General features: G+C 35.9%; 2 protein-coding genes and 1 pseudogene across 2 annotated transcripts; 1 reads left to right on the top strand and 2 right to left on the bottom strand.

Moving 5' to 3' along the window:
* Window positions 1-3,081: 3,081 nt before the first annotated feature.
* On the bottom strand, window positions 3,082-12,558 carry LOC147279918 (L10-interacting MYB domain-containing protein-like; annotated as a pseudogene).
* A 3,884-nt stretch (window positions 12,559-16,442) lies between these two features.
* LOC147279917 (cysteine desulfurase 1, chloroplastic-like) lies at window positions 16,443-23,726 on the top strand. The gene is made up of 11 exons (XM_086250382.1): window positions 16,443-16,561; window positions 17,268-17,527; window positions 17,656-17,789; window positions 17,957-18,116; window positions 18,452-18,638; window positions 19,756-19,901; window positions 19,976-20,048; window positions 20,180-20,243; window positions 21,920-22,019; window positions 23,086-23,244; window positions 23,334-23,726. Exons 2-11 carry the CDS (start codon window positions 17,315-17,317, stop codon window positions 23,502-23,504), a joined length of 1,407 nt encoding a protein of 468 aa, XP_086106508.1. The 5' UTR covers window positions 16,443-16,561; window positions 17,268-17,314; the 3' UTR covers window positions 23,505-23,726.
* Window positions 23,727-25,673: 1,947 nt separating this feature from the next.
* LOC147279916 (cocosin 1-like) lies at window positions 25,674-27,365 on the bottom strand. The gene is made up of 3 exons (XM_086251866.1): window positions 27,131-27,365; window positions 26,217-26,931; window positions 25,674-25,913 (listed from the first exon to the last, which is right to left on the bottom strand). Exons 1-3 carry the CDS (start codon window positions 27,327-27,329, stop codon window positions 25,784-25,786), a joined length of 1,044 nt encoding a protein of 347 aa, XP_086107992.1. The 5' UTR covers window positions 27,330-27,365; the 3' UTR covers window positions 25,674-25,783.
* Window positions 27,366-63,012: the final 35,647 nt, after the last annotated feature.

The following is a 63,012-nucleotide window of genomic DNA, read 5'->3' as shown; positions in this document are numbered from 1 at the left end:
GCAGGGGAAGGTAGCCGCCCACCCCCAGGTTTCCAAAAGAGACTTGTCCACCCGGTCAGCCGGGCTCGATCTGGCGAGCATCCTACCCGCTCTGAAGGGTTCCACATTTATCGGGACTGTCGTCATCTGCTCGACGACAACCGCTCTCGGCGAGAAGAGCAGCGGACGAACCGGGACGAATCCAACCCACGTCCCCAAGACTTGGAATTGACCAGGAGAGGCTTGACCGGTCGGTTGCTCCTTTACTCAGCTTTTCGGGCGACATGGTCACCCCTCTTGGTGGGCTCTACCTTCCACTCACCCTCGGGAGGTATCCTTCGTCCGCTACCACAACCACTCAGTTTTTGGTGGTCGACTGCCCCACAGCTTACAACGTCATCCTGGGACGACCAGCCCTTAACCAACTGAGGGTTATGGTCTCCACCCACTTGCTTTTGGTCAAGTTCCCGACTCCATGTGGAACGGGGGTAGTCAAAGGCAATCAGGTATCAGCCAGGTCGTGCTATATGACTCCCGTCAAGAAGAAGAAAGAGGCCAAGCCCTCTATGGCTTTTTCTGTCTCCAACACCTGCCCTCCCCCAGACGCCCTACAACATCTTTGAGGTCGTCCGTCCGGGCACATACAGGCTCCGCGCTACAACCAGCAAGGAACTCGGCCACCCTTGGCACGCCGAGCACCTCCGCTACTTTTACAAGTAGACACATGTTGTACCCCCCGGGGACTTTTTTCAATTTCATCTATCTTATCGCTTTAATCAATGAAAGTCCTACCACGGACATCTTTTCATTCAAAGCGTTCATTGTGTGTATGGGCACCCGGGCCATCGAACATCCGACCCTACTCATATCAGTACCGTGCATTCAAGGGAAATCCAGTACCATGCATTCAAGGGAAAATCAGTATCATACATGCATTCAAGGGAAACTAAGTACCATGCATTCAAGAAAAATTCCACAATACCATGTATTAAAAGGAAGGGCATCCTACCCAATAACGAGTCGGACACCCTCAACATCATCCACATACTAAAGTACAAACTTAATAACAAAAGAGTTTGTAATTTGGTACGGGCTACATCCGACCCGCCATATAACTCAAACAAAAATAGGGCGATGGTCCGCCCACCCCTGCCCCTGGGCCATCTCCCTCTGGGACGTTGGCATGCCCATCATTACTGCCAACCCTTAGCAGACCACCTGCTTGGCTTGGCTCAGCTCCTCCCCGCACTGCTCCAACTCTTGCCTAGCCTGGTCCGCCTCCTGGCCTGCAGTAGCTCGTCATGTAATGCATTGTTCTGCCCGAACACTTGCCCACCCCCATGTTTCCAACCCCATCCGGGATCGGGGCATATTTGGCCTCATCGGCGTCCCATCACTTGTGGACGCCCAATCAGACTCCATAGAACTGTTATCATCTGAGGAAGCCATGGAATGTCCGACTTCAGTACACCTGCCCATCCAAGACAAACCACAAATCAAGATGGGAAGTGCTCGGCACACCAAGACAACACCATGGACATTTCAGATCAATACCGGTTTCCTACCCCCCGTATGTGCTCGGATACACCCAATTTGACAACATTCACCCTTTCATATGCTCAGCCACCAATCATTTATCAAAGCCAGTATTCACAACATCAATTCAAAGCAGACAAGCAATAAAAACACAAGTCTTTACCTGTATTGCGCGGCTCCACCGGCTCAGACGGGTTCCGACCCACTTATCTTGTCTCCTCTGTACCTAGACAAAAACACAACACTCAATAAATTACAAAGTCCACAAATGAGGGCGTACTGCCTACCCAATGCTCGGCACGGCTCATACCCAGTTGCACCTCCACCTGTCCTTACTCACATTTTCCACAAAATTGACAAACAGAATTTCAAGGTCCGCCTCGGGCTGGACAACCAATATTTCTCACAAATCTCAATTTTCAAAGACACAATCAATATATCAAGTGGGTAGGAAAATTTTTATTTGAACTACATACCTCAAAGTGTGAGAATCAATTTTGCCCGTGCAGCACCACACCGAGCCGCGCCCGAGCCCGAGCCCGAGCCCCCTGCTCTTCCGCCCACCCGCGCCCACCAAATGCTCCGAGCCGAGCAGCCCACTGCTCCGAGCCGAGCAGCCCACTGCACCCGAGCCCACTGCTGCAAGCAACCGACCCGACCAGCTCCCTCACAGCCCCGGCCCGAGCTGAGCAGCAGCACCCCCCCCCAGCAGCGTGACTTCCGAGCACAACCTCACGCGCAGCACAACCCAAGAAATCCGACCCGAGCCCAGCCTCCACCTCCACTCGGCAACCCCACGCGCAGCTCTCCCCTCCAACCCGCGAAGAGCAGCCTCGACGAGAACACCCAACCAGATCCGGCCCGAGCCTGCACCCTCCGCGCAAAATCTCTCCGGCCCGAGCCCACCCTCCGTGCAGCACCCTCCGGCCCGAGCCCACCTACTTGCCCGATCCCTTGCTCTTCCGACCCGCGCAGGAATCCTCCGACCCGAGCCCAACACTCGCAACACCCGAGCCCGAGCCCGAGCCCGAGCTGCCTCTTCTCTTCCGACCCGCGCAGGAGTCCGACCCGAGCTCAACCGATCCGGCCACTCCGCAAGCTCCGACCCGAGCACCTCACTTCTCCACCCACCCGAGCAGCCCCTCCCCGTGTTGTCTTCAGACCCGAGCCCTGCTCTCCTTTCCGCCCAACTAGTGTTTAAACAAAGCAAAAAAAAAAAAGGCAAAACCAGCGGAACACAAATCCCACCCGAGCCCTCTCTCTCTATTTGCTTTTGTTTCCACGTGACTGCTGTGCACTTATCACCAATTCATCTCACAGCAATTCTCTCTCCACAAAACATCTACAGTAACAAATGTGAGATATGGGGTGGGTCTTTTATACCTGAGCTACACTGCTTAATCCCAGATTCTTATTTACAGAGGGCAACATCCCACCAGTACAGTGAACGGGGTTCACTGGGTTTTTTGCGAAGCGTCTACTGCTCGGAATACAGGGTGATCAGAAATTCAAAAAAAAAAAAAAAAAAAAAAAAAAAAAAAAAAAAAAAAAAGGGGGGGAAATCTTTCATATGTAACCCCCAAGCTTTCCTGCAGTACAGCTTTTCTTGCTAAGGAACTTGGGGGACTTCTAAACAGTAGCTTAAGCAGGAACAAGTGTTTGGTTACTTGTCGTTCTGCTCGGACTCTTTTGTGTACAAAGTTCCCAACCAAGAAGTATCTTTTGCTCGGAAACTTGGGGGACTTCTGTTCGTATGACTAATCATCTCGGCATAACGACAAGTCACACAAGGCCCAACACCATGCCGTTTGGGCCTAGACCCAAAAGACTAAGCCCTTCCTAGGCTCTTAGCCCGTGATCCACTAGGCTCCGGCCTCATGGGCTCCGGCCCCCTGGGCCCCGGCCTCTTAGGCTCCGGCCTCCCAAGCTCAAGCCTCCCGGGCCCCCGGCCCGTGTCAACTAACTCGGATCCTCGAGACCGGTGCCACGTGGCGTTCCTACAGTGCAAGTCACCACAAAGGACACGTGTCGTCACCGGATTGGTTGACGCTCTTCCAAAGGTACTATAAAAGAGGTACCTTCTTGTCACGAAAGGACAACTGAAATCATTATTATACTATTCACTCACTCTGCTCTCAGATCTCTCTGAACACTGACTTGAGCGTCGGAGGAGCTTTGGCCGGCACCACACCGGTGTCCTTCCCGCTCACTTTTGTGTGCTTGCGCAGGGTGCTTTGGATATCATTCTCTCTCATTACTCACCAGTCGGACCCAGCTACTCGTTCCTGCCCCACTTCGACGTGTCATCCACTCAGTGGTGGGTCAACGGGCCTACGTGGTTCGACTCGACGTTGACTGCTCTACCATTTTTGAGCATCAACACATATTAAATTACAAATTAAATAATAAACATTTTTTTTTCTTTCCCTCATTTTCCCCCAACTTGTCCACTTGCTCTCTTTATCAACAAATTAAATAAGCATATTCTCTCATGGGAAATAAAAGGGTTATATAAGCATATTTGTCCACTGCCATAAAACAACATCTTAGTCAACTCTCACATCAATCAGACAAACAACATTTGAAAGAATTTTAAGTTGGCTTTCTTCACTGTGACCTCTCCAAGTCTCCATAGTCCAGTCTTCTCTTCCCTCTCACCTTCTCTCTCTCTCCGACTCTCTCAGTCCCTCACTCCTTCCCTGATCTCTTCTCTCTCCTCCTTCTCCCTCCCCGATCTCCCTCTCTTCCTCCTCTCCCTCTGACAACAGGTGGCACGATCTGCCTCTTCCTTCCCTCTCTGCCTCCCCTCTCTCCGTCCGGTCTGCCTCCGAAATTTCTTGAATTTCGGAAAAATTATGGAAATTTCACCTAAATTTTCCGAAATCTTGACGAAAATATCTTGGTATTTTCATAAAATTTCCCCCTCCCCAAAAAACGAAATTTTTGGCAAAAAATTTCGAAATTTTCTTCCTTGCCCTCACTCAAGGACGACTTGACCAGTCCTAATTAAGAACTAGGAGGCCTTGTTAAAAATCCAAGTTGAGACCCTTTCTTCATCAAAGAAAACAATTATAAAAATTGTTTGGACAAAACATATTACCCAGACAAATCAAAAGCAATATTTCTTCACAAAGAGGCCAATACTATCTTACAAAATTGTTGGTTAACAAAAAATTACTTCAACAAAAAAAAAAAAAGCAACAAAATACATATATGTATATCCAAAACAAGAGAAACATAGAGAAAAGTAGAAACACATGATTTTCATTAAGGATTTTTTGAAGTTACCCACCTGAATTATGATCCCGTTTACACTTCACCACCTAACATTTTTTTTTTTTTTACTCAATGTGGCACCTTCATTTAAAAAAATTTACAATGTCACACCACTGTCCAATTCTGTCAGAAATAGTCATGTGCGCCGCATGTGACATTTTTTTAAAGGTCATTTTGGTCTTTTTGAGTCTCATGACATTTATTTAGAAATTCTTCTATTCATACCCTAAAATATTCTCTCCACACCCATAAATTTTTAATATTACCCAAAAATCAGAATTTTTCAAAAAAGTTAAAAACACAGAAGCAAACTCATTGCCTCAGTCTCCCTTCCTTCACTCACCAACGATCCCCCACTTCGACCTCCCGTTCTCCCTCTCCCCTCCTTCCAACCAGCCCATACCATATTTCTCTCAATTTTTCTTATTCTTCCTTCTTCTTCTGCTCTCTCTCCCTATTTGGGAAAAGCCAAAATCACCAACCACCATGAGCGTTTGGGGATACCAACAACCAAAGTAACACAAAGCCAACATATATCTTTTCAGTTTACAAAATACCCATCATCAATTAGCATTTACAAATTGGGTTTCCATCAAACATAAATCATCAAAGCAGAAAAGTATGAACTAAATCAAAGTAATAGGGCACAAGCAGAGAAAAAATGAAAATCCCAATGAAGCCTCCTTCTCCAATCAAAGTAATAGAGTAAAACAAGAGGGAACACCAATAGTCATGTGATTGAGATGATTGTTCGCAAATGCAGCTCGAATTTTGTCAAGGAACTCTTCTAATTGAGATGATTGTCCGCAAATGCAGCTCGAACTTGTCGGAGAACTCATGTGATTGAGATGATTGTACTTCTCACCAACATTATTAATAGACCCTAAAAACAATTACTTCTAACGATTATTCATCCAATTTACTAATTGCTTTTGGCCAAATGACATTTTTGGTTCCTGTACAATTTTTGGACCCTCTACATTTATTTTTGGTGATTTGGTCTCGTAAGTTCTAGACAATAGAAATTAAGTCCAAATAGTAAATATCGTTTAAATAGTTGACACATGGAAGCACATGCTTCGCTCATGACATTTCGAACATTTAATCCACCTAGATGCCTATTTTAAGCCCCTAACGCCATTTAACATATTCGGTTTGACGTTGAAACTTCTTAATTTTTTTAAAACTGATAGTATTTAATCGTGGGTATGAGCTTACATAAGCATCCAGGTAGAGTAAGATGTATGTCACTCAATGCAAGATACGTCAAATTTTCCATCATCTTAACGATTTAGACTTAATTACTATCGTATTGGAACTACGGGACTGAAATTTTTCAAATTAAAATAACAAAACCAAAGTGGAAATTTTATAAAAATACAAGCATTGAAAGTATCATTTGGCCTTTTTTTTGTACAAATACGGCCTAAGGGTTGGGGAAGGTGAGGCAAGAGTCAAACTCTGGCCTCAATGTGGGGATAAATGCCTTGTAATGTTGGAGCTACAGAGATGCCCCCACTGATGACCCACAATATTCGACTTGCAAGGCCCACCCTAGCATTTAGGAGGCCCTGTGCAAAAATGAACATTGAGCCCCTTCATCTATATAAAAAGAACAATTTTGGATGAAAAATTTATCATTGAAATATATCAAAAGCAACACAACATTGAAATGAAAAACAAAAACGACAAACAATATATATATACAGTTTGATTTTGAAGCCTTAAAGGAAGGCTGTCTATTTTTTTTTTATCAAGAAAGCAATTCATAAAGCCAAAGAGGCAAACCAAATAAACATAACAAACAAAAGCTACACGTGGCCAAAAATGACTCTTTGTAACCTGGTGCACTATTCAATTAACGATGTAGCGATTTATTTTGCAGAGTAATTAAGCTGAGAAGGCAGCTTAGGGAAGACATTGGCAGGGGGCAATTTTAGGAGTCAATGTCTGTTTCTTTATTTTGTGATTTATATCGTAAATTTGTTTTTGGAGTTTGTCTTGGCTCATTAGTATCGTAAAACGTCTTTATAGATCACATTTAATATTCTAGAATCTTGGGGTTGGGTTGATTTAAATAAATCGGATTAATTTCAGTAATCTTTATTTTCTTTGTTGTCAACTAATTCTGATCCAACCTAACTTTAAAATCAATCTCAGTCATAACATTGATTATTTGGTTCTAGAAGTGAGTTACCCGATCTTGGTGATTCATTCTAGGGTTAGTTAGATGGTCAATGTGGGGGCCCAAAATATATTGTAGATAACAATTCTCAATCACCTACAACAGTTTTGGTGTCTGGTAAAAAAAAAAAATTAAAAATTGCTTTTCTCCACAATTCTCAACTCCCCACAGCAAAATCAGAAAACAATTTTCTACCTGTTTTTGAAAAATTGCAGTGAACCACAACAACAATTAATATTTTATTTTACCCATAATATCCTCATTGAGTTTTGAAAATCACATCTCTTATCCTTATTTTATTTTACGTTTTATTTTGCTCTGACCCATCTTCTCCTTGAACGTTTCTCTCTTCAAAGCACCCTTACACTGTGGCTACGGCTACACATCCCAGTGCTTGGACCATCTCATTCTCATCTCCATCGTCATCAAACTACCCACCGTACATTGTCGCTTCCGACGCCATCGGACTAGAGTCATGTGAGTTAGTTCTCTCTTTTTCTTTTTCTTTTTTTCCTAATTTAGGTTTTCAAAATCTCTTTGTTTTTTAGGGTTTTGATATATTAGAATTTGTATATGGATTTTTTATCTATGGATTCGATAGATTATGAATTTTTGATTGTGAATCCCCTTATTTTCTTTTCAACTAATGTTGGGCGGGGTGTTATGTTTCTTATCATATTGTTTAGAGCTCAGATGATGTGTTTTCTACAATATATTGAAGCGGGTTTGGAGGATTTTTGGATGTAAAAAAAAAAGTAATTTGGTTAATTGATATATGCACTACTATTGATACAGGATGAAAACAAGTTATATACGCATATCAGTAATGAGAAGTTCAACTAGTATCTATTCCAATTTGTAAGGAATTACTATAGCAATGTTCATGAATTCCGAATTATTTGGGACACATTGCATTCATATTTTATAGAATTAATTATCCTAAGCTACCTTTTACTTATTGTTTTTACTCTCCAATACACCAATTAATTTTATTTAACAACAAGGTAAGTTGTAGCTTAGGTAGCTTATTTTGAAATCTGATCAATTATCATTTTATTTCCTTTTTGCCTTTCTCTTTCTTCTCTCTCTCCCCCCGCTATGTCTCTCTTCTCTTTCCTCTTCATTATCTTCTTGTTCTTCTTGTTCTTCTTCTTCGCAGAGCAAGCACCTCTGGCACGAACACCACCACCACGAGCAGCGCTGCTGTCAACGGGCTTGAAAATCTCAACGCTGACCAATAAGCAATGGATCTGCTCCGAGCTCAATCGAAGCCTTTTGGATTTGCTCTGACCACTCCGGCTTCTCCTCGATTGGGTATGATCAGAGCTCGTGGTAGACTCCTACTTTGATTTCTTATCAGTAGAAAGTTCTTGATTTTTTTTTAAGCTCAGTTTCTGAAACTGCAATTTCTGGAACGTTGTATGTGAACTGAAACTGCAGTTTATTAGAGTTGCAGTTACTAATTGCAAGTGAAACTGCAGTTTATTGCAGACTTGCAGTTGCAGTTACTAACTGCAGTTTTTGAAACTGCAGTTTTTTTTTTAAGCTCAGTTCTGAAACTGCAATTTCTGGAACGCTACTAACTGCTGTTTTTGAATCTGCAGTTTATTAAAGTTGCAAGCTTGCAGTTGCAGTTACTAATTGCAAGTGAAACTGCAGTTTATTGCAGACTTGCAGTTGTAGTTACTAACTGCAGTTTCTGAAACTATAGTTTTTTTTTTTTAAGCTCAGTTCTGAAACTGCAATTTCTGGAATGCTGTAAGTGAACTGAAACTGCAGTTTATTGAAGTTGCAACTGCAGATTATGTGTAGATGCAGGTGAAACAAGGTTGCGCAGGAATCTAGCAAGTTTGTAGCATGTGGCCCGCAAAAGAAGAATGAGTTGTTGGATTTTTATAGAATGTGGCCCGCAAAGAAATAATGGAGCTTTGTGTGTGTTTGATTAAGAAAAAAAATTGTCAGTACCTGTTTATTAATGGACTCTATTTTATAAGCCACTCGTCTTCAACTAGCTTGAAAACAATGGTTGCATTCTGGTATATATAGTCCCTAATATTTCCTTGGACTGGTACACGTACAAACATATTGGACAAAGTATTGTCATTGGGCTTGGACAATTCCAAACTCTCACCAAAATTTAATTAAGTTAGTATATATATTAGTGCACCCATTAACATACCACTTCTTAGAATTAGTTTTGGAAAAATCACTTAAAACGAATGGAATTTGTTTCTTTTTTATTTCATTTGTTAGCTTAATTAGAAGGGTGTCATTCCTTCCTCTTGGGGAGTAGGTGCAATAATCATTAACATATGTTAGAAGTAATAAATGATGTAATAGACGCAAATAGCAGAGTGAGATCAAATTTCAATACTACCCCATAAGTCAAACATGTAATGTTATTCCACATGTTGCGCGCATTATTCTCATTGAAGTAATTTAAAAGGAAACAATATTGTTTGTTCTAGTTAGCTACATTGCACATATCCTAAGTAATGACCATTGCTTTGGAATGGAACCACATTTATTCAAGTATATATATTGCCAAATTGTTGACTTATTTCTTTAAATCTTTAGGGTATAGACAAAAAACAAAAGTCAGTCTTTCTTTTCATTTACGTATATTAAGACGAATTATGTAGCAAAATTCACGTTAGACTCAGAATATATGAATCATTAATTAAGTTCATTCATGACACCGAATAGTACATATTCTGCTTGTTTCATTTTAACTTTTAGACCTCTTTCCAGTATTTTTTGCTTTGCTTTGCTTTGATTATTTTATTAGTACCATATACAAAACATATATATATATATATATGTTATTCCTTGTATGAATAAAGAAGAGAAAATTACAGATTTGGTCCACTTATTTTATACCTAGTTAAATTTTGGTCCACGATTTTTTTAAGTTCTGTTTTGGTCCACTAATTGTTTCACTTGTTCAATAAAGATCCAGATTTGTGACTTTAAATCCTTTTGGGTTATGTTTTCTTCAATTATAATTGAAGTATAAGTTATATTTCATCATTTTTTAGTCATAGAAACCAAGTTGGAGTATTAGAATCTCAGAGAATTGAGATTGGGTGAAATTTGAAAAATTGACAGTTTTGGGTACCCTACTTTAGGGTTAATTATCTTGAGTTTTAGAACTCCAATTTGAATGATATTTATATGGTTGTAAAGAAGAGATGCATAACTTTTAAACAAGTATATGTTTGCTGAATTTGGGTGAGATTTGATAGGGTAAAAGGCAGACTAAATTTGAGAAAACAAATATGGACCTTGATTGAACAAGTAGAACAATTAGTAGACCAAAACAGAACTTAAAAAAGATTGTAGATCAAAATTGAACTAGGTATAAAATAAGTGGACTACATCTGTAATTTCCTCGAATAAAGAATCATGCTCAATCTGTTATTCATAACAGATTGATCATCATTAATCACTATACACATGCATGCATTAATTCAATTTGAGTATATTGTTGAAGCCAAAATACATATATACAGATGGGAAAGAAGAATAGCTCCGGAGTTAAGGATGGTGTATTCAATTAGGATTTTAAATGACTTTGGTAGAATTAAAAAGTCTGGTGGTATTCAATCAAAACTTTTAAAGAGTTTATAAAAGTCTGGTGGTATTCAATCAATACTTTTAAAAAGTCTATGGTATTCAATTAAGATTTTTAGAGAGTCTATAAAAGTGACACGGTATTCAAAAAGTCATTGACTTTATTAAATGATAGACTTTAAAAGACTTTCATGGATTTTGTAGTGTAAATTATGTTATATCAAAGTCAATAATTTTCCAGCGTTCCTCCTGCAGATTTCAAAGAATTTCAAATATTAAAAAGATATTAAAAAAGTGGTATTTATTTATTTTTTAAAGAGTGATTGTAAACCCCCTAATCTTATTTTTCCACCCACCTCTTAATTTATTTATTTTTCTATATCCTCTTATAATAATTTTATTTTTAATATATTAATTTTATCCTCTTATATTTTTTATTTTTCTCTTATATTTAATTGACTCCTCATCCTGGGTTGAAACCAACAGCGTTGCCACAATGCAATGTAACAGCAAGATATTCAAACCAACCACTTCACAGTCTTTAAGTACTCAACAAAATCACAGATTATATATTCATAATTTGAGAAATAATGTTACCACCACATCATATAATGTTCTCAACCTGTCAATTCAATTAGACAAATTCTAACAACTCGTTAAAACACAATATTTGACAGTCTAACAACATAAAAACATAAAATTCAGAACACTTATAATAAATTATGGAACAAAATAATTTTGGTCCCTACAATTCTAGCCCCAACTTTTTATATTGTTTGCAATATTAGGACAATTTATAACACATGCATCTCGGTCTTGAAGCTCATCCCCATTCCACTCACTCACGGAGGACAAAAAAATAAAAAACATATTGGAGAAATCCTAAAATAAATAATAAAAAATTATATCAAAGTTATAAGAAGTCTATAAAAATCCTTCAAAATCTATGAGAAAAGTCAGGAAAACTCTAATAGAATTCTGTCAAAGTCTATGTGGAGTTTATGAAAGTCATTAAAAATCCATCAACTTTACTAAAGTCAATGACTTTTAAAAACTCTACAAAAGTCCATTAAAATCTTAATTGAATACACCCACCTAAAGACTCTTTGGAATGAACATGCATTCCTTGTATTTATGGACCTTTGTATCAAGTTGGTAGATGCAGGTCGTCGTCCTAGTACCTAGAAAGAAGAATAGCTCCGGAGCTTGAGGTATGGATCTTCCATAGTAATGAACATCTCTCTCTTCTCTTCCCACTCTTGTGGAAGTGGCTTTGATTTTCTTATCTTTTCTAGTTTTTGTGTCAAGTTCTTCACTTAATTACTCTCTTTTTCCCTTTTCTCAAAGAACTTTCAGCAACCTCAGTGGTTTCGACAACATGAATGTCATCTGAGTCATCACTACCTTTGAGAGCATCATCATCATCATCATTGGATGCCTCTTGATTTTCAGATGGAAGAACACCAGATGAGGGCGCCCAAGCATGCTCACTAGTGCATGTGGTGTTCATGAACATCCTATTCACCTTCTACTCCATTTCAGGACTAATGCCCTTAGTACAAAATTGCTTATACTTGGTGTTTTTCTGCATATTAATAGATCATGTGTCAATACATTGAATTCATGATAATAAAATAAAAAAAAAACAAAACAATAAATGAAAAACTCACAAGTGTACACACCTGAATTTTACTGAGCCACCATTCATCAGAAGCATCAATAGCACCAATTTTTGAATTCCACCCTAGACAAGTTTCTTTACCTTTTAATTCTTGCCAATATTTCCATTGTTCTTTCAGTATATCCCACTTAATTTCAATTGTTTTTTTACCATATTCTAGTCCAGTCTCTTTAGCAAAGTTAATTTTCAAACTTTGCCATCCTGCCTTAACAAAGTGGGTACTAGGACGACGACTTGCATCTACCAACTTGATACAAAGGTCCATAAATACAGGCAATGTATGTACATTCCAAACAACCTTAACTCCTGAGCTATTCTTCTTTCCCATATACATAATGTTCCTTGTATGGATGGATATATTGAATATTATTCCAACATCTCTCTCTGTGCACTATTAAATATTATTATGAGAGATATATTCATAAAGTTCCTTGTATGGTTTCTTCTCATACAGGAAATAGGTGGGTGATGGAGTTATTACAAGGAAGTAAACGTCGTTGTCATGATATGTTTAGAATGGATAAAGACGTGTTTTCTAAAATGTGTATTGACTTGTAAACTAATTATAGATTGAGAGCTTTAAGGAGATTATGCGTGGAGTAAATGGTGGGAATGTTTTTGCACGCTTTAGGACATGATGTAGGAAATAGGTTAATTCAAGAACGATTTCAACATTCGGGTGAGACCGTGAGTAGATATTTTAATATCTTACTAGATACTATGTGTCTTATGGCCATTTATATCATAAAACTGTTGGATCATGAATTTAACGGTACTCCACCAGAAATATTAAGAGTATCTAGTTATATGCCTCATTTCAAGGTAATTATTAAATTTAGGCTTTTTTAATAGTTTGTCCCTGAAAGTAACTTCAATTCTCACTTTTACCTCATAAGATTTATTTTGTATCACATTACCCCCTGAAACTAATTCTCGTGTATCACTTTGCTGCATGGGAGTTTGTTGCTGCATGAAAGTTTGCTGTATATATAGGAATTTGTAGTTGCATGGAAGTTTGTTGTTCATTAGAAATAAGTAGAACATAACACAATCATTTTATCCATTATATGATCTAAATTAGCTTCTATTAAATTTTGTTCGTTCTCTCCTAATTGCTAAAGTGTCTTGTAATCGTTCTTTTATTCTTTCTAATTCTCTTAAATTTATGTTTTGTATTTCTATAATATTATAATAATTAGTTCTAGTTTGATTACTAAGAGTATGTAATAATAATTGTTCTTCGTAATATTTTATCCTTTTTTTATTATATATAATACTTATATTAATAGTTGATAATCTTTCCTTGATTTTAGTAATAGTATGATATGACATGCAAATAAAATTGAGTTTTCTTTTCAGTTGTATTTTTGACTTCTATCCTTAAGATACTTTACTATATAAACATACAATTATAATGTTAAACAAGGCTCTGATACCAAATAAATAGAGTGAGATGGCTAACCGGGAGTGTTCCTTTTAAAAAACAATTATCTACTAGTCTTGCTTCTATCATATTAACATGTTTACTTCCGAATATTTTCATTAAATCTTGAAATTCTAAATTAAATTTATAATCTATTTTATCTGTTACTTTTCCTATATACATTAAACTTACACTTAAATTTTTATATTCACCTTTCATGTTATAATTTTTTGTTCTTATACTTACTTTTATATGTTGACTAAAATCATTAATTTTCATTGGAAAATTAGGTATACATCCTACTATTGCTAAGTTTTTATTAACATCTACTTCAGCTGTAGCTATGACAACTTGTTCATGATTTTCCCATCTATCATTATAAATATATACTAATGCTTTAGTTCCTACTTGTGCTCTTGCAAGTCCGACTATTCTTACAAGTATTGTTCCTATATACATGTATTAATCTATATTGTTACTTTCTAAGTTCTTTAGTTGCTTCTGGACTTAATAAATCTAATATTACTTCTTTATCTATACAACTAATTTTTTGTTGATTAATAGTACTGACTATGCTTTTCTTGCTTTCTAGCATTCTTAAATGATATAATGAGTTATTATGTTTTTGTGTGTTTTCAAATCCTGATCTAAGAAATTCTTGTGCTTCTATTTCTGTTGGGTATATGTCTTCGGTTCTGACCACTTTTTTGCATTTTCTTCTGAATAATTCCATTTTGTATTATCAAAGGGATTTATTTTCTTATATTTTGTTTATGTTTTTCTTAAATTTAATCCTTCTAATTTTTGTATTACTTCTGGAGGTGATGCAATACAATCGACCAACACTTACAAGCGTAAACCTAAAAGAATAAGAACCTTGGATTTCACCAGGAAATTGAGATAAAACCTCAATAATTAATTTGATAAAATAACATAATCATCTGTCTAGCAATTGTAAAATTGCTTAAGTATGATTAAAGAAACCCTAGGCCGCAAAAAACCTTATAATTAAGGCCCACATGTAATTACAAACCCAAATAAAATATAAACAAAATTAAATAAAATGTCTGAAAGTTTAAAATGCAGTTTTGAGGCCCTAAACGACCTCAGAAGGCCGAAAAAGCCCATACATCATAGCTTAGCAATGAGTTTGACTCGTTTCGCGATTCCCTTCAAAACGATATGCAATAGTGCCAGTTTCAGAGCCAAACTCTCCGACTAGTTTAAATCATTTCCCAAATTTCTTGAATTTGAAACGATCAAGTTGTTGCATCCGTTCTGCATCAGTAGTGTTACTTTATGATTTGCTAAGATTTTATGTATATCTACTATCTAATCTTCAAGACATTCTAATTTTTCTGATATATTTAATAGAAGTTGAATTATAATATCTTTGTCCAGTTTTACTTGTTTTACTATGAAGTACAACTATTTTTCTACCTAAGTTAGGAATATAATTTCTAGCATAATTTAATAATCCTAAAATGCTTGTAACTGTTTCATTTTTTCTAATTTATCTGGAAATTCTAACACTTTCTTAGTTATATGTTCTTGTAATTGAATTGTTCTTGATTTAATATACATTCCTAAAAATTATATATCTCGTTTTTCTAATTTAATTTCTTAGCTATATCAATAAATTCTTGTAGAATAATTTCTAGTCATTTCCTATGTTCATTTTTATTTTTACCATGTATAAGAATATTATCTACATATACGCTACAAAAAGAATCATATTTCTTAAATATTTGATCCATCTTTCTTGGAAAGATAGATGGAGCATTTTTTTAATTCAAATGGCATGACAAGTCATTCAAAATGTCCTTCTAGACAAGTGAAAGCTGTCCACTCAATTGATTCTAGTGATAATCTAATTTGTCAAAATCCTCATTTATAATCAAATTTACTAAAATATTTATTATCTTGTATTTTATTTATTAGTTCATCTTTATTAGAAAGTTTATAACTATCTTTATATATATATTATCATTTAATCTTTTATAATTATACACAATTCTAGCTTTTTTTTCTCTTTTTTTTTTTTCGAATACTTTCAAACTATAAATGATACTGATCTATGTTTAGATTTTGAAGTTTTTTCTTATAACAGTAATAGAGTTTTTTTTTTCTTGATTTTGTGTTAAAAGTTCTATTAACTGATTTTGTTTGTTTTTTTCTAGCTTAATATTTTGTGATAAATTAATTAATAAGTCTACAATATTATTTTCTATCTGTTGATCTTTATTACGTAAAATATGTTTATATTGAGTGTTAGAAAAATTATAAAGCAAAGTATTTTGAACTAAAGTTAATTTCTTCTTTTGATTTTCACTTAATTCTAGATTAAGATAATCTATCATAATCTTCCTTGTTCGAATTTGTAGTTGCATGAAAATTTGTTGTTGTTGTTGGCTTGCCCTTCTTTATTGCAGGTCTTTAATTGTTGATTGGTCTTCTTGTCTTCACGTGATGGAGATGTTTAGATATAATCATATAACTAAAGAGTTTTATGGGGTTTTTAAAAGATTTTGGTAGTAGATCCGAAATTTTTGAAAATCAATAAATTTCTGATAGTTTTTCCCAAATTTTCCCTTCTTTTTTTTTTTTTTTTACCAAGTTATTTCATTAAATTGAATATAGGAAAATTGCGTGTAATAATTTTCCGGCAAAAGTAAGGTCTAGTAATTCAATGAAAATTAGAGCAAGCTAACTGGCATGGGATGATTTGGGCGGTTAGATTTTTTTTTTTTTTTTCTGCGGCTGAGATTAAAAGCTGTATATAGACGGGCGCTGAAATAGGGGGATAGAGAATCCGAGTCCCCCAGAACTAAACCCCGAAACTAAACTCCTTCTCTTTTCTCTGGATTTTCTTCTTCAGTAGTCAGCAAAATCCTGCATCAGCTAATAGGTATGTTTCTCAGTGTTTATTGTATGTAATTTTCACTCGTATGTTTCTCTACTTTAGTTTGTTGTTTCAGATTTTTTGTTGGCGTTTCAGAACATTGGTTGGTTCTATCTGAGCAACAAGTTTGATGCGTGATTTTCAAATATTCAGTTTTCTTTGTATATCCCAATCCATACCAAGAAACCCTACCTTACCATACAACTAGCATGATAGAAAATGTGACGTTTCCCTCATAATTTAAGAATATAAATTGTAAGTGCAAGTTCTGAATGAAAATAATAACCAGGATTGAGTTTTTAGTTCGAGTTTTATCAAACCAATCGATTCAGTTTGAGTTCTTGCACTGTAAAACTGAACTTTTGGGTTTCACATATATGTTGTTAAGATCATGGTTTTCTGTTCTTGGGTTTGTATATAACTATATTTATACATACAACAGAAAAGGCCTCTTGGCGTGCGTGAGAGCGTGTGCTAATGGTCTTTACTGATCCCTTGAGTAGAGTAGGCCCAACTCAAGGTTGTCAGCCCGCATTTAAGTTGCGAAAAGAGTCTCTTTTTTTTTTAGATAAAAACAGGGTTAGAGCCAATTAATATAGTAATACTGAAACTTGAAATTGAGAGTCCAAATTTAGATTCTTATATGGAAGAGAACACAAAATCAATTAATTAGTGAGTGATTCATTTCATTTTGTTGTTTAATCTTCTTCAGAGTCAGAGCCAGACGGTGAAGAGAGCGCCCAAAAGCAAAGGCTGACGATGATGATGTCGGTGGAGGGTGTGGTCATAAAATTGCCATCATCTTCATTCCCAATCATACATAGCCCTGCCTGCTGCTGTATCACTCGGACCTTTCGGCCTTTTTCCATATCGGCTTCGACTCTCAGAGAAGGCCACTCGGCCCCTTCTGCTGCACCTGCATCCCTTTCTCTTGGTCACTTGACCCGACCCCATTTCCCTATCCTCCACCAGGTCTGTGCAAAGTTACAAGCGTTATATTTCATAAATAACTGCACTGTTTAGTTCGTATTTGGTTGTGTCTGTAATTCCTGAATATTTATTGTTTTGTACTTAGTACTTATGGCCCATGGGCATGGCAGGAAGTAAATGGGTGTAGACTTGTTTACTTGGACAATGGTGCAACTTCCCAGAAGCCTACTTCTGTGTTAAGGGCTTTGCAGAATTACTATGAAGCTTACAATTCAAATGTGCATCGTGGGATCCATTACTTAAGGTAGAGACTAGAGACTAGAGTGAAATTAACATACCCCATATACAAGTTATTCAATTTGAGTCGGTCTCAGACTCTGATTCACTTATTAATTAATTGATTAATACATTTGAGTTAGAGTGAGTCACCAGCTTGCCATAGCTTACTCTTTTCTCTTGTTGTCAACATAGTGCAAAGGCAACAGAAGAATATGAATTGGCAAGAAAGAAGGTTTCCAACTTTATCAATGCGTCTGACTCGCGAGAAATTGTTTTTACAAGGAATGCTACTGAAGCTATCAATCTGGTTGCTTACTCTTGGGGACTCCAAAATATAAAACCAGATGATGAGGTAGAGACAATTTCACTATATTTATGTCAATTTCTTCGTCAGGATTACTATGTCACGTTCATTCATAAAGGAATAACAATTATGCTGTTTTTTTGTATGGTGGTCATGTTCTATTGGTGATGGATACTCTTATTTCACTATCTGAGTTTGGGAATTAACATCTCCACTTAGTCACTTACTACCATGTCTCATCTTGTACCAATATTTGTTTCAAGTAGCTGTACATGATCTTATGAAAACATTATTCTGTAATTTCTCATGATTGAATTTTAAATACAACTACCATTGATCTCCTTATTGTTTGTGACCTCTTGCTTAACAAAATCTCCTTTCAGATCTTACTTACAGTTGCTGAACATCACAGTGCAATCGTTCCTTGGCAACTTGTTGCTCAAAAGACCGGTGCTGTTTTGAAATTTGTGGGATTAAATGAAGATGGAGTTCCAGATGTGGACAAGTTAAAAGATATGCTGTCAAGGAAGACAAAGCTTGTTGTCCTTCATCATGTCTCAAATGTACTTGGTATGTTTTTGTGTCTCAAGCCTTTTGTGTTTTGCTGAACTAGAAAATAAGCATGCCATGCCATATATTCCTTAGTAGCATTAGAGTTTGACTTCTATGATTATTTAGTGAAGCTATTGTCATTCATTATCAATAATTCTCTATCCAAGAAAAAAGTTTATTTCTTCTCAAAAAAGTTGATTAATGAAACTATTCTGATTCAATTGTTAACAAAAGAGTTTTCTGTTTTCCGTTATCAATAATTCTCTATTCAACAAAAAGCCCATTCTGTTATTCTAGTGCTGTCTGTTACATTGGCAGCTTCACTAGTAGGAAGGATGGGGTTGACTTATAGATATCTGACTGGGTCATACAATTCTGAACGCAAATCGGTAGGTTTGGTGTTTATTGGTGCTGTGACCTAGCTCTTATCATATTGATATGCTCCAAATATGAATATGCTGTTTAACCATCATTAAAGTATGGTTGCTTTTGTTTTTGACCTGGGGCACCTTAATGGAGATGCATTGAAAGCTAGAGGTTCTCTTTGTGTGGTTCTGAGAAGATTCTGCAATTGACTTTTGAATGTCATGTGGGATGTGTTTCTATATTAATGCAAAGAAGTCCTTTATTCTATTGGTTTTACCTTTCAACCTACTTTTTCTTGAGTTCATAGCTTGTGCACCACAATCTTTCCATATGGAACATAAGCTATGAACTCTAAAAAAAATTTGGGATTTGTAGTCCTTGCTTCATTCTTGAGTAAGGATCTCCCTGTATTTGTATTTTCTTCCTTATCTAAATTTCATTAATGATAGGCGCTGCAAATTTGAATTCTAAATTTTCCATACTAGATGAATGATTAGACTTTCATGTGCATTTGATTTGTCGCAATGCTCAATGAGATATTTCAACTTACTCAGGTTGTTATTTATGCTTATCTTGTCTGGTGGAGACTAACAACCAGAGGTGTACTTAAACATTTTTTTTTTTAAATAATGTTTTTGGATGCATCAAACTGTTAGTAGAGTAAATTCTTTTGTGTTGCTATTGATTGAGTATTTTAGAATTTTGTATCAAAGAATCAAATAACAAATATCACGGTCATATTGATGCATTTACAATCATTTTCATGAAGGTTCTGTTCTTCCTATCGAAGATATCGTGCTTTGTGCTCATGGTGTTGGGGCAAAAGTGCTTGTAGATGCTTGTCAGAGTGTTCCGCACATGGTGGTTGATGTACAGAATCTGAATGCTGACTTTCTTGTTGCATCTTCTCACAAGGTTAGGATACTGCCTTATGTACTGAAATCTAGCCTTATCGGCAAGTATATAAGTAAAGAATAAACATGCCTCAGATGTGTGGGCCTACAGGCATCGGATTCTTATATGGAAAAAGTGAGCTCTTGTCTGCCATGCCTCCCTTTTTAGGTAAGTTTCTTATTAAAATCTATCTTTTGAGAGTTCAATTCTTATATGTAAATTTCTGTATATCTATGTCTAAGAGGGCAGTGGCATGTGTGTAATTTGAAGCTGACTAAATGTTTCACTCCTCTTTCTAGGCGGTGGAGAAATGATATCTGATGTATTTCTAGATCATTCCACCTATGCAGAACCTCCATCGAGGTTGGTGAATTCGTTTACATCTTTAGCAACTTTATCTTTATTTCAAATGAAATGACTTCAGCAGCTTTGTTACCATTTAGACGTTGCTATTGTCTGAATGGCCTTTGTGTTTAAGTTGTCACCTTGGTAGCTGAATTTGAATAGGACAAGTCCCACTCACAATAATTTCCAGACCAGAAATTACAAGTAGAATGCTATAACTTTGGTTTTTATTCAGCACTGATATATCTTGTGAATTTGTTTCCAAATTGGTTGCTCTTAATAGTGCTAGAAAATGTGGGACTGGGAATTACCCATATATGACGGAAAATGCTTATGGAAATTTGAAGTGAAGTAGTAAAGTAGGTTCTCTGTGCATGGTAGTCAATAAAACTGATCTAAATATTGATTATGTTTCTGTTTTTTTTTTTTTTTTTTTTTCATTGTATACGTGTTTATCCAATATCCTCTTATTTATCTGTGTATGTTCTTTTTTTCTTTCCTTCAAATACAGCTTGTTGGATTATAAATAATTTTCATATATTAATGTTTTGAGTTTTTTTTTTCCATCTCTGGTACCCAAACTTTTAGCCCGTGTCCCAATTTGGTACTCAAACTCTAATTTGCCCCAGTTGAGCACTTTTTTTTTTTTTTTTGTATCTATTAAGTCCTTAATCCTAATTTTGTCAGTTAAATTAACAGAAGTTACATAACCATAGAAACTAAAGAAAACAATAAAAACTAAAGAAAAATGTTGAATGCCTCTCCTCATCTCTCTTTCTATCTCAGTAATCTCTCTCCTCATCTCTCGCTTTCCTATTCTTCTGCGTCTTCTTCGGTTTAGCCTGGCCCAGAAACTGATGTTGGTAAAGAAATGAGGAAAGAGATGAGATGATACTCGAACTAGTGGAGGAAAATTGGAAAGTTCAAGATCAGTTGAAATGACAGAAGGAATGGTTCATACATCTAGAAGAAGTGCATGAAAAGCTCCGAGACCAGTTCAAGGCAAGTACGAAGGAATGGGAGATGGAGAAGTCTTTATTGCTTGATGAGAGTTTATTATAGAGAAGCTTTGATTCTCAAACCGGAATTTCAGATGATCTTCAAAACCGGCTATAGATATGCACCAAGCCCTTGCTCATGAAGAAAGCATCTGAAAGTTAAGGTTTGTGAATTCCAAACCGTGTTTGAGATGTCTTTTCTGAGTGCGAGGATGCAAAACCACAACTAGAGTGCTTGACTGCTCAGAGGGACAAAGAAATTGCATTTCTAAGACAGGCTCTAAGCACAAAAGGGACTTTATAAAGAAATGGGACATCAATCAGGGGTGCTACAGAAAAAAAAAAATCAGGAGTTGCAAATTTCCCTCAAAGAACTCCAAGAAGGCCAAATCCAAGCAGAGTTAATTATGGGAACATGGTCACGTGCTTTGCACATGATCACTGCTGTTGACTTGACTGATGGAATTAGGATGTAGAATTTATTAGATACAAAAACATATTTTAGGTACTCAGTCGGGGAAAATTATATTTTGGATGGTAAATTGAGACACAGGTAAAAGTTTGGGTACTAAAAATAAAAAAATTAAAAAAACCTAGCCTTTTTTATTATTCCTAGGTGAATGATGGTTATGTGATTATCACATATGCTACCTTTTGATATGTCTTTTTTTGATTGCCACTCATAAACTGAACTAGATTTGAGGCCGGAACACCAGCAATTGGGGAAGCAATTGGTTTAGGAGCAGCTATTGATTATTTGTTAGGACTTGGTATGCAAAAGATACATGATTATGAGGTAAGTTGACTTGTTGTGCATTTTGAATTTTCTGTTCTATGTAACTGGTTTTAGACTCTTCTATTGCATGGGCTTTTATTTTGGTTGATTATAGCAAGTCCATTGTTGATGAGAAAAACTAAGAAAGAGAGGAAAAGATCATTTTATTGCATTACTTATCAATAGATTACATGGCTATTTATAGACACTAAGACATAATTTTCTCTGAAGATTAGCCTCAAATTAAGCTAATTAAAAAATTAGACCTTAATTCCTCATTATACCCCCTATTTTGAAATTCCCACCTTACCCTGAAATAAAATAAAAAAAACGAAAAAGAATTAAAAAATAGAAAAAAAACCAAGAACCCCACCCCACCCAACCCAGCAGCTCCACCCGCTCCGCTCACAGCGCCAGTCACTCTCTCTCACTCTCTCTCTCTCCCCCCTTCTCTTTCTCTCGTTTTCCTTCACTTTCTCTCTCTTCCAAGTCGGAACCAACAGAGGTCGGCGACCTTGTTGGCCTCCAGGGTTTTATAAAGATCAGGGGTTTATAAACAGAGGTCGGCAACAGAGGTTTGGCTTTATAAAAATTTTGAGGCACACCATGTCATTCATTTGTTTACTTTTTGGCCAGGGCTAATAATGTTTAAGACTTGTATTGACATGTGATATCAATGTGAATTGACTTTATTAAACTGCAATAATGTATGCTGGTTTTACTTGAAGGTCTGCCAAGTTTAATACTGTATGTTTAAAATTCACATAGATAGCACTATTAAATAAAATAAATAAAGAAATTTACATATTGAGTTGAATATTTCACGATTATGATTATTTGGTGGAAGCAATTGACAAAAGAATTGGATTATTGATTTTTTGGGGAGCATCATTTGTGCGAGCTGTGGGATGTGAGCTGAACTTAATGCAGGAGTTGAAAAAAGTTGGAAGTCGATCAATGTTAAGAAGTAGTTATCTAAAGAAATCTATGCCAAGATTATGTGTTTGTATTTCATGCCTAGATAGATCCCATGTTTATGTAGTCCTTAGACTGTAAGTCGCTCTTGCTTGCAATTCTGTTTTTACAGATAGAGCTGGGTAAATATCTATATGACAGCCTTCATTCAGTGCCCAATATTTGCATCTATGGTCCAGTCCCCTCAGAACACATCCGCCGTGCTGCTCTTTGTTCTTTCAACGTCGAGAATATACACCCCACAGATCTGGCAACTTTTCTTGATCAACAGGTATGGTACTTAAACAAACAGGGCTTCATTATTTCCTATCTTTGTGTAATATATAAGTAGCTACTGCTAACTTGTAATTTCATTTCCAGCATGGGGTGGCTATCCGATCAGGTCACCATTGTGCCCAACCCCTCCATCGATACCTAGGCGTCAGTGCAAGTGCACGTGCAAGTCTTCACTTTTACAACACCAAAGAGGACATTGATGACTTTATCCATGCCCTCAATGACACAGTCAGTTTCTTTAATTCTTTCAAGTAGAGTAAGTCTTGCACTCTTGCCAGCCTACTGTAGATTTTGTATCAACTAACTATTCAGCTGTCTGTCTATACTGCTTGGAAAACTTAGCTTATGATCAATCAAGTATCATTTGTAATTGTTTAATTACTTGTTAATATTTATTTGTTCACTTAATTAGCAACATTATAAGGACATCTGAAGGTTAAGCTACTAATGTAAAATGGAACAATAGCTTACGAACAAGGTTACAGACACCCTGAAAAGACCGAGGACTAACTCTGTTTTAGAGGTATTGTTTGTTTTCCAGCTTAACATATCCACAAAGTGAGTACATTATTTAGTATTTGTGGACCAGTTATACACATTGTATGACTGTCCATTTCAAGACTTTTTCCATATTAATCTGCAAATGAAGAACACGGATGACCACTGCAGTTAGCATAATTGCTCACTCTTGTTTTTTCCATGTTTTTGTTTATTGCTTGTGTAATATGATTCTCACATGCTTTTGACCCAAAAAAAGAAGAGGAAACGAGTCTCAAATGTCTTAGATAAAATTCAACCAATTCGTTTAACACTAGCAAGGGACGTGACAAGCCCAAAGCCATACTCGACAGCTCTTTACAATTACTGATAGTGATAATACTGGTTTGGTAAAAAAGACCGAACCAGTATTATCAATTGTTAAACCGAAATTTTGGTTTGGTAAAAAGGACCGAAATTTTTTGGTTTGGTAAACCAATTGTTACAATTTGAAAATAAAAAATTCCAAACCAAAAAAAAGTTGGGTAAAATTGACTGATTACCGAAAATTATTATTGAAAGAAACTAAATTGATTATTACCTTAAAAATTGAAATATAGACTGAAAAATTGAATCAATTATCGAAATTTAGTTATATATGTTTATATAATATTATTATGTTAGTGGTACAATAAATATTAGAGATAATTACAGATTTGGTTCACTTATTTTATAGCTAGTTCAATTTTGGTCCACGATTTTTTTTAAGTTCATTTTTAATCCACTAATTGTTCCATTTGTTCAATAAAGGTCTAGATTTGTTATCTCAAATTTATCTCGTCTTTTACCCTATCAAATTTAAGTCAAATTCAACAAACATATACTTGTTTTAAAGCTATGCGTCTCCTCTTTACAACCATATAAAGATCATTCAAATCGGAATTCTAAAACTCAGGATAATTAGCCCCAAAGTATGGTACCCGAAACTACTAATTTTTCCTAAAAAATTTTCAAACTTCACCAAATTTTAATTCTCTTTTATTCTAATACTCCAAATTGGTTCCTATTATTAAGAAATGATAAAATATAACTTATACTTCAATTATAATGAAAGAAAACACAACAAAAATGATTTAAAATCATAACTTAAAAAAAAAAAAACGTGAACCAAAATTGAACTAGATATAAAATAAGTGGATTAAAATTGAACTTTAAAAAGATCGTGGATCAAAATTGAACTAGGTATAAAATAAGTGTACCAAATTTGTAATTTCCTCTAAATATTAAATTATTAATATTATAATAACTATAAAAAAATATTATTATATAATGTTATTATATTAATATTATAAAAAATGTGAGTTAAGATATGAAGTTATTCTTTAATAAAGTAAATATTATTATTTTTAGGAAAATAAGAACCTCATTTTTGGGTAAGTAATGCATATATATATAGTCTTTCTTTAGAAAAGACATCCGCAAATTTAGTATCAAAATGATGCCGATATATATGAACTAAAGTGAAACCTAACTCAAATTACAGGGCCAAAAGTGAACTTTGGCCTATAAAAAACCAAAATAAATATAAATATATGAATATGACAGCTCAATAGTGCACAGAACCTCGTACAATTTTAAGCCAACCATGGTCGAGGATAAGAAACATACAAACATGTCTTTGTTGTTTTGAATATGACAGACAGCTCAATAGTGCACAGAACCTCCTACAATTTTAAGCCAACCATGGTCGAGGATAAGACACATACAGACAGGTCTTTGTTGTTTTGTTGTTAAAAGAAACAAAAAAATCCACACAAATTAAATTTAAAATTTTATTCAAATATAGAATCATACATCTCTATCTAGAAAATTACATAAAGATAATATATAATAATAATAATAATAACAAAATCACATGTAATTCAGAATCTTTGTGATTATCCGCATCAGTAGGTAGATATATATGATTTGCCTTGTCAACCAAATATCAGTTTATTTATTTATTTGGGGATTCGAGTAATTGATGATAAGCTCTTTCCAATCTTTTTTTTTGGCCACTAGCTCTTTCCAATCTTTGACTTGAGAAGATCCTCTAACTCTGGAGTTATATTAAGGGCGACCTGTAGCACCTCCGGTGATAATGCCCCCAATACTGATGTCTTGCCAGCTAAGTCTTCCAAGACAGGCCTGCAAAAATATTAAAATGTATGTGTTATTATATATAATATATATCAAAGAAAATTTCATGAGCACCCGGATTGTGAGGATCGGGATATTATACAATAACATGATTTTTATATTATCCTAGAACGTCCTTATACGGCAATATATGATATTCATTTTATACATATATGCATAAAGACGGTCGTTTTTGTATAGGATGAACATCATATATGTATCGCCGTATAATATGGAGGTCCGAACCAAATCTTATAACCCGGATAATTTATAAGACAAAAATAGGTGTAAATGATAAGATCACATGCTTACCGAGAACTAGTGATGATAGAGAAGCACTCAAATCCTTTTTCGCCTGCAACTATGGAAACCATGAAGAATCTCGGCACAACGAGCAAGTGACCGGTGGTTACTTGTGTGTCCAAGACTCGTTTACTGTTGAGACCCACAATTTGAACCTGACCAGACCCTTGGGCAACATAAATTATTTGAAATGTAGAATCAGTAGTGTACAATATGGGAGAGCACACTCCATTGGCCTCAAGTTTTATGAGGCTGGCACTTAACCCAGCTTCTTTAAGAAAAGGAAACTCCTTCTCAGTCATTGTAGTGATTGGTTTAAAATCATCAGAAATGTTGTGAACCAGTTTGTGGGTTATGTTGTGTGGGTTGGGCTTAGGCAAGCTCTTGCCTTGTTCTAGTTTAATGATCAAAGTCCCAGTCTGGCTTTTGGTGACCTTCTCTGCTTCATCCTTGGTGATATTGTAAGCCTTACTGAGCAACTCAGTTGAGAAACCTCCAAGTGAACTTAGTGTTCCAGCTAAAAAGAAGTAGGTAAATTGACCAGGAATGTGAGCCTTAGAAGTTTCACCCAAGAAGAGAACCACAAGGTCAGAGTCAGAGTCTTCATTGTTGAACCACCATGAGACTGCCCCAAGTGGTACTGGTATCACATCTCCTTTCTTTAGCTTAATCACCACTTCCTGTGATGTGTTAGGAAACACCATTCCCACTAATCCATCATCACCTGTATTAATGCAAAAATCTTAGAAATTCTATGGTTCGAAAAAACGAGCAGATCCATCATCTGCTCTAGCATCTTATTTTGTCGGACCGTAGATCTGATCATTATTAATCAGTTAATATTAGATTAACAGTCTGACAACATAACATATATATATATATAGTACGTACGCATGATAAGTTATTTGCAATTAAGGCCTAACCTTGGAGAACATATCCAAGTTTGGATGAATCCGCAAAGTGAGGAAGAGCAAAGCCACGAGGCTGCAGGACAAGCTTGCCGGCGCCAACCTTGGCCTGAGCAAGCAGTGGAAATTCTGAAGGAGACCAAATGGAATATGCTCCACCTTCTCCCTCAAACACCTTCTGGTCTGACTTGGGTGTTAAGTCCACATCACCCATTGAGTTGGCTGGCACTTTAATAATCCTTCAAAAAATGAACAGACGATGATCGAGAGGTACACAATTTCTGATCAAGATGTTGAACCTGTATCTGTAATTAAGTAGGAAATTAGAGCCGAACTTTATGACTATGAGAAATGCAGAAAGAGTTGGAATATATATATATATATATATAGAGAGAGAGAGAGAGAGAGAGAGAGAGAGAAGAATAGAGGATCCATGTGACATCAATAATTGAAAGGAATTAAAGTTATGGCTAACTAATGGCCAAAAAAAAAAAGGGGCATGCATGGCCTAACTGTAGGCTTTTACGTCTTTGACTAATTTATTTTATTTCTTGGGGTTTCGGCCCTCCCTATAGTACAAACAAAAAAAACAAGAAAATTCTCACAAATAGAGTGGGGACTGTGGCTCTTCCAAAGTTTTCTTGGGTATATAATATACTAATATGAACGTAATTCACGTCTAATAGTGAAAGTTATTGCTTGCGACCGTGTACGTGATATGAATTCTCACGTTTGTTTTTTGTTTTTTTTTTTTCAAATATGATTCTCACATGTCTTTGACCTTACCAAAAAAAAAAAAAAAGATTCACACATGCCTTTGTTCAATTCAACCAATTCCATATCAATTCACACAAGCACATAGGGGTGGACAATAACCGTTCCAACCCGACCAACCCAACCACATTGGGTTGGATTGGGTTGGTTTCTATCCCACATTTTAGAGGAATCGGTGCACAAACCGACCAACCCGACCTTAAATGGGTTGGTCTGCGGGTTGATCTTTCAAATACCCATCCCAACCCGACATCCTTCTAATTGTTCTAAATTTATAATTTATATATTATAGTATACTAGTATATTAGATTATTAGTATATATAGTATACTAGTATATATAAAAACCAAACCCGAAACCCCAAAACACTTATATATAGATTTACATTTCCATAACTAATTAATAACCAATATAGGTTTATATATGAAACATTTATATATAGGTTTGTATATATGAAACATTTCCTTATATATAAGTTGATATATGAAACATTTATATATAGGTTTGTATCCTTACCACACTGAATATTCACTTAAGTCAGTGAATCACAAAGAAATATATTTAATTATTCTAATATATTATATATGTATAAATATATTTATTGTAAGAATAAAGAATATATTATACTTAAGTGAATATTCAATTAGTCTAATATATTAGATATGTATAAATATATTTATTGTAAGAATAAGATAACCAAACATTGGCAGTCTGGTGGATAAGGTGTTGTCTTCTTTTCTTAGTGGTCTTGTGTTCGAACCTTCCAGCTAGTTTCCTCATTTTTCAGGTATTTTACAAACCGTCCAACCCGCCCAACCCGACCCGACCACATCAGTTTGGTTTGGTTTGGTTTCTATCTTTCAATATATTGGATTGGTTTGGTTTGCCAAAATGTGAACCCGTGGGTATTGGTTAGGTCTGCGGTTTGGGCCCAAACCCGACCCAACCGTACCCGTGTCCACCCCTACAAGCACATACACGTCTTCAACCAACTTAAGCAAAATATTAGGAAAGAATGATCGTTTTGGCATCCACCACCTATAAATATTGTTAAGAGATAATTAGGCTTTGATCTTTTAGAAAAATAGTTTTTATACGAATACTGGGGGTGTTTTAAAATTTATAAAAAAATCATTTTAATTCATAATAAAGTTCTTTAATTTATAAGAAATTTTTTTAATTCATAATAAAGTTCTTTTAATTTATAAGAATTTTTTTTTTAATTCATAATAAAGTCCTTCCCCGATTTAAAGGGTATTTCCCCTGATTTGAAGGGTATTTCCCCATTTAGGGTGTAGAGCCCAAAATTATGGAGTTAAAACTTAACATAAAGCCGTCAAAAAAGAAAAATAAAAGGACTTGATTAAAAACCCTAAATCAATACCGGTCTTAGTTTAAAAAAAACTCATAAAATGGATTGGACTCTAAATCTCCCTATTGTTAATTAAGCTTAACTTCGATGGTTCATTCAAGTGCGGCCGTTGGATTTTTTTTATTAAATCAATGTGTATTTCCAAACCCAACTAACTCATGTGGCTAAATGGCTACTAATGTCCTGTCCCGCTTAATTAAAAAAAAAAAACTTTAATAATATTTTTTTTTCTATTGGATTAATTAATTTAATTGATCAAGCTCGAAGAAAGAATACACCTAATTTTAATTCTCAAATTCAAATGAGACTAGTAGTTAATCTGTTAATTAAAGGATACCAAAAAAAAAACATAATTAAAATTTTATAAAAGTCGTTTTATTTGCGCTTTTTTGTTTTACGTAAAATGAAGTGTAACTCGGAGATGTTTCGATTCTATAAACAGAAGCAAATGGGCTAAAATTTTGCCTACTCCATGCTAGGCAACAAGGATTTAAGAAATTAATTATTGAAGGTGACTCAAATCACGCGTTGACATGCTGCTTCAAAAATTGGATCTTTCATGAAAATTTGTTTCTATACTTTCGGATACTCATTGCCACTTACAGTTTGGACCCATTTTCACTTTACCACCTAAAACCAAATTGAGTCAATTTGCCACCTTAATGATACGAACGTGCATAATAATGATTTTCTAGCCCAAAACAATTCCCCTTGAATTTTATTTAATTATTTATTTATAAGGGGATAAAACACCCCAATGAAAGCTATCATAGTAAATGGTAGGTAGCCATTTCCAAGTGAGTTAAGCAAACACGTCTTACCTCGATGGCGGCTTCAAGCTATCCACTAGGTAGCCCTGTCCATGATGGGTGAAACCACACTTGGGCTACAATGGGCTGTAGCCCAGGTAGCTCTTGTGGAAAAATTAAGCTAAGTATTATATGTATTGTAGGCCAAAAGTACTATATATATAGCCCAGTCAATTAAAAGTTATGTGTAACAGTTTTGAAACCTCAGAGGATGTATGTGTAATTTTTGAAACTCCAAAGGGTGTATGTGAAAAGACAATAAATCTCAGGCGGTGTAAATGTAAATAACTCTTAATAAATTTTGTTATAAGAGAGCAAGAGGTAGACACTTCACCCTACAAATCGTAAACCCTTCTTATCACCAAAGATATTTCCCATACTCAATATTTTATCAACGTTCTCAGCACCTATATATGGTTAACCCCTTTATTTTTTCTTTTGCCTCTCCAAGTTCTTGTTCTAGGCTTACTTTATCATTGCAAAAATATTTTGCCAAGTTAACTTTATCATTCAAATTGTTTTCTAGGAACCCAATTTTATTAAGCAAATTATTCACTTCATGTTATTTTTCAAGCAACCTATTTTTCAAATAAGAATTATCAAGTAAAACTTTTTCATTTTCAAACACATGCAATTATTCAGTCAAAGAAAAATTTTCTTTTTCAAGCAAACATTTATCATTCTCAATTCAGATCATGCAAGTTATCACATAGATTTGAATTTTCATTCAGGACAACAATTTTCTTACTCTCAAGAGAGCGCAATTGACTAGACATTCTCAAATTATTCTCCATTGATATGTAGATTTTTGGGAAAAATGCAATTTTGATTTTTATGTTTTACCTTGCGATCAATTTTGGTCCTCATGTTTTCAAAATTGCCAATTTTGTCCCTATGTTTGTTAGCAATTCTAGTACATTTTAAAAAACATGTTAGCTCCAACCCACTCTTAATTCCCTTCCACCACCGACAACAACCCACCACCACCATCCTCACCCTCCCTCCCTCCCCCCCCCATTAGCTTTCTTTAATTTTCTCTCTCTCTCTCTCTCTCTCTCTCTCTCTCTCTCTCTCTCTCTCTCTCTCTCTCTCTCTCTCTCTCTCTCTCTCTCTCTCTCCCCAAACCCCGCCCCTCCCCGCCCCTTTCTTCCCCCCCACCCAGCCCTAACCCCGCACCGACCCTCTTCCCCCCCACCCAACCTCGTCGCTCAGGCGTGGAGTTGGGCTCCCATTTAGCAATGTATTCTCTAGCTTCAAATCTTGGTGGCATATTTGCTGCAGACCAAGACATAGAACAAATGAGAATCACAGCTAAAAGAAAATGAACAATCTACTGGATAGATATGAACATTTACATCTCATATTTTCCTTACCAGAGAATGACAGTATCTAACTCCTGAGATAAGCTGCAGCAAAAAATATCTAGCTTGCAAAACCAACAAAACATAAGCCGACTTTGTTCTCTCGTGGTTGGGGTTAGGTGGGGGGTGTGACGAGGTTGAGTGGGGGGAAGAGGGGCAGTGATGGGTTGGTTAGGGGGAGGGGAGAGAGAGAGAGAGAGAAAGAGAGAAAGAGAGAGAGAGAGAGAGAGAGTTGATGGGGGAGGCAGGGAGGGTGAGGATGGTGGTGGTGGGTTGCTGTCGGTGGTGAAAGGGAAGAGTGGGTTGGAGCTAACCGATTTTTTAAAATGCAATAAAATAGCTAATAGACATAAACACAAGGACAAAATTGGTAATTTTGAAACCACGAGGACCAAAATTGATTACAAGATAAAACACAGGAACCAACATTGTATTTTTCCCTAGATTTGTTTTGCAAAGTGAATCATATATATCATTGGTTTAGTGTCCCAAACCAGAGCTTGGAAGTTTTGGGCACACTGCAGCCCCCACATTGACCATCTAGCCCTAGAATGAATTACCAAGCTCGGGTAACTCACTTCTAGAACCAAATAATCAATGTTAAGGATGAGATTGATTTTAAAGTCAGGTTAGATCAGAGTTAGTTGACAACGAAGAAAAAAAAGATTACCGAAATTAAACCGATTTCTTTAAATCAACCCAACCCCAAGATTCTAGAATATTAAATATGATCTATAAAGACGTTTTACGATAACAATGGGCCAAGACAAACTCCAAAAACAAATTTACGATATAAATCACAAAATAAAGAAACAAAAATTGACTCCTGAATTGCCCACTGCCAATGTCCTCCTTAAGCTACCTTCTCAGCTTAATTACTCTGCAAAATTAATCGCTACATCATTGAATAATGCACCGGGTTACAAAGAGTCATTTTTGGCCACGTGTAGCTTTTGTTATGTTTATTTGGCTTGCCTCTTTGGCTTTATGAATTGCTTTCTTGATAAATAAAAAAAAAATAGACAGGACTTCCTTTAAGGCTTCAAAATCAGACTATATTGTTTGTCTTTCTTGTTTTTCATTCAAATGTTGCATTGCTTTTGATATATTTCAATGATAAATTTTTCTTCCAAAATTATTCTTATTATATAGATGAAAGGGCTTGGTGTGTGTGTGTGTTTTTTTTTTGTTTTTTTGTTTTATTTTTTATAGGGCCTCCTAAATGCTAGGGCGGGCCTTGCAAGTCAAATATTGTGGGTCATTAGTGGGGTACGTAGCTCCAACGTTACAAGGCATTTATCCCCACATTAAGGCCAGAGTTTGACTCTTGCCTCGCCTTCCCCAACCCTTAGGCCTTATTTGTACCCAAAAAAAGAGCCAAATGATACTTTCAGGCTTGTATTTTTATGAAATTTTCACTTTGGTAGTGTTATTTTAATTTTGACAATTTAAGTCTCGTACTTCTAATACGATAGTAATTAAGTCCAAATCGTTAAGATGATGGAAAATCCAACGTACTTTGCATTGAGTGACATTTCAGACATCTTACTCCACCTCGATGCTTATGTAAGCTCATACACGGCCACTATTAAATGCTATCAGTTTTTTTAAAATTAAGAAGTTTCAACGTCAAACCGAATATGTTAAATGGTGAGTAAAGGCTTAAAATAGGCTTCTAGGTGGATTAAATGTTCGAAATGTCATGCATGAAGCATGTGCTTCCCCGTCGAATTTTCCGTCAACTATTTAAATGATATTCACTATTTAGACTTAATTTCTATCTTCTAGAAAGTACAAGACCAAATCGCCAAAAATAATGTATAGGGTCCAAAAATTGTACATGAACCAAAATAAAAGTGGAAATTTTGTAAAAGAACAGGGATCAAAAATGTCATTTGGCCAAAAAAAATTAGTAAATTGGATGAATAATCGTTATAAGTAATTGTTTTTAGGGTTTATTAGATTATAGGGTTGGACTACTAATAATGTTGGTGAGAAGGACAATCATCTCAATCACATGAGTTTCCCGACAAAATTCGAGCTGCATTTGCGGACATGAAACAGAGAAAATACGGATATGGGCCAATTTAGAAGAGGGAAAAAATTGATTGACTGTCGGTGGTGGGCTGAGTTTGATTGACTGTTGGTGTTCTCTCTTCTTTTACTCTATTACTTTGATTGAAGGACGCTTAATTGGGATTTTCATTTTTTCTCTGCTTGTGCCCTTAATTAGGTTGCGACATTTGAACTTTGTATGTCCATCCATTCCATAATAATCACGGTGATAAAGAAGTTCCAGTTGCGGGTTAATTCTTCTCAGATCCATTGAGATAGATGAGGTGAGGATGCATGCATCAGGCTTGGGCAAAGTGTCGTTGATAAGGCCAAGTTTGTTTTTGGCTTCGAGAGCCATGCATATGGCACGACTCCAAGTAGGGTAATTGTCGCCAATTAATGGTTGAGAAACAAGAATTGATCCAGGGTTGTCAGAGTGATGTAGATAGTATGGTGAGGAAAGATCATAATCAATGGTGGTATTGGAGTTTTTGTTTTTTTAATTTGTAGCCAAGTTTTTGTCTTTGGAATCTGAAGCGTCACCCATGGTAAGGCAAAGAAGAAGAAAGACTTTGATACGAATTGAAAGGAGGATCAGGCAATAGGCTCTGATACCATATTGGAAATTGAATGAGTGAGTCTTATTGACTAAATAAGGGATTATATATACAGATACAAGCTTTGTGTGCAAGTTAAGCAATATCTACTCTAGTAGTACATAGTACTTCTTAATCCTAGTAGTACAACGTATCCACATACAAGGAAAGAAAATCAATTAAGAATATTAATACAACAAATCAACTGTCTTTAATAGCCCTATTACTTTGATTTAGTTCATACTTTTCTGCTTTGATGATTTATGTTTGATGGAAACCCAATTTTTAAATGATAATCTGATGATGGGTATTCTGTAAACTGCATATATATATAGATGTTGGCTTTGTGTTACTTTGGTTGTTGGTATCCCCAAATTCTTATGGTGGTTGGTGATTTTGGCTTTGTCCAAAGAGAGAGAGAGAGAGAGAGAGAGAGAGATGGGAGGGGCTGATTGGAAGGAGGGGAGAGGGGGAAAGGCAATGTCGTAGTGAGGGACTGTCGGTAAGTGAAGGGAGGGAGGATGAGGTGATGAGTTTGCTGTTGTGTTTTTTTTCAATTTTTGAAAAATTTTGATTTGTAGGTAATATTAGAAATTTATGGGTGTGGAGAGAATATTTTAGGGTATGAATAAAAGAATTCCTAAATAAATGTCATGGGACTCAAAAAGACCAAAATGACCTTTAAAAAGAGGTCACATGCGGCGCAGATGACTATTTTTTAACAGAATTGGACGGAGGTGTGACATTGCAAATTTTTTTAAATTAAGGTGCCACATTGAGGAAAAAAAATGTTAGGTGGTGAAATGCAAACGGGGTCATAATTCAGGTGGGTAACTTGTAAAAAAACCTTAATGAAAATCATGTTTATGTTGGACGTATTTTACACCATCTTTTTATACAATTATTCTCTCACATAGCTTGTTAGAAATTGATAATTTTGTAGGATTTTGTTTGTTTTTGTGTTTTTAGGTTTTTCAGGGCATAATGGAGAAAACGGGCTGAAACGTGCACTTTTGGAGATACAATTGGGCTACCTGATGCAAAATAAGGAAGAATGAACCAAGAGAGGCCCAATTGGGCCACTAGAGGGCAGCAAGCATGTATGAACAAGGCCTCACAAGACCACAAGGCTTGCAGCTCAACACAAAGGAGGTGCCACCACTCAAGGTCGGCCATCAAAGCCCACAAGAGTAGGCGCCACCTCTAAGCCGCCGCACGTGGAGGCCCAATCCTACACATCCGCACACCACAAGGCCGGCCCACCTCCATTAGTGCGCACAAAGCCCCAAGGGCTAGTCCATCTCCTTGACGCCTACTCAAGTGAAGTGCACGGCAACGCATCCACCTTGCCTCCAAAGCAACCACTGTCTAGGGTGGCCTACAAGACAAGGAAAGCCTTGCCACCACCACTTCCTTGTTGCACACTCCTTTAGCCGCACCTCACTAGGAAAACTTATCCTATAAAAGGAGCCCCTCACCTCTCATTCTCATAATCCCTCAGTTTTGAATTTAGAAAGTAGAGAGAGAAGAGAGAGTAGAGGTGGCGCAAGGAGAAGTTAGTGATGGATCTTCTATTTCAATTATTCCTTTGCTTTTCTAATATTCCTTATATTTGATCTTCTATTTCAATTATGCCTTTGCTTTTCTTTTAGTGATTGATCTAATCCATCTTTTCATATGAACTAGTTAAGAACCCCTGGACATGTTAGAGTAAGGATGAAACCTTAATCGAAGTTAAACCATAACATCATGACAGGAGACTTCGAGGTTAACCAAAGGGCATGCATGCATAACAATGTTTATCTAGTACCAAACTCTTAATCTCTGGTTTAACGACATGTTAGATTGTTTATTTCTTAGGATTGATCACCCTAGTTGTTTGCATCTAGCTATTGTTTGGGTTTAGTGTGTACTAGACAAAAGCACTAAATTCATGAGGGCATTGAGATTAGTTTTGTGGAACGTAGGGGATGATTTGTCTTACCTCTATGATTTGCATGTTTTTTCGTTCATAAATCTTAATAACTCTATGCTTGTGTTTAGCTTCGAGAAATCGACCATCAATTGTAACTGATGGGGGCACATGTTTAGTTAAGTGTTTAGTGATACTGTTTTGAGATCCAAGTATGAATAAGGTACTAGTCACTAGCCAAACCTAGTTGGTAGGCAAAACTTTGATAATAGATACTTGTTATGTAGAGTATGACGCCTCTAATGGTTGTATTTCTGAGGTTAAGGTGGATTCTAAACTCTAGCATGTCAATCCTTTTACTTTTATGCACTTGGGATAGAACTCACTTCTCAACCCCCCATTCTTTTACTACTTTCAATAAACGTTAGTCAAGTAAATGTGTACCGCATCAATCTATTCGTCATGAGATCGACCTCGTACTTATACACTATGCTTACACAAAGCGATTCGTATACTTTGGAGCTACAACTTGGTATTCATTTCAAATTCTAAGTAAAACAAGTTGTACAAAAAAGGGCAATAGTTTACATTTTACTTTTCTCTATATTTCTCTTGTTTCGGATATACATATATGTATTTTGTTGCTTTTTTTTGTTGAAGTAATTTTTGTTTACCAACAATTTTGTAAGACAGTATTGGCCTCTCTGTGGAGAAAGATTGCTTTTGATTTGTCTGGGTAATATGTCTTGTCCAAACATTTTTTATTATTGTTTTCTTTTATGAAAAAAGGGTCTCAACTTGGATTTTTAATAAGGTCTCCTAGTTCTAAGGACTAGTTAGGCCGTCCTTGAGCGTGGGTGAGGTAGGCAATCTCCTCGAGCTTCCAAATATATAGAGCCCCTAAATTTTTTACCCTTATATGTATTATAGGTTCAAATAATGTGAGTATCTATAAAATTTATAAAATTTTATAAAATGATACTTTCAATGATTGTATTTTTATAAAATTTTCACTTTGGTTGTGTTCTTTTAATTTTAACAATTATAATCCCGTAGTTCCAATGCGATATTAATTAACTCCAAATCGTTAAGATGATGGAAAATTTGACGTACCTTGCATTGAGTAACATTTCAGACATCTTACTTCACCCGGATGCTTATGTAAGCTCATACCCACTATTAAATGCTATCAGTTTTAAAAAAATTAACAAATTTCAACATCAAACCGAATATGTTAAATGGTGTTAGGGGCTTAAAATAGGCATCTAGGTGGATTAAATATTCGAAATGTCATAAGCGAAGCATGTGCTTGCACGTCAGATTTTTCGTCAACTATTTAAACGATATTTACTATTTGGACTTAATTTCTATCGTCTAGAAAGTATGAGACCAAATCGCCAAAAATAAATATACAGGGTCCAAAAATTGTACAGGAACCAAAATAAAAGTGAAAATTTTGCAAAAGAACAGGGACCAAAAATGTCATTTGGCCAAAATCAATTAGTAAATTGGATGAATAATCGTTAAAAGTAATTGTTTCTAGGGTCTATTAATAATGTTGGTGAGAAGGACAATCATCTCAATCACATGATTTCCCCGACAAATTTGAGTTGCATTTGCAGACAATCATCTCAATCACATGAGTTCCCTGACAAAATTCGACCTGCATTTGCGGACAATCATCTCAATCACATGACTGTTGGTGTTCGCTCTTGTTTTACTCTATTACTTTGATTGGAGAATTAAGGAGGCTTCATTGGGATTTTCGGTTTTTCTCTGCTTGTGCCCTATTAATTTGATTTAGTTCATACTTTTCTACTTTGATGATTTATGTTTGGTGGAAACCCAATTTTTAAATGCTAATTTGATGATGGGTATTCTGTAAACTGCAAAGATGTTGGCTTTGTGTTACTTTGGTTGTTGGTATCCTCAAATGCTCATGATGGTTGGTGATTTTGGCTTTCCCCAAAGAGAGAGAGAGAGAGAGAGAGAGAGAGAGAGAGAGAGAGAGAGAGAGAGAGAGCAGAAGAAGAAGAATAGAGAGAAATATGGGAGGGGCTGGTTGGAAGGAGGTCAGAGTGAAGGATCATCGGTGAGTGAAGGAGGGAGACTGAGGTGATGAGTTTGCTACTGTGTTTTTAACTTTTTTTTTTTAAATCTGATTTTTGGGTAATATTAGAAATTTATGGGTATGGAGAGAATATTTTAGGGTATGAATAGAAGAATTCCTAAATAAATGTCATGACACTCAAAAAGACCAAAATGACCTTTAAAAAAAGGTCACATGTGGTGCACATGACTATTTTCTGACAAAATTGGACGGTGGTGTGACATTGCAAATTTTTTTAAATGAAGGTGCCACATTGAGAAAAAAAAAAAATGTTAGGTGGTGAAGTGCAAATTAACAGGATCATAATGCAGGTGGGTAACTTGTAAAAAATCCCTAATGAAAATCATGTTTAGATTCTACTTTTCTCCATGTTTCTCTTTTTTTGGATATACATATATGTATTTTGTTTCTTTTTTTTGTTTACCAACAATTTTGTAAGACAGTATTGGCCTCTTTGTGGAGAAAGATTGCTTTTGATTTGTCTGGGTAATATGTTTTGTCCAAACATTTTTTATTATTGTTTTCTTTGATGAAAAATGGGTCTCAACTTGGATGTTTAACAAGGCCTCCTAGTTCTTAATTAGGACTGGTCAGGTCGTCCTTGAGTGTGGGTGAGGTAGATGATCTCCTCGAGCCTCCAAATATATAGTGCCCCTAAATTTAATTTTTACCCTTATATAGTATAGGTTCAAATAATGTGAGTATCTATCGAAGAAGTGAAAAATCATGTGACTGTATATGAAGAGGGACGATGGCTCAATTTTTATGGTTTGCGGCTCGGACTCCAAAATCTCAAGGATGCCCTGGCATAATAGAAAGGTATATGGTGTTGTTTCGGGTACCACCCAATTATTGATGACGTACGTACTATATAAGTTGGTAAAGATCGGGTTTCTGGTCGTTGCTTAATTTGCTAGCCCTTACCCGAGCTAATTAAGAATGAATTCTTGGCTAGAGATTGACGCTTATGACTTTTGTATTTATGAATATTCATATATGACTTTGTATCTTTTGACAGTGTTGATGGAGTGGCAAATGCAGAGAGTTTTGCAGGTGGAATTCTTCCACAGTATTATAAAAAGTTGATTGCTGGTTACAAAGAATTCATTAATATAAATCAATTCTATTCTTACTTCAATGGAGGTGACAAAGGGATCATACCCCTCAGGTATCTCGCCAATATGTACTATTTCAAGAATAAATGTATACACTGTTTATATATCACATGAATGGTTAAGATCAAATCCTTATTCCTTGCCAATTCAGAAGAATCGGAACATGGATTTTCCTAAATACTACCATGAAGAGGAAATGTGGGTATTGATTGATTCTGTTTTGGATGATCAAATCCTTATTCCTTGCCAATTCAGAAGAATCAGAACATGGATTTTCCTAAATACTACCCTGAAGAGGAAATGTGGGTATTGATCAATTCTGTTTTGGATGATGAATCACTGTCATTTGCCAGATGCTTGAAGGTGAGTGAGTTAGCTAGCTGGACTTGGTGGTACAATTGAGCAGTACCTTCCACATGAGTAGCTATGCAGTTTGGATTTGATCAAGACCTTCCTTGTTTTGTTGCTCCATCACAAGCACCAAGTCAATTTGTTGTATCACTGGTTGGTGCAGCTCTTGGGTGATTATGTGGAGGATGGTTATTTGCCTGCTTGCACAAGAGATAGTTAAAGTAAATACATAATTATAATAACTACATAAAAGTTTGGAAGAAAAAAAATGCCAAAGTAGACATTGTTTCCCAAGATATTTAAGTGATATATACATTAAACGTACCATATATATTGGTTTATATATAGTCTGATAATCTGGTAAATCATTGATCCGATCGACTGAATTTGAATGTCCACATGCATTCTCAATATGTATATTCATAATTTCAAATGAGACTTTTCTCATGATCATTTTCAAAAAGTCTTCCAAGATTGCTGCATTGAGAAAATAAGTAGATATGTTAGCAAGCAAAAAAATATTAAAGGAAAAAATGAGTAGATCAAATGAACCTCAATTTTGACATCTTGCAAATTAATTTTTAATCTAAATTTTCAATATAATTCTTGCATCAGTTGGGGACTGTTGATAACTATTATAACATATATCTACCATAAAATTTTGCTAGTATAGATAATCATATATAAAAGCTATTTTGTGTTAGTATTTGAGAACACATATAAAACATTGTATATAAAACTTAAGGGAAGCCTAGAGAGAAAAAATAGAGTTAAGATTGAGTGAGGAAATGAAATAAATAAAACATACTTTGGAACCGAAACATGCATGCCAAGGATTTTCAAATTAAACTTCACTAACACCCAAATAAATCTAATGGGGACCTCAAACCTCTCTTGTTTCAATTGGCTTCTTGTTATGAATTGACTATTTTCTAATGCATGACCAAGCATACCATCCTAATTAATTTATAGTGAATTCAAAATAGAGTTTCAGAAATATTATGGTAATGTAATAATAATCGTATCCACATTGAAATATTCCATATCTCATTGATAAATTTCATATAATTAGGTGGATGCGATTTCATCATATTAAAAAATTCAGTTCCAGTAAAATTATGAAAATGCAATTATAATCGTATCTACTATTGAGATATTACATATCGCAATAATAAATTTTATATAATTAGGTAGATACGATTTCATCATATTCAAATTAAAAAATTAAGTAAATCACATCAATATTTGAAAATAGGCTTATTTACTATTTCACCACCTGAAAGTAACTTCTAGTTTAACTTCACCCCCTAAGGTTTATTTTGTATTACATATATTATCTCCTGAAACTAATTCTCATGTATCCCTTTGTCCACTTAATTCCTATTTTTACAACTTTGGAAATTAATTAAAAATAGAACGTAGGCAAAATGATACACAAAAATTAGTTCTAGGAGTAATGTGATACAAAATAAACCTTAGGGGGTAAAATGAGACTTTAAGTTACTTTCAGGGCCAAACTAATAAATAAACCTTAAAAATAGGCTTATTCACACCATTACCCCTTGTAAGTCGATTATTGTGGGCCATTTATAGGGGCTTCTACGTAAGTGCATTTATCCCCATATTAAGGCCAAGGTTTAATTCTTGACTCCACAGCATAGAAGTAATTGGGTTTATATAAAAGCACCAAATTTGTCTTGGAGATGCGGGCTATGCATTTTATTCTATATGTCTTGGAGTTTTGGAGTTATATCTATTTTGTTATTTGTTTTATAAAATGCATATTAACATATAATAAAATTTTTATGTGTATAATTATCATATTAAAGTAATTAATTATGCATGTTATTGTGCGACAAAATGCAATTTAATTTCAAAATTAAAGTGAGCCAGCCTGTCTAATTTTTTAGGTGTTGGACTATTTTGTGCATGAATTTTCTCATTTGAACAATTATCAACCAATACCAATGAATCCAACTTAAATCTAATAAGGGAAAAAATGTCATTTACATTTAAATCAAAATATATATTTTTTAATTATATAATGGTCAATCATCATATTTTCCTTTGACAAAAAAGATCAAAATATTTTCCTTTATATTTTAATTTTAAAGACCAAAAAGAGAGCCAAACCCACCATTACACATTTACATCTCCTCCCACTAGTACTACTGACCCTCCGGTCAATTACTGGTGATCCCTTCACCCAGCCAATTTAAGTCACTCTAAAAAAGGAATATGAAAGTGACATTGCTGGAATTTGAATATCATATATACAAGTTTTAATTTCCACATGCCAGCCATTTGCACTAATTTATGTAAATTATTGTAGTGAATAATACTTATATATACTTCAAATAAAATTACAATTATTTTTATTTCTTTTTTTGGAAATTTTATTGACTTTGATTTGTGTGCAGTTTGAGTCAAAACGCTTATGGTCATGAAACTCTACATAAATAGACCAAATTCAACTCATAATTTTCTTGATGGTTATATAGCTTCAAGCTAAGTCGTTAAAATCACCAAACTCAAATGAACTATAAACCCCAAAGAATCTTACGCACCCTCAAATAGTTACAAACAATTATAAACCCCAAAGAATACTACTAAACGTTAAACCATTAAATAAACCCAGATTGTGACTATTTGACAATCATTGATGTCAGTTATTCATGAAACCCTTACAAACCCCATGCACTATAGTATAGTATAACTATTATAAATATAAAAAAAAAAAAATTGTATACAAAATCTCTAATGAGATGACACATGGCACATGGACCGTAAGGAGATGACATGATGTGTGGACATGGAGATGAGTGCATGAGATTCACAACAGAAAAATTCTGATAGCGAATTACTTGAATCGATGAATGGAAGGAGGGCCTAATTGGATCAGTGGAGTTATTGTATTATTAGTCTAGGGTTTATCCTTTCAAACTGTTCAGGTTATTGCTCCAAATGTTGTTCCCGCGATGTGAAATTAGCTGGTTATGTAGTTTTAGAATGCCACCTAACATAATCAATTAACGGAACTGATGTAAGATATAGGCAGTGGTTCGGCAAAATTAAGGTCTGGTGAGCGATCAGCCCCACGTGGCGACACGGCTGGCCTTGAGCATGGGCCGAGCGACCACCCTCCTGCCGCTCCAAGAAGGACCCATATCTAGATTAGACCTTTTATACAAAAAAACAACATTCATTCCCAAAGATGCATGTATTGGAGTTAATTGTTTTAGTATTATTAAGTGTTTATGCCTATCCAAGTTTGAAACTCATTGGCCTAAATATCTATTCTTTTGCAAATCGATTTTTTACTCATTGTTCAGCAGTAGAATGAGGCCCAATCACTACAAGAAAAACATATTTGGGCGACGAAACTTTGGGCGACGAACATATATTCGTCGCCCAAAGCAATTTGGGGCGACGAACAAGAACATTTGTCGCTCAATGTCATAAAGGTTTGGGCGACGAACAGGTCCGTCGCCCAAAAGAGGTTTGGGCGACGAATAACACGTTCCTCGCCCAAAGTTACTTTGGGCGACGAACATATCTCGTCGCCTAAACTTACGCGACAAACAATTAATTGAGAAATACATTGGGCGAGGAATATACATATTCGTCGCCCAAAGTGTCTTTGGGCGAGGAAAACGTAAATTTGTAGCCCAAACATACTTTGGGTGACAAAATATTTCGTCGCCCAAACTCATTTTTATATATTCCTCGCCCAAAGACTCTTTGGGTGACGAAATTCTGTTCGTCGCCCAAACTATGTTTGGGCGACAAATTTGTTCGTCGCCCAAAGGGTCATTCCCTTTTTTTTTTTTCGTACAATTATATGTATGTTAATCATACAATGCGATCGTGTTTCCAACGATCCGAACCGTTCAATTTTTAATTCTTCATTGAAAGATCAGCATTGCAAAAAATTAGGATTATTGGAGATGTAAAAGTTATGTAACGGTGCTCAAATGTATGAACGATCAAGAAATTGCTAATACTAATCAATGGAGTAGATGAATTCCGATTTGGGCGATTTTTTGCAGGAATGATGTTTGAGTATAAACGAATAAAATGAACGGCTCCGATCGTTGAAATTACAGTATAGTCTTCACAATTCTTGAATCGACAAAGTTTCAACGAAAAAACTATAGAATTATACTCTTCAAGTGTATTTGTATGTAGTAGATCACTTTTGTATTGTGTTTTTAACGATCCGAACCGATCATTCCTTAGTGCCCCACTCAAAGATCATCCATGCAAAAAATTATCTTAATTGGAGATGTAGAAGTTAGGTTTAGCATTTAGGATGTATGAACGATCTTGATTCTTATAATAATAATCGAACGGGTTGATGAATTCCGATTGAGCCGATTTTTTCCAGGGTTGATCTTTGAGTATGAACATATATGATGAATGGCTCTAATTGTGATAATCACGTTGTGGTCTTCACAATTATTGAAGCTACAAGATTGTAACGAAAGAGTTAATAGAATTTTATTCTTCAAGTGCAAAAACCGTTCATGTATATATACAACCTCATATGTCGATCGTGTTTTCAATGATCCGAACTGTTCATTTATTAGTTTCTCACTCAAATATTAATCTTGCAGAAAATTAGGTCAATTGGAGATGTAAATATTTGGTATCAGAGCTCGAATGTAGGAATGATTGTTTTGTAATAATGGTTTGGGCAAGGAACTTCACATTTCATCGCCCAAAGTGGTTTTGGGCGACGAATTTATAATTTCCTCGCCCAAGATAACTTTGGGCGACGAAATTTGTAGTTCCTCGCCCAAAGTAAGAATACTTTTTTGTTTACAATTTTATATATGTAATAGCATACGATACGATTGTATTTCCATAGATCATAACCATTCATTTTTTAATTCCCCACTCAAGGATCATCCATGCAAAAAATTAGCTCAATCAGAGATGTAGAAGTTAGGTAACGGTGGTTAAACTTATGAACGATTGTAAATTTTCTAATACGAATCGAAGTATGAGATGAATTCCGATTTAGCCGATTTTTTGCATGGATGATCTTCCAATATAAACGAATAGAATGAACGGTTCCGATCGTTGAAATCACATTGTAGTCTTCACAAATTGTTGAATCGCCAAAATTTCTACCCAAAAGTTAATATAATTATACTCTTCAAGTGTATTTGTATGTAGAAGATCACTTTTGTATTGTGTTTTTAACGATCCGAACTGATCATTCCTTAGTGCCCCACTCAAAGATCATCCATGCAAAAAATTAACTCAATTGGAGATGTAGAAGTTAGGTTTGACATTTAGGATGTATGAACGATCTTGATTCTTATAATAATAATCGAACGGGTAGATGAACTCCGATTGAGCCGATTTTTTCCAGGGTTGATCTTTGAGTATGAACATATATGATGAACGACTATGATTGTTGTAATGACGTTATTGTCTTCACAATTATTGAATCGACAAGGTTTGCACGAAATAGTTAATAGAATTTTATTATTTAAGTGTAAAATCCACTGATTTATATGTAGAATCTTATATGTCGATTGTGTTTTTAACGATCCGAACCGTTCATTTATTAGTTTGTCACTCAAAGATCATTTCTCTAAAATATTAGGTCAATTGAAGATCTAGAAGTTTGGTATTGGAGCTCGAACATATGAACGATCATAGTTCATACCAAAACTCAACTTTGGGCGACGAAATGTAGCTTTGGGCGACGAATGGTGCGTCGCCCAAATTCTGAAATTATGGCGGGATAAAACGGTGCCCTAAAGTCAACGACTTTGGGCGAAGAACATGATTCTGTCGCCCAAAGTATCTTTGGGCGACGAAATAATTAATTCCTCGCCCAAAGTAACTTTGGGCGACGAATTCATGTCCGTCGCCCAAAGTCTTTCAATTTAACCCATCTCTGGGTTCATTTCTGCATTTCCCTCGCAGCTCACACTCCCTCTCAGCGCCGTCGCCTCCCTCCTCCTCCTCCTTCCCTCCACTCCCTCTCAGCGCCGGCGCCTCCCTCCTCCTTCCCCCGAAACCCAAAACCCCCCTATCGGCAACCCACCCCCCACCGAAACCCACCCCCCCATCGGAGACCCACCCCCTCCCCCGAAAATCCACCCCCGCTGAAACCCACCCCCGCCGAAACCCACCCCCCACCCGAAACCCACCCTCCCCGGAAAACCCACCCCCACCGAAACCCACCCCCCCCCCTGAAACCAGCTCACCGAAACCCACAGAGGTATTTATTTATTTTTTTTTTTTCAATTTCTGTTATTTTAATTAAATTTTGTTATTTTCTGTTTTTTTATGTTTTCTTATATTGTGGATTTTGCACTTGTTGTGGATTTTGTATAAATTGGTTGTGAAATTTTTGATTTTAGTGGTAATTAGTTAATGTTGTGGGTTTATATTTTATGGCCAACGCGGCTGCAGCAAGCCCACCCGATTGTGTGTTTTCTGCTCATTAGCTTTAGTTTTTTTTCAGTGGGATCAAGTGCAGGTGGCCAGGGGAATAGTAATACCCAGGGAAATTTTTCAGGTCAGACTTAAGACTCAATCACTCCTTTAATGTTATTTGGCTGGTGTTTTTAATTTTTTGTTCTTAAATTTGTTTATTAGTGTTGAATAAATTAGTTTAATTTTGATCATTGTTCTTAGTTTGCTGATATTTTTTTATGTTAGATAACAAATTAGTTTTCATATAAAATTAGTTAGTTTTATATGTTTTTTAATTATAAAATTTATTAGGTAGTTTGTATGTAGATTAGTTAGTTTGTTAGTTTTTAAATATAAAATTTAGTTTAATTACAAAATGTAGATTAATTAGTTTGAGAAATATAATTTAGTTATAAGGTGAAAGGCGATGGAGTCAGCTCCCAATGATGTAGTTCAGCCATCCTCGAGAAATGGGAGCCCCTCTATGCCACGGAGGGCCCGTCGATCTCACCGCTCTAGTCAGGTCACCGCTTCCGCTTCCGCTTCCGCTTCATCTACTGCGACGTCATCCACTGCGACGAGGGGACCATGTAGTGGGTTGAAGTCCTCTCGGATTGTGCGCAGTACTGGGGCGCGGATTCCAGTCATGTGTGTGCAAAACGGCCGACGACCGTTAGATCCTAACGTTGACAGTTTGTTCTCGCATGATGTGGGGGCTATTATTCGTGCCGAGTGCGCTATGGTTGCAACCACTTGGAAAAAATTGCCGGCAGAGATTCAACACAAAGTGATCCGCTCCATCTCAGTGAGTATATAGCTCAATAATTAATTCAAAACGATAAATTTGATCATTCATAACAATCTAATATTTTTTTCAGGTTAACTTTGACATTCAGATGGATGATCCCCTCACCGTCACGTACATGACAGATTTACTCATCAAGTCCTACAGGCAGTGGAAGCACGAACTACACGTGCATTTCAAGGGATTTTCGTCGGCAGTTGAGGCATTGGCGAACCCCCCTATGGAGTTGGTAGAGCGGTCTGACCAGTGGCGTTTTTTGTGCGATCATTTCATGAGTCCGTCGTTTTTGGTACGTTTTATCATCTTAAGACTTTAAAAAATCGATTATTGTTTTGTTATTCTATTATTGTATTCATACACTAACATATTTATAATTTGCTTAATATTTAAAAGAAGAAGTCGGTCGCCAACGCCAGAAACCGGAAAGGGAAGCCGTTTAACCATCATAGTGGTCCGACGCCCATCTCATATCGAGTGGAGTCGCGACGTAGGGTACGTCATTATTTAATTTAATACATATATATTCTTTAATATTGGTTCGGTCTTTGACAAAATTATTTTCTTTTTCAGCGTGGGTCGCAATTCCCGGAGATAGACACTTTCAGAGATATCTATGTTCATCCCGGTTGTGATGCGGCCAAGACAAAACATGTTAGTTTTTTATATTTTAATTTTTTTCACAATTTTTTATATTTATTTTTCTAATTGGTTACTTGTATATATAACATTTTGAAGGATGAGATGGTGGCCAACTCGAGAATATATTTGGAGAGCTTGGCCGAGCAGCACCCTCCGGGTACTCCGTTGGAGTCGATTCCAGTACCCGATCCCGATGTCGGACTTCGTATTATGATAGACTCATTGGGTGTTAGGCCCGGTAAGGAAATACGCGGCATGGGATATGGGCAGATTCGTGATGTTCGATCCTCGTCTTCGTCTTTATCTTCTACTCAGCCATCTGCAGTCGTCGCAGGGTTGTCCGCTCAAGTGAAGAAGTTGCAGAAGGACTTATGAGCTGAGAGAGCGGAGAAGGAGGCGTTGTATGCTGCATTGACCAAGGCGATACTTGGGTTTGTCCCGCCACCATCTTCTCATCAACCTCCGTCAGATATGAATGATGATGATGATATTAGTTTAGAATAGATTGAGTATATATTATGGTTAATTACTACTTTGTATGGATATTTTGATATATAAATTTATGAATTTTGTTTTATATAGTTTTTGAATAAAATTTTTTTTTTAAATATTAAATTTAAATATATAATTTAAATAAAAAAAACAATTTTTTTTTTTAAAAAAAATGTTTGGGCGACGGAATTTTTCGTCGCCCAAACATGCTTTGGGCGACGAACAAGTCTATTCCTCGCCCAAAATCATGTTTAGGCGACGAACAATGTCGTCGCCTAAAAATATTTTGGGCGACGAACGTAGCTATTCCTCGCCCAAAGAATGTTTGTGCGACGAAAAATTTCGTCGCCCAAATCATGTTCCGGCGAGGAAATTAATTATTCCTCGCCCAAAGCATGTTTGGGTGACGAAAAATTTCGTCGCCCAAACATTCTTTGGGTGAGGAATATCTACGTTCGTCGCCCAAAGAATGTTTGGGCGACGAAAAATTCCGTCGCCTAAACAGGATTTGGGCGAGGAATAATATACTTTAGGAGACGAAAAAAATCTGTTGCGCAAGGTGTCTTTGGGCGACGAAATTCGCCGGTTCGTCGCCCAAACTCTTGGGCGTCACAGATTGGGCGGCCAAACTCTCGACGAACTGAGTTCATCGCCCAAATATTTGGGCGACAAATTAGACTTTGGGAGAGGAACTAGGTTCGTCGCCCAAACCTTTTTTTCTTGTAGTGAATTGGCTTTCGGTTTGCTGAGGGATACCCCAATTCTCTTGGGTGTGCTAGGTTCTTATTGAGGAAGAAGGGAATATGAGTAAATCCCAAACTCATAGAAAGAAAAAAAATAAAGAAAACTAAAAGAAATATATAAACTATAAATGTTGATACAAAAATCAGTGAGTCAATACAACAACTTCAAACAGTGGATCAAGTCTTCTGTTTGGTCTTCATTGTGGATGATCTTAAGGGTTTTGGATGAGCTAACTCGTTGAGAGTTTCAACGGAAGCAACCTGCATGAAAAATAAGTCATTGAAAGTAGCACCAGTATGGTACCAGCCAATTGTACTTCTATGGTTAAGTCAGGCAAAGGTTTCTCGGTATTCTCTCTAAGAATTAGTGTAAGTGTTTAGGTTTGTAAACCTCTGCAATGTGTTGAGAGGGTTCAATATATATATATATAGGCAAAGAAGCGGCAAAAGAGATATTAATTACTTGTATGTTGATGAAAGGTACTGGAGATGAGGACACGTCGCCAACTCGAAACTGTAACATGCACAACCACCCAGGAAAGTGGCATTTCATTAATGTAGGCAGGCTTTTGTGGGAGTTCGTGGAGCCAAACGTCCCATATGAGGCCAGATTGTCAGATGGTGTAAGGTTCTAGGTCATGGGCACTTGAGTGTATCTTAAATAATATCCTAATGTTCTAGCACAACGTCTAGGATAGTTTTGAGCCGAGCCAAGTGTCACTCATTGTAGACCGCTAACATTGTAACAAAGTGAAGTCTCTATCAATCGGGTCGGGCAAGTAACTTACACAATCGGTCCCATCGAACTGAATTGACCGTGCAAGTTGCCTTTCTATACGGGTAGAATAGTCTAGCTCGTGCTCGGCTTAGTGACTATTGTCCTCGACCGAGCACAATTGATTGGAGGGCAAGGCAGCGTGCTAGTGCTGGTGGAAGTGGTGTAATCATTAGTTAGGTCACAGATCGTGACATGGATCTGATGTATTGACCGGGTTAGAAAGTCAACATGCCACATAGACCCTTGTTAGGCCTTGTGTAAGCATGTGATTGGTCTCTGAATTCCCCTGGTGGATTTATCCACAAACAATAAACAAATCAACAAACTTTGAAGAAAAAGAAGTGTCTGGAAGGGAAAAAGAAAGAAAATGAAGAAAGGAAAAAAAGTGAAGAAGAAGGAAGTGTCAGGAAAGGGAAAAGAAAGAAAAAATTGGGAAATCAAATGACGTTTAGTATTTTCCAGAAAATTCAGAATTCTCAAACTAATTTCCCAAATTTTATGGAAAATACTTAACGTCAACTTGATAATTTGACGCCATATAAAAATAGTAGTAGTCAAGATGAGTTCGTAGGAATTTTCGAGGAATTTTTCTGTATCCCAAGCTATTTTTCTCGAATTTTCAAAGTGTGTCTAGGGACCAAATTGATGTTCGGTAGCAAAGATGAGGGATGACTGTGAAGCCCAGGAATTGCCAAAAGTATTTTGAGAATTTTCCTGAGACTCTACGAAAATTCTAGAATTTATTTTGTGAAGGAAATTTATTTTCCTTCAGGACCAAGAGGTCTTTTGAGAAGCATGCCATCACGAGAAAGGTTATGTTTGTTTTTAGAAGACCAACGGTGCAAACTTCGTATTTTTCGAAATTCAGGAATTTATCCTATGAATTTCCAAAGTTTCTTTAGTATTTTAATTTTCTAGAATTTAATTTGGAGTTCCCAAATTTTCTGAAAATTATCAAAGGGGAAAATTGGTGTTTTCACCCTTTAGATATTTAGTACTCACTTAGACGAGTCCGTAGGATTTTTTGGTGAATTTTTTCGAGTCTCAAGCTATTTTTGGCGAATTTTTGAAGAAGGGATAAGAAGTAAAAAATATGGTGCCACGTGGCGTACCATGATTAGATGACACACTTTGACCCTAAGCCCAGCCCATGTCTCTCTCTTTTGGGCTGCACCTTTCCACTCAATTTTGAAAGACCAAAGCCCAAAACCCATCTCACAAAGCCCAAAAACCCAACTCATGGAATTCTCTAGAATTCCCTAGATTTTTCTTGAATGTTTGAAAAATCTAATCTTTCTTATTTTAATATTTAGTTTTTATTTATTTTATTTTTAATTATGGATCTAGATCCTTCCAATTAATCCTAGCCATTCATTCTAAATCAATCCTAACCATTAAATGTACCCTTGCTCACCTATAAACACCCTACAAAATCATCACTTTCATTCATACCTAAACATTGAATTGTAGAGCTTCTCTCTCTAGAAATTCCCTCTCTCTCTAGAGATCAAATATAAATTTTTCTATTTTGTTCGTAAGTGGAGTTTTAGAGGTCCAATTGGCGAGCCATTTTCGCCTAAGTGTTCGTGGAGCCGAGCCCCATGTTCTAGAGTTGAAGTTTTGCAGAAATTAGAAATTTCATTTTTAGCCTTCGGTAACCTCTTCAACCCCGTCGAAACTCTGCTAAAATTTTATTAGATTTATACTCTTGTTAATTATATTATTTTATTCCGTTGTTTTGCTAGTTTAATTGTACCGAGGTTCTGTCTGTACACCGTCTTCCATAGGAAAGCTCGTAACCCAACTTCTTTAAAAGTTGTTTATTTAAGTTGTGGTTTTAGACAAAACGCTACTTAACTGTTTAACTGAAATTGAATACATAATATATTGAGGCCATATCTGTGGTAACTCAACAACGTATTGTCTAAGGGTACAGGCGTTGGGAACTGAGCCAGAGCTCCCTCAGTTTCCTCATGCACTGACCTGGACACATTGTAGGTTAACACTGATCAACCTCCTCCATTTAAATTAAAATGAGCCTAAGTAGAAACCAAAAGGTCTGACATGACTGTCTACCTTGGGAAGCAGGGTCATGCCGAATCAAGAATTCAGAGAAGCCTAGCAGTTACGCTAGTGCCGAAGCTCTGAATTTTACTTAGTCTTAATAGACAAAGCGAGGGTACGATTTGTACATTCCTAATTACTGTCGTCAGATTGGAACTCCAGTTTTCCCAACAGGTAACGCGTGGACAGTTTAAACATAGAGACATGCAGGACTTTCACATTGGTAATAGGTAGGGTGAAACCACCATGTCTCAGATATATTGTTTTCCCGTATTTTGATAATACTATATATTATGGAATTGATTTCAAGTATTGCATGAGTTTTTGTATGGCATACTTGTATGGATTTTATTGTGATTACCGTTGCGACCTAAGAGTAAAAGGCCACAGTGTGGTATCCTTGGGTTTCGAACCCCTAAACCTTATGAGGCGGTGTTTACGGACAAGCTAGTCGAATGTCCTTCTAAGGAGGCTAGCCTATGTGGTATTCACCAGGAATAGATACTCTCGCTATTGTATCAATGATTGAATGGATTTCGGTATGGGTAATTGGTCATTCGTGTTCGGTCGGCTAGTAAGTATTCTGAACTTGACATGTGTCAGATTTTCACAGAAGATGTGTGACATCATGCAAAGGTTTTACTCACTGATTATTATTGTGGATATTTTGTTGTGTTGCATTGTTTCACATAGGTTTTCCTCTCATTGAAATCATATATATATTATACTTTCATTATCACTTTCAAACCTAACTTGGGATTTTCTCCCGAGGGGAAGCAATGATCATAAGTGATGCTTACCCCCTACTGTACTCTTGTGAGTGCAGATTTCCCAGTGAATAATGACTTGGATTGAGGTCGGTAGCGTGACATATGTACCTTGTCAGTTTCAGTTTCAGTGTCAGCTTTATGTCTATCTGGTTTAGATGCTTTATTTGGATCAGTGGTGGTGTCTCCCGTCTTTTTCTATAGGTGTTCTACACATGTAGATTCCATAATTCCAGTCTCTTTGGCACTACTTCATTAGTCGCCGAATCACTCTAGATATACGTTGGGATATCTCTGTTGTTTGTTTTATGAAATATCTATTTAATGTTGTAGTATGGTTATTTTTAGTTTGAAACTCATGACCCTCACGGGTTGGTTTTATATTTATGTTTATTAATAATATTTCGAGATATTATTCAGAAATACATTCCGCTGCAATTTCTATTCTCTGATCCAACTCGGATGAAATTTTAAAACAGGCTTAATTAACTCGTTTTAGGAACCTTGGGGTTATAATACTTGGTGGTAGAAGTATTATATTCTCAGGATTTCTAGAACGGGTGCCGCTGTGACGTGGCCAATTTCGAGGCGTCACAATGACATTGAGTGAAAATGCACATTAGAGACCAAATTGATGTTTTGGTGAATGTTGAGGGACTATTTGTAATAAAAAGCCTATAATTATACATCAATTTTGAATGTTCATTAATTTTTCTATGTTTGCTCACTACAAGAAAAAGTAGTTTAGGGGACGAAATCTTGAGTGATGAATTATTTTGTCGCCTAAAGTGTCTTTGGGCGACAAATTTAGGGTTCATCTCTTAAAACACCTTTGAGCGATGAAAATGGTACATCGCCTATGGTTACCCGCCAAAATGGTCTTAATGCTAATACACCATACTTTGGGAGACGAATCTGCAGATTCGTCTTTAGGCGGCCGAACAAAACCATCGTCACCTAAGGTCTCTTTGAGCTATGAAATTATACATCCGTCGCCCAAAGTCTCTTTAGGGGACGACTCTAACCTTCGTCGCCTAAGATCTCTTTAAGCGACGACGTAATTTCGTCACCTAAGGTGGCGCCCAATGCCTTTTTTATGTGCATTTATATTTATATATAAGCATACGATGCGATCATGTTTCCAACGATCCCAAAGTTCATTTTAGTTCCCCACTCAAAGATTATTCCTGCAAAAAATCGGCTCAATCGGAGATGTAGAAGTTAGGTAACAATGGTCGAACTTATGAATAATCGTGTTTTTTTTAATGATAAATGAACGAGTAGATGAATTCCGATTTAGCCGATATTTTGTAGGGATGATCTTTGAGTATGAACATAGAAAATGAACGGCTCCGATCGTTAAATCACGTTCTGGTCTTCACAATTACTGAAACGACAAGAGTTCAATGAAAAAGTTAATATATCGAATTATACTCTTCAAGTGTATTTAATGTAGAAGCTCACATCTCGATTGTGTTTCGAACGATCTGAACGTTCATTTTTTAGTTCTCCACTCAAAGATCATTCCTGCAAAAATTTATCTGATTTGGCGATGTAGAAGTTAGGTAACGGTGGTCGAATTAATGAACAACCGTAGTTTTTCTAATGATAATCGAACGGGTAATTCCGATTTGACTGATTTTTTAGTATGAATATAGAAAACGAACGGCTCCGATCGTTTAAATCACGTTGTGGTCTTTACAATTATTGAAACGACAAGGGTTCAACGAAAAAGTTAATAGAATTATATTCTTCAAGTGTATTTATATGTAGAAGCTCACATCTCTATCGTGTTTCAAACGATACGAACCATTCATTTTTTAGTTCCCCAATCAAAGATAATCCCTGCAAAAATTTAGCTCAATCAGAGATGTAGAAGTTTGGTAATGGTGGTCAAATTAATGAACGATCGTGATTTTTCTAAAGATAATCGAACGGGTAGATGAATTCCGATTTGGCTGATTTTTTTCAGGGATGATCTTTGAGTATGAACATAGAAAATGAACAACTTTGATCGTTGAAATCAGGTTGTGGTCTTCATAATTTTTTAAACAACAAGGGTTCAAAAAAGTTAATAGAATTATACTCTTTAAGTGTATTTATATGTAGAAGCTCACATCTCTATCGTGTTTCGAACAATCCGAACCGTTCATTTTTTAGATCCCCACTCAAAGATCTTCCCTGCAAAAATTTAGCTCAATCAAATGGTGGTCGAATTAATGAAATAATAAACGGATAAGGGTAAGTGAAATTAAAAACCCTTGGGTGACGAAATTTAATTTTGGGCGACAAAATTGGACTAAGTATTCATCACCCAAGTGTGAAAATTTGGCGGGATAAAATCTCGCTAAATATTTCACCTTTTGGGCGATGAAGCATATTTTGTTGCCCAAGGCGCTTTTGGGCGACGAAATTTACTTCGTCTTCGTCGCCTAAGGGTTTAATAATTAAACTTAGATCCCCTTCTTCTTGTTCGATCTTCATTTCTATCACACACCTCCCCTCCCCTCCCTGACCTGCACCCTCCTTTCTCTCTCTCTCTCTCCCCCTCAGTTTCTCTCTCATCTCTCTCTGCCTCTCTGCCCCAAAACCTCCTCCCAGACTTAGCCCAGCTTATCCCCGCCCTCCCTTCTCTCTCTCTCTCTCTCTCTCTCTCTCTCTCTCCCCTCCTTTTTCTCTCTCCCTAAAGCCCAACCCAAGCCCAATTCCAGCCCATCCCCTCCCTGCATCCCCCCACTTGCACACCATCGTCCAAACCCCAGTCGGATTTGTGGGCTTTTTTTGGGAAATTTTACTTCTTCTTTTTTTCCACTTTTGTATTGTTTTATGTTTTTATTTTTTTTTTATTGTAAACTGTTTTTAATTTGTGGGTCTTTTTTGGTAATTTTTTTATAGGAATTGCAGAATTGCGAAATTTTGATTTGAGAAACTGCGAAATTTTGAGGAATTTAGGAGTTTGAGGTAAATTGTTTAATGTTTCATAATTGTTAAAATTTATTAGTTAGTTTGTATGCTTGTATGTTAAAATTAATTATAAGTGCTTTTGGTATAACCAAATGTACCAACTCTATGTACCGATACAACTAAAATGTATCAACTTGCATATTGGTACAATTGCAATGTTCCAACACGCGTATTGGTACAATTGCAATGTTCCAACACGCGTATTGGTACAATTGCAATGTTCCAACACGCATATTGGTTCAACTTAAATGTACCAACACGCGTATTGGTACAACTTAAATGTACCTACACAAGCAATGGTACATTTAAAATGTACCAATTCACGTATTGGTACATTTAAAATGTATTAACCCATGTATATTGGTAAAACTAAAGTGTATCATCCCCCTTATTGGTACAAATCTTTTGAGTTTGAGAATTAGGGTGTTGGTTTCAGGTATTGGTTTCAAGTTTAGGGTTTACAATTTAAGTTTAGGGTTGAAATTTCATAATTTTTTAGATTAGTAAAATTCAAATATCATAAATTTTGAAATTTAAATCCCTTAAATTATGGGATTTAAATGTCATAAAATTTAAAAATATTTTAAATACTAATATGAGCAATTTTGGAATTAAAAATCTTACATAGCAGAAAAGGATTTGATTATGAAAACAAAGGACTTGACTACAAATTTTAAAACACTCTCGACTTTAGTCTAAAACTTGTTCTCATAGGGGAGCTAACGCTAAATTTCCCTAAATTCAATGGGAAGAATAAGATGTGGCAAAAACAAGTGAGGTATTGATTAACTATTTTAGGACTAGTTTATGCCTTACAAGGAACGACTAGTCAAACTCCTACAATTACTACTAGCCAAACTCCTAGCAAAACCACCTCCACACCCAAGGAAACATGATCTTCTACGACTCCTACAATGAAAAAGGATGAAATTGAATATCATTGCCAAGAGAGAAACTTCCCTGTAATAGAAATATGACTTATTTGGTATCGCAATCCAATAACATGATGGCATGACACCTATGCTTTTGTATTTTATCATATAAAAATTTCTCCAATTTCAAGACAGTAACTATCTCTTGGATACCAAGTCAGCCTTTATCACTATTATAGGTAAGTTTTTCTCCATTGCCAAAATAGGATTCTTAGTGCCCTTTATGGCAATCTCTATGATGTTTATCAAGACACTCCTTTTGCAAATAAATTATGGGAAGACTTAGAAGTTGAATATGGAATAGATTATGCAAGCATACCCTTTTGTAGTATCAAATCTTAATAGTGAAATGATGGTTGATGATAAGCCTGTGGGTGAACAAATTCATAAATATCAATAACTCGAATTGAAAGGTTCTAATTTTAGTGAGGAGTTCAAAGAACGTTTCTAACCTTATTGATAGGTTACTTGGTAGTTTGTCCAACTTTTCTATAAGACACTTAGGCACAAACAAGGAGACTTGACCCTGACCCATGTTTTAAGCTCTCTTAAGATTTTGAAAAGGATCATAGGTCAAAACCATCAAAAAATAAGGTTGAAGAGGAAGAGATAAAGGTGAACTTAAGCACGACATGACACGATTAAAACAGGCACTACATGAGTAAATGGTCGGGCTGAGTCAAAGCTTTTAGCCTATGATCAGGCATGAGTACGAAATGGGCCAGAATTAGGCATGACTTGTTTAACATTGGTTTTTTTTTTTATATAGAACTTTTCAAAAATAAATTCATTTTTTCAAGAAAAAAATGTTAATATTTAATAATAATTAAAAATATCATAATATTAGTTTTTTCACCATAAAAAAAAAAAAAAGAAAAAAAAAACCCTTGGGCCAGCCCATTTAAGGCACGACACGAACATGGCATGAGCACGAATAGGCTGCGAGCCGTGGCCGTGCCGAGCTGATCCTAAGTCTTAGCTATATGGGCAGCACGAGCATGGCACGAAAGCACGATAGGCTCGTTTAACCCCTCTACAGACAACATATCTACGAGCCTCCATGTGTAAAATGTATGAAATGTGTGTGCTGTAAAGCCAATTATTGTTGACCTTGAGGACAACATTTCAGGCAATCGTTCGTCGAGTAGACCTATTAAGGCGAATGATACCTTAGAGGCAAGGAGTAAAATTTCATTTTTTAGAGGTATGGAAATTTTAACACCATACCAAATTAATTTCGAAAAATTTGGAAAAATTTCACCGAAATTTGCCGAAATCCTCAAAATTTCGGCGAAAGTTTCGATGTAGAGACCAAAGAGAGAGAGGGGAGGCAGAGACCGGAGGGAGAGGGGAGGTAGAGCACCGTCGCTGACTCGCCGGAGGGAGAGAAGAGATCTGAGAAGTTGCAAAGGCGTGTCGTGCTGTCGTCGAAGGGAGAGAAGAGATCTAGGGATGGAGAGGAGAAAGAGAAGGAGATCGGGGGAGGGAAAGGGAAGAGAGAGATTAGGAGGGAAGAGAAAAACTGGAAGTGAAGGGAGATTGGAGAAGAAAAAGAAAAACTAGAGAAAAAAAAAAAGAGGAAGACCACTTACTTGAAGAAGACGAAAGCCACTGGAAGACAAGGGGGAAGAAGAGGAAAAGGAAGGAAAGAAAAAAAAAAGAAGAGAAAAGAAAGGAAAAGGAAAAAAAAAAAAAGAAAGGAAAAGGAAAGAAAAAAAAAAAAGAAAAGAAAAGAAAAAAAAAAGAAAAAGAAAGAAAAAGAAAAAAAAGAAGAGAAAAGAAAAGAAAAAGAAAGAAAAAAAAAAAAGAAAGAAAAAAAATTTATGGTCGATTGAGATTTGGAGTCTTTAGGCAATCGAAAAGAAAAAAAATAGATTTGGAATTTTATTTGGGGTTTGATTTGGCCATTTTGGTGTTTCGTTTAGTTGTAAACATAAATTATGAAAAAACAAATGTATCCCCTCATCATGAAGTTTCATTCCCTTAATGTTTAGTTTTCCAATTTTGAGATCAAGAATTTGTGAAATTGAAATTTTAGATAAACCGCTGTCACCACTGCTGTCATCGGGTTGGTTCTATTTTAACCCAATTCGGTTCAATTTAACTATCGAAGACCATTTCCAAGTCCCTTTGAGTAAGCTTGCTACTTCCCATTGCCATATTGGTGATTTATTCTTGTAATTTCATTATGTAATTATTAATTAGTAAAGTATTTTTTTAACAGTATTGTCTACAACGCGCATTATATTCATCACATATCACATATCACATGAAACCTACTATATAATTTGGTTTTTTCAATGTTTTTTTATCAATGTAGTAGATAATATGTTAAATAAACATATGGTAAAGTTTCATTCAAAATTTCCGTATTTTAATAGTAATTTCCGTCGTTTTCGTCTAATTTTTGTTGAAATTTAAAAATCTTCGAAATTTTCGTCGAAATTTCCATCGAAATTTCCGTCGAAATTTCCATCGAAATTTCCTCGAAACTCGAAATTTTATTCATTGCTGAGAGGTTATCCATGAGAGGAGAGTATAAGTGAAATAAAGGTTTGTTATCCACAAGACTGATATTTCTTAAATTATTTCCGATTAAAGGGATTACTGTCTGGGTAAAAGTGTATTTGAGTGAGTTCAAATTGGGAGGCAATCTGTCTCGGACTGTGCGTGTGGAGACACCAAGGGCAAGAGTATGGGTGCCTATAGGGAATATAGGTCCACTGAACAAGATTAACGAATGAGAATCTTGTATGGAGTGAAACACCTGTCAAATAAGATCTCATTAGTTGTAGCAAAATCAAAATTAGTCCTTTGGCCTGAAACAACATCGACTGTCTGGTGCAACTAATCGATGTGCTTCGGTGATGTAATGCACATGTATTGAGGTACAATATGTGTTAAGTTGTCAACAAGGGATCTATCGCCTTACCGGAAGTAAAGATTGTCTTATGCGATTGATTTGACGTGAGTCAAAGACTTCGACCGAGCATATAGGTGAGATATATGACAGTTAGAATGAGGTTTTTCTAACTGTATCTCGACCAAGCTCATGATCGTATCGATATGTGACATAGAATCAGGATCAGAGGTTTTGACAATACTTCATACCTTATATTAGTGATTGGGACGATAGATGACTAAAGGATAGATGGACCGTATTGAATTGTAACTATAACTGAATAGTTTTTGATAATCTATTCAATTTGGGTAAGCTTGAAACATAGCTAAGTGTCACTCGAGGCCTTTGGAAGCCACATGAATAATAGGTCTAATGCGCCTTATTATCTCTAAGATATATAAGTGCAATTATTCACATGGGAAAAGGAGATTTATTATTTCATTGCCAAATTGGAATATAACATAAAGATCTCACACCTATAAGTTGATGTCCTATAAGAAACTTGATGGGTTAAGTGACTATATGATAGTTGCAGTAGGTCAAATATGTTTTCCAAAATAATTAGCAAAGAATAATTAATTAAAGAGTGAATTAATCATGGTTAATTATTTAATAGAATTAACCAAGTATATTCCAAACCCAAGTGATTAAATTAATTAGAGCTATTAATTAATTACTAAACTATTACAAGTGGGATTTAATTAAGATGTTAATTAAATCCACATTTAACATAGTTGATGAAATCATTGATCGAATAAGTCAACGATGTGGGGTCATATTTGAGAATAATGGAAAGTAAGGAATAAAAGTGGAAATGGAAAACCATGAAAATGGTGATCACATGTGACTTGGAAATTAGGAGGGAAAATGAAAGAAAAATAATATATAATATGGAAAGGGAATGCATCAATTGATGTGATTGAGTAGACCGATTAGATCTTATGGTCACAAAAGGGAGAAGGAATGGGTGGAGGAGAAGTGGAGATGATGATGTTATAAGGATGACATCATGCATCACATGACTCCCCTAAGGGGAGTGTGCAATGAAGGGGTTTAACCCCCCTCTATGTTGTTTTATGTTATTCATTCTAACACTCTCTTATCTCCTCACTCCACTATCTCAAACCCTGGAGTTCCATATTTATTCTCTTTCCCTAAAGACCCATTTTCTTCTTAAGCCTAGAAGAGCTTTGGAGAATCATGCTCATGAGTTAAGCCTAGATCACATGATTCAAGCTACTTTGTCCCAAAGGTTCCTTGGTTAGAGGAAAACTAGATTTACCAAGGTTTTGTCTCTAAGAACCCATCCAAGGCCTAGGCTTAGTGTGTTAGTCTTTAGAGGTCCAATATTTATTGGACTTGGAGCCAAACAAGAGGAAGGTGAATCACCAACCTTGGCCGAAACCACTAAAGGAGGAAACCCCCAAGGGTTGTCACAAGGAGTAGTTCCTTTGGTCTTCAAGGGTAATCTTTGAAACCTTATCTCTTTATGTTTATTTTCCATTGTTCTAACAACTGTATATGATCTTTGGGCAAAAAGAATGTATATAATGCTTTAAGGCTTTAAATACCTAGCTTCCGCACAAATCTTTACAAATGTCCTGACATAATGGACTAACGTGGCACATGTCAGTTAATTCGTGGATGCACTTGGCACTTAAAACAAATCGTGGACAACCACAGGACTCATAAAATAATAAGTTGACCAATCATGCATGCAATTACCTCTATTTATTTTCATTAGAAACATTTTTGGGTTTTTACAAAATAATTTGTTTTATAAAAAGAATTGTATTATTTTTGTAAATTGATTTAATGTTTGACTTTGTTTTGACCAAATTATATATTTTGTTTTTTAACTCAATTTTTTTCTAGTTGGGTAGAGCTCTTCTCTACGAACGCGAATGGTGCGAGTTACAGTTCATAAGTTATTTTCCTTATGGATGTGCAAAGTTCAGGAGCATTCTTGTAATATGGCATTCCAGGGTTTAAGCGTATTAATAATAACCAAATTTCAGAATTGCCACCTCATTATTTTCAAAAACTTTATATAGCCCAAGTCACACCCCCATTTTTCTATCACTTATCTCTCTCCCCACACTTCTATCCCTGACGCGTGCCTCGTCGTCCAGTGGCCGTTGTCGGCGATTTTGGTCTCATTCACTTCATTTTTTCTCCCTCTTCATCCATGTGTCACTTATTTTCCCAGAAACCCACCACAAAGACGAATTGAAGCTCATACCGATCGATGGCTTATGGTGGAAATCCGCCTTTTCTAGCAACGTCAACCTCTATCCTGTTCCCCTTTACGCTGATCACCATGTTGGTTCCTCTTTGCTTAGAAACCCGTCGTATGTGGCAGATCGACCGTTTAAAGTCACAACCTTCTTTCATCGTTTACAGGAGACAATCTAGTAGGTATTATTGATTGAAGCCGATTGGGTCTAATCACTTTTTAATTAAGCTATTTGCTCATTTAGGCTGTGAGTGCATGTTGGAGAAAACCTAATTCGAAACTGGTTTGGTTATCGAACAGAAGTTTGTATCCAAGATAACTATTTGATGATTCCCCTAATAGATAGAGTCTAATCGACTCACCCATGTTGTTGTATCATTTTACCATTCTCTTTTGAAACTTGTGATATTGTCATTTTGGATTTTAGACTCCGATTAATTTAAGTTGATTCCTCTGTCCTTTTTTTGTTTGTAAGGGCAATTTGGTAATTTTGCCAAACCCTCGAGACAAGTTCATTCAAGTTGTTCAATCTCACATTGTGATTGTGTTCTACGAGCGAATTAGGGTTTTGCTCTAAACCACTGTGCTTTGACTTGTATATTATGATAAAGTTGTAAACATAAATGAGATTTATTGCATGATTCTGCGCTTGATCTAACTGTTTGGATTGTGTGCTTTTAGGTTTGACATTAAATGATTTAATCATTAGTAACTTATTGAGCACTTTGGTTAATATGTGAATTAATAAGGGAATTGTTATTCCTTGAATTTCTAGAATTAATTCTAGTTTGGAAACTGGTACCCGAGATGGATGTGATCGTGTTGCTTAATTTCTGGTTGTACTCTATTAATTGAATTGATATATACATGATTATATTGTGGGCTAGCTGTTTGAATTGGCATTTGAGTGGGGGTTTTCTGAGTCGTGTGATTGACTTTACCTCATTTATTTGATTACCTAATTTTTAAACTGTTAAATATAGTGGTAAACTACTTGCTCTCTTATTTGCAAGGGTTTCAAATAAATGTTCTTTGAAATGTAAAATAATTGGATTAAGGACTAAAGACTCTACGTACGTGTACTTGTCCCCTTAGCTATTAGGCTCACTTAGTAAAAGTATATGTTTATATTATTTGTTAACTAATTAGTATATATAATAATTTGGTTAGTAATTACGTTTAGTTTATTTTATTCTAAATTGATAGGATTTCTTTTAGAAATGTCACTTAATTAAATTAAATCGATCTCTTGAAAACTTCTTTAGTCTTCTTTGTGTGCTTGGTAGGTGATTAAAATAAATTAGGACACAATTTAGATATCTCATATAAATTCTTATCTGGTTGATGTTTACTTTATTTAACATAATTGGATTTATAAAGGGAATTTTTTTCATTTAGGACACATACTTTAGTGTCAATTGTAACTTAGGATATATATTTAGAAGTGTATTGATGTAAGACACTTATTTAGGGTTTGTATCAATGTAGGACAGTCCGTCAGTTCTGTTACAAATTCCGTACAAATGAGGGTCTATTTAAGGGCTGTATTCAATTAAGATTTTAATGGACTTTTGTAGAGTTTTTAAAAGTCATTGGCTTTGGTAGATCGAGTTGATGGATTTTTAATAACTTTCATAAACTCCACATAAACTTTGACATAATTCTATTGAGAGTTTCCCTGAC

This window comes from Dryas octopetala, chromosome 7 (genome assembly GCF_963921425.1).
Source record: "Dryas octopetala chromosome 7, drDryOcto1.1, whole genome shotgun sequence".
Classification (NCBI taxonomy): Eukaryota; Viridiplantae; Streptophyta; class Magnoliopsida; order Rosales; family Rosaceae; genus Dryas; species Dryas octopetala.
Note: the sequence above shows the minus strand (reverse complement) of the source record. Positions and strands in the feature narration are given on the sequence as shown.

What these genes read in the sequence shown, in the direction of transcription:
- LOC147279917 (XM_086250382.1), top strand. Translation starts at nt 17,315, where the DNA reads ATGATGATGTCGGTGGAGGGTGTGGTCATAAAATTGCCATCATCTTCA. An exon ending in TCATGTCTCAAATGTACTTG is followed by an intron (nt 18,639 to 19,755) that starts GTATGTTTTTGT and finishes ATTTTCATGAAG; the next exon opens with GTTCTGTTCTTCCTATCGAA. An exon ending in TATGCAGAACCTCCATCGAG is followed by an intron (nt 20,244 to 21,919) that starts GTTGGTGAATTC and finishes AAACTGAACTAG; the next exon opens with ATTTGAGGCCGGAACACCAG.
- LOC147279916 (XM_086251866.1), bottom strand. Translation starts at nt 27,329, where the DNA reads ATGGGTGATGTGGACTTAACACCCAAGTCAGACCAGAAGGTGTTTGAG. An exon ending in ACTTGGATATGTTCTCCAAG is followed by an intron (nt 26,932 to 27,130) that starts GTTAGGCCTTAA and finishes GCATTAATACAG; the next exon opens with GTGATGATGGATTAGTGGGA. An exon ending in TCTATCATCACTAGTTCTCG is followed by an intron (nt 25,914 to 26,216) that starts GTAAGCATGTGA and finishes ATATTTTTGCAG; the next exon opens with GCCTGTCTTGGAAGACTTAG.